The sequence below is a fragment of the Myxocyprinus asiaticus genome, chromosome 47, assembly GCF_019703515.2.
Source record: "Myxocyprinus asiaticus isolate MX2 ecotype Aquarium Trade chromosome 47, UBuf_Myxa_2, whole genome shotgun sequence".
NCBI classification, from domain to species: Eukaryota; Metazoa; Chordata; class Actinopteri; order Cypriniformes; family Catostomidae; genus Myxocyprinus; species Myxocyprinus asiaticus.
The window spans coordinates 10446320-10518408 of NC_059390.1; the positions used below are offsets into that span (position 1 = coordinate 10446320).

Genomic DNA, 72089 nt, shown 5'->3' on the forward strand with positions numbered 1-72089 from the left:
CAAAAAGCAAAGTTTTTCATTGGCACTATCCCATCTTATCGCAGAGGTTTTTGGCAAACAATAGGCTCACAAATGTCCTGCCATCAAAGCAGGCTTGAAAGGGTCTTGTAGATTGGCAAACACTCATGTCCTCTGATGCAAGAACATCATGTATATGAAGTTGGATCTGTCTGTATGGCTAGAGTAAAATGTCTTTGTTGTTACATTTTATTAAGTCCCTTGTTAAGATGTCAGGGTTTAGGCTTTGCATTTCTTTTATTTTGCGCTTGTTTTTGTGCTTGTTTTGTATGTGTGTATATGAATGACTGATGTTGCTGACTGTGTGCATATGTAATATTTATGCATATGTGAAAACAGTCAAAGTGTCTCTCTCACACACTGCGTGGTGGTCTTTGCTGTTCATGGGTCCTGCGGTTGCGCCCCCTCTTGTTCTCCTGGAGCTGTTTCCACTTGGCTGTGTTGGGAGGTCCTCTCTGGGGGGTCTGGCTACCTCTCTTCCCCTGGTTTGGTTGTGCTCTTTGGGTGTCTGAAGCAGTCTGGACCTTCTGTGTGTTCTGGGTGATTATACTATCCGGTTTGGTGCTTTGGCCCTCAGTGCTTACGGTACTTGGTGGGACTTGACTCCTCTGCAGGCTGGCTGATTTTGGTAGAATCTGAACACTTGGGTTGTTTGGCACTTTGGGTGTGTTCTGGTTTCTCAGTGTTGGGTTCTGTAAGCTCTGAGCTGTTGTTTGAGGCGTTTTCTCAGTTTTCCCACTAGTTCCGGTGTTGATTTTTGGAGCTTTCTTCCCTTTCGGCTTCCTCTCCCTCTTCCACACCCGCTCGCAGAACTCGTCCACGCTGTTGAGATCCGGGTGCTCCAGCAGACTCATGAAATCCCGGTACCAGAGTTTGTGTTTAGGGGTAGGCTCCTTATCGCTGGCCCCTACTCGGAGCAGCAGCTCTCCCACACGCTGAGAGGGGATCACCTGCAGGTTAATGCGTCGCAGGGGCTGGATAAAGCCGTGTTCCACTGCATGGCAGTGAAACACTCCCGAATCAGCCTGGGTTAGACTTCGGATCAGCAAACCTTGGCCCGTAAGACTTACCCTCTCATCAACCATAATCTGTCAGAGAGAGAGAAAGAGGGAAATAGGAGTGCAAAAATCAAAAGTAAGATTTTACAGATGCATGATATACTGTATTAAACATGGTTATTACAGCATTTATAGTTAAAAATTTAATTTTCATTTCAATTTGTTTAATTATTTTTTATTTAATTGGTCCATACAATAGAGTTTCATTTTAGTTGGTTTTCACTCTTTAACTCAGTTTTTTCAACACATTTAAAAAATATTTTCGCCAACTTTTCATGACAAAATTCCATCAAATTTAACTGTGTAATTTAACAAAATTAAATTAATAAAAGTTAAAAAACATTTCGGTAAAGTTTACTTAATTCAATTTGATGGAATTTTGTTATGAAATTTAAATGCATAAATCATTAAATTATTTTCTTGAGTGTAGTTTATTTAGTTTGTCAGATTATTTCTTTATTATTTTAAGTTTCAGTTTTAGTATTTAAGGGCTGTCAAATTTAATCTGTTCAGTAATATAATTTAAATAATTGTAATGCCATGAAATTTCTCAGAAAGATATCGTGTAATTTAATTTTTTTATGTTTCAAGGAATGTTCCGGGTTCAATACAAGCTCAATCGACAACATTTGTGGCATAATGTTGATGATCACAAATATATTCTACTCATCAAGAAATATTAACAAAATTAAAATGAAAAAGCTGCAAAAATTGCGGTTACAGCTGGCACTTACAATGGAAGTGAATGGGACAGTTTATAAACATTAAAATACACACAGCTTGTAAGTGCCTTTTTATTAACCACAATTTTTGAATTTTTTTAATAAACAAGGGATGAGTCAAAAATGTTTTTTGCGGTAATCAACATTATGCCACTTATGCTGTCGATTTGGCTTAACTTGTAATGAACCCAGAACATTTCTTTAATGAAGGAAGAATGTAAAGGTTTCAAGTTTATAATTTACTGTGTTTCAAAAACTACAATTAAATCATGGTCATTTTTATTTTAGTTAGTTTTAAAGTCCTGAAAATGTATTTAGTTTCTTATCTTTTTTCACCATTGAAGTTGATCATTATTTTCATCATGATTAAAGCTTTTGGCAGGGAGAAACTGGTCCCAGAACAGAACTGCTGAGGTCACATCTGAGGTGAAAGTATACACTACAGCACAGTCAGAGGATTTTCTTACACAGCAGGAAGGCTGAAATCTGAACGTTATTACATTAACATAATGACTGTCTAGGGTGAAGTGTTACAGCTGATGTATGTGTGTGTCTATGGGTGGTAAGAGGGTTATCATGTCATTTCCTATTCATAAAACACCATGATTTACTAGTAAAAACATACCCCTTCCCCTTATAAAACAACAACACTTTATTCAATAGTAATTACTTTAAAGGTGAAATGTAAAATTGTATGTTACTCTGAATAAAAATATATATTTCTGCATTTATGAATAAGGAATGCAGCACTGGATAGACTAGACTGAACAGGAGTAACATGTAAATTAATTAATCACAAAAACAAAACTGTTAAACTGCCAATTTAAGGGGGCTTGTATCTGGCGTGTGAAGACCCTGGAACTGAACACAGTGAAATTAATTGAGAAAAAACATTTTATATATTACAGTGACCATGACATGTAATGCATGTGACCTTTGTAGAAAACTTTTTTGCAATCCTGTTTCAGTATGGATTTTGAACACAATGGCAATTCGTCATACCAATGTAAGTCTTAAGTGCTATAAATTCTGGTGTATGTGTGTACCTCATGTTTACGTTCGTCATTTGGTCTCTGTAGCTGCCAATAAATCAGAGCTCTCTGGGACTTTGGGCTGCATTCCAGAAACATACTGCTGTTCTCTACACCATACACACTTCTCTCCTCCACACTACTGTATCCCTCCAGATCATCTAACACACACACATCCACACACAAGTTATGTACAATAATATTCGAAGCACTGAAATAGGAAGAGTGTGTTTCCATGTATATGTGTTTATTCTTACCATTGTGGTGCACATCTGAGCACTGGGAGAGAGGATCTCCGTTTCTGATGTCTTGACGTCTTGTTCTCCTGTTAAATATAAAGAGATTTTATTAGCTAAATGTGCTTTGATCTAGATCATTTTTATTTTATTAAGTAAACATCATTGTACCTTCTAAAACACTTGGTCCAGCTTCACTTCAGTGCTACGTCAGTACTACATTCATACCACTAGAGTGCACTGTTGGGTCAATCAAAGAACTACATTTTTCTTTATTGCCCAACACACTTAAATGTGAGGGGTAATGTACTGTCAGTAGATTATTATTCCAAAAATGGAAGAGTCTTATATCAACCTGAATGGATTTATTTCGCAATACCGATTGACTGTACATTATCCTGATATAAATAAACAAATGTACTGTACATAAAATGTTGCTTTGAGTTTAAATGATTTTATCATGTGAAAGGCAGTGATATGAGACATGAAAATAGCACAGCTATGTAGAAAATCAGTCACCTAGGACAACAGGTAATTATACAGAGTAGCAGTCATAATATACAAATATTTAACATCAAAATGTCGCAATTGACCTGCAACTGAATTGATCAGAATCAAGTATGCCAGAGAGCTGTGTAAAAAGAAGGAAATATGTGTACGCTTACTTGATTGTCCCCCATTTGGTTTTCAGAGGTGTGACTCATGGGGAGATATTTCATAAGGTCCATTATGGAATTCTAAAACTCAGAGCCTTCGGAACAGCTCTGCACGTCATTCTTGGCTGAAAGAGTCTTTCAGTCTCTATCAGACAGAGGCTTGCGAAAGCCAGAGCTTTTACAACAGTATTGTGCCACTTTAAGCGAGCAGCTTTGCCTCTTAAACACTAACATGGGCCAGGGCTTTAACAAAGGCCAACATTCTTATTCTTTCACAAATGCATAAAAAAATTCAGGATTTGGTGTGAAGGCTGGCTGATGTCGAAGTGATTTAGCTTAGATCTTGGAGAATGATAAGAGGAATATATAAACCTGACATTCTGTGTAAAACAAGTAAAATACAATGAAAAAATAAAACAGTTTGTTGGCTCAACCACCATAACCTATACAAATAAATAGCTTCTACTCAGAAATGTAAATTATTTTCTTTACTTAATTTGCATTACTGTGCACAACACAAAATATAAATTCTAAGGTGAACTTAAGCCATCTTTACACTGCAAAGGTGGCACAGAAGCTGCATCTAAAGTGGCATTTAGGTGCATATACACAGACTGTTTAATGCTGCTCAGAGCAGGTATACATGCATTTACACAGCAATAACAACTGTATAAATAATGTTATGAGATTAATGTTTTATATATAATTTTTTGAACATAGAAACATGAAACAAATGAAAATATGAAGTTATACTTTTAAATATGAAACTAAATTATGAAATATATGCTCTATCACAACAACAAAGTTTAAGGATGCTCTCATTCATCTTGTTCAGAACTGCCTTTGATACTAGGGGCTAAGGTGAGTCAGAGCAGGCTTAACGTATTCTGGCTTTTGCGTCTTAACACAGAATTTTGAGCAGGCTCAGAGCAGGCTTAAATCTGCTGTGTAAAGACGCCTATAAGTGATATAGTAAAATAATAAATGTAAGTTCCTTGAACTTCTTTGGCTTCAAAAATCATACAATTTTGATTTTAAGTACCTTTAACTCAAACGATCAAGTACAGAACTGAGGTTGTGGGAAATACCCATAAGCCACTGCGTTTGAATAACTGAAGCATGTTTGTTTAGTCAGAAGGAACTTATGTGGGCATTTAATTAGGTGTTATTAAAAATTCATATAGATTTGAGCTCTTTTAGTATTGTTAATGTTATTTTCCTGTAATTAGTGTTCGTGTAAAGTCACCATTTGGGTGATTAGTATTCCTTTTGGTCAAGTTGGATTCTGTTAACTCTATGTACTTTTTCCTTGGGCAAGTGAATGTGTGAAGCTGAGGTGCAGCTTTATTATACTTCTTTGGGGAACCAAGTTTAATGACTGACCTTAGTTAGTAAATTAAGTAGAAACAATAATATAAATGTTCATTTGAAACAACATGCTATTAGTGGTTAAATCTTTTTCATGTGACTAACCTTTCAAAATAAATTAATTTGAAGGAACTGATACATTTGTGTATGTCTAACAAAGGTTTTCTAGTTATTTAGACATAAAGTGACCATACGTTGGATTTACTTAAAAAGCTTGATGCATAAAACGCTACATTTACTGTATATTTTAGGTAAATCCAACACATAATTTTTTCAGTGTACCCTCTTCATCATTTTCCATGATTGTCTTCCTCCTAAATTCTTGCTTCATTTAGATGTGCTGTAAACTTTGTCTAGGTTCAAGTGCACAAACAACAGCCAATCAAGGCCAGCACACTTATCCTGGCACAAACATATTTAAAGACTTAGAAGATTTCCTGTACTGAACTGAAAAACATCCAGGATCTGGTGTGAAGGTTGGCTGATGTCGATTATATCTTGGAAAGTGATGAGTAGAATACCCTGGTTTAAAACACCTTGTGATCTATTTTCCTTTTAATGTCCTCTCCTGCTTATTTCTTTGCATCCTCACATTTCAGTGTGTCTCTCTGTACTCCATTCAGTTTCTCTCCATTTTTTGTTTCACATTTTGTTCACAGCAACACATTCCATGATTTTAGCAGTCTAGGCACGTGCGGGAGGTGCTGTAAGACATCTGTTTTGTATTTCAGGCACAGTGAAAATATTTGGAGTGGCGTGGACCATCGTAGTGCTGTGGACCATGAGGGTGTGTCAAGCTGTGGCCAAGCCAAAGCCCTGGCCATGTTCTTCATCTGTCCTCAGTGAAGGTGTAGCTGACGCAATGTACTCCTGCAAAAGTGTGTGTGAGACTCAGGGTGTGTGTTTTAAGACAGGACTATGTGTATTACCAGTGGGTACATGGTGTTTTGTGAACATGTGCCTTTATAAGAAGGAGCATTCTATTGTTCTTAAATATGTTACGCTATGAAAAAGTAGAAAACAATGTTGAAAAAGTTGAGTTTGCGCATATACTGCAAATGTGTTTATTAGTTAGAGCAATGTTTATCATCTGGCTTTGCTTCAGGACCTGGATTTTTCATTGGACATCAAGTGGCAACCCAACACAGTTCCGAAATTGCTTGTAGTGCAAAAGTAAATAAAAAAATTATTTAAAAAAAATCAAGAATTGATTTGTATTAAAATTGTGGTTTTAATGGGTGAGGGCATGTCATGCAACCAGTCTATGTTGGCATCTGCCTAATTTGGCTAGCTTCTGTCACATGAAAATACTGTAAAGTTTGATTGGACACATAGCCTTTGATGTCACAAGCACACAATATGGAGGCTTTTTCTCCTCCCTTTTAAAAGTTGATTAGCCTATATATTTTGCTATCCTAACTAACATGTATGACTATGTGGTACATTTTATTATTTGCATTTTTTCTTCTGTCCACATGAAACTTATTGAACATACCTGCAACCCATTTCTGGGTCACAACCTACCAGTTGAGAACCATTGGATTAGAGAGAGCTGACCGTGATAAAGTTGAACAGGATTTGTTTTGAGAACCAAGTAGGTGTTTACAGTCTGTGTAAAAGCAGCCCAACTACTTGGATCCAGGTGTGTTTGTGTGTCTATGCATGTGAGTGATGTGTGAATGTGGGTCCTGGACAAAATGTGGTAAGATGCAGAGTTTGTAGTGCACTAAACACATGAACTTTGAATATGCATATGACCTAAGAATATATCATATGATCCTGCTTTCTAAATAAAAGTGCCAAAATGTTAAAATGTATAAAATAGTAAAATAGATGTCATCTTGTCTAATGATGGCTTCTGTTTATGCTTACCTCTTAGCAGTTGGGAAATATCTAGAGCACTCTGTCCCATCCCAGGCACAATATGGATCTCTTGCAAGGCAGCACTCTGCACATGCCTTCCCGTACACCTCACAGCGGTGGAGGGGCATCTGGGATATGCCTAAATCTGAACCCAGGTACAGCTGTTGCTGTTGACAGATATTCGTCAGTTAGGACACAATAAGCTCAAGCTAATGGCTGGTGAAATGGCAAATGGTAACGTGATCAATTGATTTTAGTAGCAAGCAGACGTACTTGTTTAGTGGAGAGTTCCATGGCAGTAATGGGTGTTGGCTCCTAGATGAGGAAAATAGAGTTTAATCTCATTGTAAGATCCAAGGATACTTATTTGATGGTATACTGTAGACATGAAGACAGATTTATGAAGGAGCAATTAAAATGTACTAAGGTGAAAATTATAGTTTTGAGATTTTGATTCCCATAGCAAGTGGAAACACACAGCTCTCCATACCCTGAACACAGTCATCTCTTCCAGCACCACTTCCTCCAGATCATGCCAGCTTTCCCTGGGAATGGTCACCACCTTCAGAACGGTCCCTAAATCTATATGAGAAACCATATTTAACATGTTTAGCCCAGCATTGCTGGACACTAGTATACGTTTTGGATGCTGGTGTACCCACCAGGCTTTTTAATAAGTTTAATGAGCAAGACATTTTATTTTCAACAACTTCACAAGAAAGACCTGGTGAATTTGTGCAGGTCTAAGATGGTATTTTCAGCAGGCTAGTAGTTTCACTCTTAAGAAACTTCTGTCTGTAGGAATAATTTCTTGGCTCAGAAATAAGGCTTGTTTTGATACTCAAGCCATTGTATTTCTGAAGTAAGATGTTGGTTGTTTTTACTAGCCTGTGCCGATGAACATGACATCATACTGGCCATCCTCTGCTTCAACACGGTCCACCACCAGCTGAGTGAATTGGTATTCCACGTTTGTGCGCACCACAATGGGCTTCCCCCCCATTGGTTGCACTGGGTTATACATGGCTGGGTGCAGACGTGCAAATGTAATTACATCATCTGGCAAGTCTTTGGTAGAGTCAAAGCCTCCGAATGTTTTGCTGGGACACTACGGAATGGAAGGGAGTAAAATAGGTGGTATAAACAGACCTGTGATCACACATCAAGTTTAATTGATTAGTATATTAATGCACCAGGTCTACATATCTCCACATGTCACCTGCAGTTAGCTAATAAACTATTACTTGGTTGAAGAATTGGTTATGATGAACACTATTATTATCAATAAATTTATATTGATTTATATGAACAATCTTATAGTAAATGATTATATGATCATTTTACAATGATGTTAAAATCACTAGCACACAGCCTTTTGTGGCTTATTGCTCTAATTTTTAACAAATGTGTAAAGAAATAAAGCTGTAGTTTGTCAAAAAAAAATAAAAAAAAATAATAATTAACAGGTTTTGTTATAGACAAATGTATTGGCCGTAGTACTCACTGTGCCAGGACGGGGGTATGGCACTCTGCCCTGAAAGGGAACCCACTGGTAGTTTGGCCCATCCCTGTGGGCATATGGACCTAGAAATACCCTTCGGATGTCTGCCATACTATACATGCAGATAGCTGATCCACGGAAGATATTACTGAAAAGAAAAAAAAAAAAGATTGAGGGAAGGTTTAAAACCATTTCACAATAATGAGCAACTTTCCAAAAATGCTTATTTTAAAAGTGAATAATCCATTGTTCTGGAGCATTCAAAGTTAACATGAAACAGCATTTACTGTATATTGACACTAACTTAACCTCTGTAATCTGATGTATTTTTAAGTGAAACAGGATAAACAAAAAATGTAGGGTGAAAAATTTCAGGAATTGATTGGATTGTGAAAAGTGGGCATTCTATACCAGAATGGAACCATTTGGTTGAAGGGGAGGGGCTGAAAAATAAGAGTGCTTAATGAAATCATCTGAAAAGGAAATTCTTTTCTGAGGGGGAGCAATTTATTACATTTTGATAAAAGATTTCAAATACATTCTTTGGAATAATGTGCACAGATGAATTATGTACAATAAGTCCAGGAACATGTATGCAAAGTAAATAGGGTCAGTTCAAAGCTGTTAAAGCTGATTTCTGTTGGCTTTAATGTTTGTGCTTGTCTGCAAATGATTAACTTGCATATAAACTTGCATTAGTTTTTCAGTGTGTGTGTTTGTGTGTGCTCAAGGACTTATTCCCTCCATACAGCCAAGAGGCCAAACATACTGGTGATCAGCCCATTGCATTTGTAAAATGTTAATTAGTGAAAAATTCAATTAACCACAGGGCACATGAATACACTAATTCTCCATTACACAGTCAGGGGCCCATGCTCACGCATACATACATACATGCACACATTTACACACACACAGACCCAGAGACAGCGAGAGATAAAATACAGATCCATCACAGCAGTGTTCAGGCCTCATTAAGTGGCAATATGAAAAGCAAGCTCCTAGAATGCGCTTCTATTCATCTCTGAAACTGGGCACTTAGAAAACCAATTAAAGCAGTCTAATTCTTTAAAACCCGTAATTGAATTTTCGAGTTTTGTGTTCCCTGAATACATTAGGAAATCAGTGAGGTGGCAATGAACATATGGGATCGACTCTTTCGCTGTTTGACAGTGATAAATCATGATATGTTTGTCTTCTTTTTCATATCATGTTTACATGCATGCACACCTCCACACACACAAATGGTGTTTAAGTGTGTGAACACACCTTGCACTCATCAATCATCTTAAAAGTCTTGCTCTCTTTTGAAAATCGTTTATCTGCTATTCTTACATCCCCACCCCACTGCTCCACACCAGCAGGCCCAGAGGAGAGGCTGTCTGACAGGGAGCGAGGTTCATGTTACCACCTTAATCATATATCGTCTGAGCTTTGCTAAGCCAAAGCTGAATGAGGAAACAGGTAAGAGGGGGCAAGGAGCAGGATGAGGAGGAATTTCCTATCTAGAGCGAAGTGGCATGAAGCGTCTAACTAGATTAATAGACTGAAAAGCTTCTAAAAGGGCCAAACATATCGCTTTGCAAAATTCACTTCCAGAAGAGAAAGGAAGGAAGGGAGAAAGGAAGGAAAATTGAGGAAAGGAAGAAAAGCAGGAAAAAAAGAGGGAGGGAAGGAAGTAAAAAAAGAGGGAAGGAAGGAATGAAGGAAAAAAATAGAAAAAAGGAAGAAAGGCATGAAAAATGAGGGAGTGAGGGAAGGGTGAAAAAGGAAGGAAGAAAGAAAGTATGGAAAAAGAGGGAAGGCAGAAAGGAAGGAAGAAATTAAGGAAGTAGAGGAAAGGAAGAAAGGAAGGAAAAAGAGGGAAGGATGGGAGGAAAGAAATAGAGGGACAGAAGAAAGGCAGGAAAACAGAGAAAAGGAAGGAAGGAAGGAAGGAAGGAAGAAAGGCAGGAAAAAAGAGAGGGAGGGAGGAAATAGAGGGAGGAAGAAAGGTAGGAAAAGGAAGGAAGGAAAGAATGAAGGAAGGATGGAAGGAAGGAAGGAAAAACGGAAAGAAGAAAGGCAGGAAAACAGAAAAGGAAGGAAGGAAGGAAGGTAAGTAGGAAGGAACTAGTGGGAAAGAAGAAAGGCAGGAAATATTAGGAAGGAAGAAAGACTGGAAAAAAGAGGGGGGGGGGAGGAAGGAAATAGATGAAGGAAGAAAGGAAGGAAATAGAGGCAAGGAAGAAAGGCAGGAAAAAGAGCGAAGGATGGAAGGAAGGAAGGAAGGGGGAAGAAAGAAAGAACAGTACACATTCAGTTTAGCATTACCTGGATGTAGTAAACACAGCATAGATCACTGGATTCTTTGGGTCTTTAGCACTCATTAGAAAAACGTCCTCTGGAAACATAAAAAAAAATAAAAAAAAACATTCTGTCAAAAATTTACAGTTATTAAGAAATCATTTCTGTACTCTGCAACAGGATGTATAATTACTTTCAGACTAAACACATATGCACACACACATCATTACTTACGCAGCTCATCAAAATGTGTGTCTATGCCATTAAGGCCGGGCACTGAGCAGGTTAGCTTGGCTTTCAGGAAGGTTGTCCATTTGTTTACAAGACTCCTGTGTCCACCCATATCATTCTAGAAACACAAATAATCAGATTCCTCACATGCTCACTAAAAATATAACTACCTTTAAAAGGTATTTTTATGTAGTTGTAACATAGAGGCTGGGACATGTCCAAAATAATCCAAGGTATATGGATAGTGAACATGTTTTATGTTTCTGTGTGTGTTGTTACCTTACACAGTTGTCCTATCCTGGAGATAGTAGCTTTGCCTGTATGTTCTCCATCCATGGCATTTTCTTTGAAGAACAAGAAGATCTTATCATCTTCAGGATTATCACTCTCAGGGGTCAAGTGTATACCAACAAACCTGGGGTCTGGAACACACATACATACAGTGCAATGCATCACAATCTATACAGGAAAGAGGATACAGTAGGAACTGAACTGTATAAAACCACACTAAAATATTTTGGACCGTTAAATGATTTCCGAATGATTGCACACTTGCATTAATCCAGCTTTTCTCAAATGAGCCAAGACCTCAGTATTGGCCATGAGGGGGATCACTCTTACCCAACCGTGACCACTCTCTCACAGAAAGGATACGTAACACGTACCCCACCCACGCGGCTGGCACACGCATGCAGCTACATGCAGGGCCGCATTACAGCGCAATTGAGCTAACAGGATGTGAGGCCTAAATAGCGGAACAAACAACTGGAACGGACATTTATGACTCTGTTACTCTGTTGTGTATTGTGAGTGTGTGTGTATCCATAGAGACTTCCATGGTATAGTTCCACTCATACTTCAGACTAGGCTCAGGTCATTCAATACACTTATTAATGCTAAAAGACCTCTTCATCTCAGGAAGCTAGAGACTCCACAAAATCACTTGATGAGCACAGCTCTCTTTCCTGCCATGACGTATTTCTAATTGAAACCAGAAGTTTTGGTGTAACAGATTGAAAGTCTCGTCCCTAAAATAGCCAATAGGCTTCAGTTACTGGATGTCACAGCCATAAACAAAGATTGGCTGCTTGCTCGTTAGTGTTGTGGTATTAGGGGGAGGGACTTTCTCATCCTTAAGGGGATTTGATTGGACAACAATCTGTTTAGTGCAAGATGAGTCATCAATATTTTGGGTCTGTTTTCCTAGGAGAGGAAGACAAAACAAACTTAAATGCCTATGTACTGTATGCTAAAGGTTATTTTGTCAACTTTTCAGAGTACGCTTGCATATATATAGTTTCAAAGCTAATAGACTTGGACTAAATTTCGATTTAATGGAGTCTTTAACGATAACTTATTCCAGCCTCCCAAGCATTGCCTAATTTGACGATCTGAATGAATGTTTGCTTTGTAGAGGCTGAGGCTCTTTGAAGTGCAGGAAGAACATCTCAACCTTTGGCTGTATTGTCTGAAGGTACTGAGAGGCCGGTGTCTCTATTGATAAAGACTTGATAGAATATCCATGCGACTAATCCTCCAAATGACACTGGCTCTTTTGTGAGAGAGAGACAGCTTTCAGAGGGGTGAAATGGAAGTAACGTCTGATGTATCCGTGGCAACAGATGGTGAGGATTAAAGTGAGATGAGCGTTTTCAAAAGCACCTTTCCTCATGAATATATGGGGAATTGATGGTGCGGGTGCTGACCCTGGGCACAGTTGTATGGGGATTGAAATGGGAGCCACTCACAGGAACAGCTGAGAGCAGATTAACTTCATGGGAAAACACTGACCATCTCTTCAAGCTTGATATTGACCTTTTGTGTTCCATAAGTCCACAAAAATGCAGGCGGGATGTCGGAGGAAACACTCAACACCCCAGCCAAGCTAATCTCTTCTGCAGACATTCACAAAGACACTCTGTCTTTCTTTCACACAGATAGATGCACATACACATTTGTGTGCACAGATATACACTCATGAAAGAAAGCCCGAAAATTGACATATATTTTTAAATATACTTTCTTGCCAGACACTTTCTTTGAAAAGAAACAAGAAGGTGTCTGATTACTTCAGTAGACAGCTAAAAGGATAAAAACTGAGTACTAAGACAAAAATCACTAAAGGCAAATAAAAACGCAATGCCAATATGATCAGAACAACATCGTCTTAATGGTGAACATTTCTTTTTATAAACCCACAAAATTGGGTTAAAAATACATAATAATTATTTTTATTTCCAAGGTAGTAACTAGACACTGAATTTACAGGCAATAAGGTCATGTGACTACAATATTTCATACTAGTCATTGAAATGTTAATTGTTGAATAACGAAGACTGTTACACATACTATTTTTTTAAATAAAAAAATAAAAAAACAGCAGGTACTGTATATACATTGTGTAGAATGCAGTATGCTATTATACAATTCTGAACATAGCCTGAGTTTCACCAATCATTTGTCCTCTATTAAACATTCTGTCCCATCAGGGGAATCCTTGCTTACCATTTAGCCACCTGGAGTCATGCTGCTCGGTCCTGATTGGATGCTGTGACCCGAGTGTTCGGAAAATGGCAAAGTCTCGTCCCATAAAGTCTGCTGATGTTCCAGAGTATAGCTCCCCATCTGCCAAATAGATGAGTGTTAGCCACCAATTCTTCAATCACACCACAGACAACTTCCAATCTAACAAATCACACCCAATACAACAAAATCTCTCAATGACTCACCAAGCAAGAGGGATGAGGACTGCATCTTTGGATCATAGGGACTTTTCCCACGTCCATTCTCAAAGTGGTTGACATCCAGTCTGAATATATTGTCCTGAAGAAGAAGAAAAACTCAACAGATTTCCAAAGATTTGGAAATGCCCCGTCCCTTGCATGTTTATTAAATATTTTGGTGAATCTCATAAAGGCTTTCAGCTATCAATAAGAGTGATGTACTACTGGTTCCACCATGTTTGAATCCATTCCACATAATTCCTAACATTTTTGTAACATGAAAATGTAGGAAAATTCTGCAGGTTCTGTCTGAGCCTGCTGATGGGCCAAACAAGTGAGGTAATGGAGGGCCTAATGCCATTAAGACCTTGTTCAAAAGACACGTTGGGAACAAACCTCTCATCAATAATAAAGTAGTGTTTCGGAGCACATTCAATTAGTAAAATCCTTCTTTCATATCCTATTTTACTAATTTGGCTCTCTAAGCTCATGCCAAAATAACACAGCACTCAAGTTCTCTTTTGTTATGTTGAAAACACCCTATGCACTGAGGCCATGATTAATCAGTATGGATCAAATCTACAAAATGCACTGACATTTTTCCAGCATGGAAAGGCCATCTCATTTACCACAGTTGAGGAACTTGTAAAAAACACACTCACTGCTTTGTGACACTCTCATTTTCTACTTCACTGCACTGAAGTTGTTAACAGAGTAAACGTTAGCAGAAGATAGCCACCATCAATTTCCTTTTCAGTCTTTTAAAAGTATTTGCATGAGTGCATATGTTTTAGTGCTGTTAATTTGCTGAGATTGTAGAATTGGACAAAGAGAATGGTAGTGTGTTTGTACCTCTGCTCGTTTTCCCATCTCCAGGTAAGCGCAGATAGGGTTGAAGGCTCCGGTGCCACACACGTATATATGTGTCTGGTTATATGGCTGCAGCACACGCACATAGTTTGTGCAGTCTTTCTGAAAAAGACATATCACAAGAACATCACTTTTACAGATAATATAACAGAAATATAGCAGTGTATTTAATGTATACTCTATTATATCATCAACCAAACATCAAACAAATTAATGCTTTGCTAATGATACTGCATTACAGATAGCACTTAGACGGAAGTATTACAGCTATTGTGCATACTAAAGGGTCCCTCTTTACATGTAAGACTATGGGATTTTTCCACATTTTTTGTCATTGGGTCTGAATAAAAATGTAACCAGCCACCCAATTTGTGGTACCATTTCACATCATTCTGTAGCACTAAAAGTACTTTATGTATTTTATTCAGAAATGTAAAAATCTAGTGTCAATTATCATAATTTCTCACTTTAAAAGACACTCTGGCTCTGTATAACTTTTCTAATACTTCATGCAGCTGTGTCACATTAATAATTGATGATGACAAATTACATTGATCATACATTATTAAAATACATCTAAACTGACACTAGATATGTAATAAATTGGTAAGCTAGACATTTTAATTCTCTTTAACCCTAATATTTAAGCTTTAAGCATCGTTAAAATGCCTTTAAGTTCCTGCTGTATGACTGATGACTATCCCACCTGTTTTATCCATCTTAATATCCTGTCAGCCAACTCTCATTAGTACTGTGAGTGGACGTGTGTGTGCATGTGTGTGTCTGGTTTCGATGAAAGGTAAATGCATAGCACATGTCTCACTCCTGGGGCCGTCTAAGTGGGTTGGCGAGAGTTGATGAGAGAATTGTTTAATGTGAGTGAATGCTCTTTAGCTCCCTTTCATTTGTAAGATAAGTGAAGGCCAGTTTCAACCACAAACACACGTTTGTGCTCACACACAATTGTGTGCATACATGCACCTAAACACAAAGACACACAAACACCTTTCCACAGCCACTGAGAAAATAAAGCGGGTACATCTGTGTAAACACTGATGATCTTGGCAGATGTGTGCTGTCTGCACAGGGAGGGAAATCGGGTTGTCATTTAAGTGCACAGAAAAGGGTATTGCCATCTCTATGTGTGTGTTTTCACCACAAAAAGACACAAGTGTTCACTGTATGCGTGTGTTTGTGAGGAAAGCAAGAGAACCGAATAGATAAAAAACAGGCCTGTTTCCCCCTGATTACATCCAGTTCAGTTTGTACAGATCTATTCATAACAGATAATGGCAGAATTGCTGTTTGCACAGAGCTCAGCATCAACAGATATTCTGGCAGCACATTTATTTCTCTTATAGAACCATCTTGTAAAACAGGCACTTACAGTACCTTTAACCTTTATACAGCAGCCAATCAGATTGCTCCTTTACACAGGGGGTGACTGGGGCTAGCTGTCACATGGGGAAACTGGCACATGGGCTATATCTCAGTAACTAAACAATTTTAAGTCAAAAGTCCAATTACATGAATGTCAGGTTCTCATGTTTAAATTCTCTCATCTTTTACTCACCCTAATGTTGTTCCAGACACGCAGGGGTTTCTTTCTTCAGTGGAACACAGCTAGATATTAGACAGAATATTAGTCTCAATCACCATTCACTTTCATTGCATAAAATGAAAGTGATTCTATTGCCTACACTCTGCCTTATACATCTCCTTTTGCCAGCCTCATCTCATTCAAATTTACATGACAATGGCAACATTTTTCAAAATGAAATTACTTGTTAAATGTCCTGCGTGGGGTGCCAAAAGTGAGTGAAATGGTATCGGAATCAGACGTGTTTTTTTAAAGGGATAGTTCACCGAAATATTACGATGATGAGCTAAATGATGAGAGAATTTTCAATTTTGGGTGAACTATCCTTTTAACGTGAATGTTAGATGGAGGTTTTAATAAGTAAAACGTACCTCCCTAACCTAAAACTTTAACCTAAACCTAACCATTAAATGCCTAAAAGCTAATAAGATGTAGACACAAAAAGATATCCTTACCCTTAATCAACACCTAAAACTAACCGATAGTGTCCAAAAACAAAATGAGAAATAAAAAGCAAATTTTCTGAAGCAACCATGTCATTTCATGCTGTTTCTGTTACACTTTCGTCTCACCTGTGTGCTTGCGTTCTTGGCTGGGCTTGAGCCTCAGTCTCCCGAGTCCAAATTCCAAACACTCTATCAAGTGAGCTACCACGCAAGCTAATCATGCTGTATAAATAAGTGTATAAATATAGGTGGGTCTGTGAGACAAGCGTTAAAATGTATAGTTTGCAAAGGATGCATTAGAGTAAAAGTGTTTCGATATTATGACATAGAATTGTGAGTAATAGAGTGAAAAATATGTTTATAAAGTCTTAATCAGCCGTTGCATTCGTGATTTGTGTGAAAGTGAATAAAATGCACATTTGTTGTAGCGCCTCTAGTGTTCATTTCATCAAGAAACTGTGGCAAAACGTAGAATGCGGCATTTAAAAGCCAATTTGCAAAACTTTATTTATAATAACATTAACCAAACTTGAGAAATATTCACCAGAGTAACAAGTGTAACAATTAGCCCCAGTCTCCCCTATGTGTGACCTACCTTGGCCAACCCACACAAAGGCACTTTAGATTGTCAGGAGATGTGTGTATTCTTAACATAATAATTCCACATGTGCCATAAAAATTCATCTTTCCCTGCGCTAAGCGACATGTTTGAAATTCACATGGCTGTTATTGTTTTACAGGCCCTGCCTGTTCAGATAGAGCCAAGTGCAGCATCCGTGTGATCGAGAGGTGGCTTAACTGGCAGTCATTGCAGTTTACTATGTATACAAACCTCAAGTTGTAATAACTGGGTGGTGTACTGTAATTACCATGTAACTACTGTGTAATTAGACACATATAACCCTGCTGTTTTATCTTCAAGGTCCATAAAGAAGTGGCTGAGTTTGCAAGGCAGAAAAGTGTGTTTGCCTTCATAAAAGTGAAAGATACATGATACCCTTTCAGCTAAGAGAAGAATACAGGAGATTACGATTCAGAGACAGCTGTAATTATGTACAATACTAACAACACAGCAAAGACTAATTTCATTCACACACAAGTGAAGTCATGAAAAGATAATAACAGTATAGAGGTTATCGTTAACAAAATCAATGCAAAGTTTTTAAAAGGTACTTAAAGTGCTGCATTCAATTCACTCATGTGCATTAGTCATATTACTATCATGCATCCTATGAAAACATGACATTATAAAAAAAACTTTTTAGTAACAAAGATTAAAAAATGGCTTAAAAGATCCTCCAAATGTTTTAAGTTGAAATATGTATGAAAATATATGAATCAAAGTTTTATGACATTTGTAGTAATTTGTATCTACATTTAATAAAGATCTGTTAAGCATTATATATTGTAAAATAATTTTTGTCCATATTATTTTATTAGTGATAATTATTATTAAGTGTTACCCGATAATTCTTTCCATAATGTACAATACAATTGTACATCAGTGAAATTATTCTTTGTTAATTACATTATAAAAATGTAGTATTTTTATTATTATTATTTTTTTTTTTTACAAAAATAACATTTCTACATATAAATTAAGTTTTATTCAAGTCAAAAATTATATTTAATATGACTGAACAAACCTGACTACGTAAGGTTCCACTAAGAAAAGTCATTTTAAAGGGTCAGGTGAGGTAGAAATAGCTTCTAAAGATAAGGGCATGTTTTCACTATTTACAGCAGATGCTCTTTAATGTGTAGTGTTGAAACTTTAATGGACACAGTTATGAAGGGAGCTGCTAGAAAGCTGAAACCTCTGAATTTCACATGAAATACACAAATAGTTTAGACTGATCATTGAGGCAGTTGTACCAGCTGTCGTTCTGGGCTTGTTTTCTCTTCGGCTGGCCAAGCCAAATGTGAGAATGAAGAGATTTATGGTTGCGGAGAGGAAAATGTGCTGGTAATAGCCTAATCAAGCATTCATGCTCACTTGCTAGAAGCATTCAACAGCTCTGTCTCCAGAACAAACATTTTCACAGCACGTAAATGCCTAATTCTGGGCTGGGTGAATTGTGTGTGTAAATAATGCAGAATAAACACACACTGCCGGTGCATGCACGCATATAGCTGAGTGTATTCAGTAGGCATGTGATTACTAGGCCCTCATTGCAATATTAGGTGACTGTATTTAATGGTGTGAGTCTCAGAAGTAGGCCTGGTGAGATATCTATGAGAATCCTGCTCCCTTCTGCCCCCCATCTCAGCGGGAACCCAGCCGTGAAATAACCATCAGATGCAACACACAAACACAGAGAGAAGGAGTGAGAGCTGGGTTGATAAATAAACCATTTCTGTTGTACAGGAGGGCCAAGGGTTGCCAGAGCCAAACACGGCATTCTGGGTATATAAACTCTCTCGAGGAACAGAAGAGTGCGTGCAACAGCAGAACTCCATATCTAATGGTAACCGTGATCAATCACGCCAAAGCACACACTCAACACCCCGTCACTCAGTAATGCAGGTCATAAGAAGCACACACCTAATTTATGGTACATTCAAACTCTCAAGAGGTAGATGTTATTCAATGTTTCTTTGCAGAACCTACAGTAAAACAAAGAACACTACTGTTATCAAGAACCATTTTTGTTGTATAGGGTTCTTGAATTGGCAATATGGTTCTTTGGAAATTAAAAGAGGTTTTATTGGTTTATTGGTTATTATTGGTTTATTGGTTATTATTGGTTTTTCAGATCAGCATAGATTTACTAAAGAACTGGAGCATAGAAAGTTATTTGTGGATGTTAAAAAGGTTCACCTATGGCATCAGTCTGTATATATCCTTTTGGGTGTAATTGGAACCTGCTGAGTCAGGTATCAATATTATTTTGCTCATACTTAAGGTTAACGATTCCAGTAAATGGCAAATTCTAAGTATTAAACTAGATTCGTAACTTGTCCAATACCATTTGTTATACAGACATGAATGATACCTCAAACCATGTGGCTTGTTCAGGAGAGGTGTGCTATTACTCTTCTAAGCAATTGGATGTTTACTGGGGGAAAAAATCTCATAGATTTACATTGAAGGAGGGACCTGAGCCATATCTAGGAACCAGAATTTTACAGTATAGAGGCTTGGGCATGGGTTTTTTGACTTGAGCTAGGAACCAATCAATCATGGCTGCAAGTTTTGCAAGCACCACATTTTAAAGTGTAGATTAAGAGTATAGACACACCTTAAACATACAAGAATTATAGATTGATGTAGTTTTGGAGGTTTGCTTCATTCCCTTACACTTACCCCCAGGTCTTTTCCAGCCCACTTGCATTCATCACGTTTGGAAGGTGTGGCAGGCCAGGCAATCTATAAAACAGAGAAAGAGAGAATGTGTGAGAACACAATGAGCTGCAAATGACTGACTAAGGCCAGAGATTATTTAGCAGAGATGGGCCACTTCTATTAAAATGAATGGGAGAAATTGGAATGCTCAACCAAGGAGCTCTGAGCGCCCAACGGTCAACGGATGTAGAAAGGAAGTCCCGCCTTACAGTTAAAAGAGCCAGTCACCTTTTAGATACAGACATTGCCTGTCAATCAACTCTAGAACGTGCATGTGCATTAGCTATACAAGCTGGGAAAATGTTTGTTTTTTTAGCGTAATATGAGGTTAAGAATCACAAATTATGATTCAAGTATCGTCAGATTTTATAGCTGATTTGAAATATGTTCTTTGATCGTAATCTTGACCAACCGTTTTTGAGATTTTGGTCTTTCTCCATTCAAGTAGATAAGAATTGCACTTTTATGACTGGAAATAGCCTTCCAAGAGCGTTCCAAAGATGGCCGACAGGGGACTGACTTGCTAGAAAGACTTTGCTAAGGCACTCTGCATGAAACCTTGCTGTAAAATAATCAGCGACTTCTGCCTGCCTTCCTTTTGCCACCTCCATCTGTGATGAGGATGAAAACTACCATCATTCGCAGGAGCACGAGTGACTGCGATTGAGAAAGCCAATCAGACACACACACATCGGCCTACATACAAAATGCTTTTTATTCTGTTATCTCTAAGATCAGCTAAGGTATTATCTCTTCGAAAGTCATTCATTTAATTACGATAAGTTGCCAAATCACTAGCCCCAAGGTCTTATCTTTAAACGCTGGCATTGCTGAAGTGTTTGTGGGTTGGTGTTTAATAAAAGTCACTCTTAAAGGAATAGTACAACCAACAATTGTAATTCTGTCATAATTTACTCACCCTGATGTCAGTTCCAAACTCATATGACTTCCTCTCTTTTTTGAAAACCAAAAGAAGAAATGTTGTACTAGTTGCTATTTTCCATGCAATTCAAATGAATGGGGAATGGAGCTTTCCAAGCTTTAAAAAGGATGCTAAATCACTGTAAAAGTATCATGAAAGTGGTTCCCACAGTCAGACTGAAATTTAAGTTTTTATTAACTGAAAATCTTCCCACTCTATAGAGTTTTGACTGGATAATTGAGTCAGTTGGACCGGAGAACTAGATCAGTCTGATTTATAAAAAATAAAATAAAATAAAATAAAATAAAAAAAAAGTGTCCAGTGTATTCTTCAAAATTTCTCCTTTTATGTTCCACAGAAGAGAATAAGTCATACAGGATTAGCATGACGAGAGGGTGAGTAAATGATGCCAGAATTGTTTTTATTTTAGGGTGAACTAACCCTTCCGAGGCAAGCTGATAGAAGAATAAAGAAAATGGTCTACCCTGCAGACCCCTGGACAAAGAGAGAATGAAAAAAGAAAGGAAATTAAAGTAATGGAAACCAGAGACAGAAACAAGGAGCAAGAGCGATAGAGGGATTGAAAGGCAATACGGTGCAGATATGATCAGCGAATCAGAAACAGAGAGAGGCAGACCAAGATCAAATGGATAGATAGAGAGGAGAAATAAGAGCAAGTAATGGAGGAATAAGAGCAAGATGGGAAGATCTCTGAAGACCTTGGGTCTCTCTGACAATCTCAATAGGATTATTCACTGCTCTGCCATTCTAAATCTGTAGGGCCAATTCAGACAGTAATAACAACAGGCTAATTTTCAAATCAGCTGCATCAATGTTTGTAGGAGAGCTTGGCCAGCATTATTCTTAGTGTTGTTGAATTTGCAGAATATATGCCAGATTTGTATGGTTCTGCCAATTTAAAGCAATCTAGTCATTTCTGTGAAACAAATTCACTATTCAATTGTCAAAAACCTGCATCTTTTTCATTAACGATTGCTGGAATAGCACTGTGCCATGATTATTTAATTGAAGTAACTTTTATTCTTTACAGTGCAAACATTCTTTTAATTACATTATTAGGCACAGCACTTTTTCACTTTGTGCAATTAATGTAGCACAACATGGCATGAACAGAATTTTATTTAAAACAGATGTAAGCAATCAAGGCAGCAGTAATTCATCAAATGATGATGTAATAATGGAGATGAGTGTTATAACCGGCCATATATGCAGTTGCGGATTGTAGACGAGCACATTTTTAGCATTTTAAAGAGCCAGTAAGAGTCAGAAATTATTATTATTATTTATTTATTTATTTTGGCTGAGTTTGCTGTTACCTGACTTCAATAATTGCTTTAGTGAATCAGGTGCTAAAACAACACAGACAGTGCATGCAAATAAATGATGCTATCAGCGGGCGTAATTAATTCTTAGTAAATTCCCCCATGTGTGTATATGCATGTGTGTGATTCACCTGTTTGAGGTCTCTGTTGATGTTGACCAGGTCAAAAGAGAAGACATGGTCCTCTGCTCCAACCAGTAATCTCCCTCTCTCCTCATCCAATAAGAACGTGTCGTAACTTGAACTGTTTGCAAATCCAGTGAAAGTCACCAGATTACTGGATTCTAGCATTTCTGCAAGAGAGATAAAGATTAAGGAGAATATAAGACAAATAATTTCTGCAAACCGGTCAAAAATGTATCTTGTTTAAAGCATATTTATTTTGACTGAAAAACAAGAAAAAAACACTGATAAAGAAAATTCTTTCTTTACAGTGCACCCATGTAATTTGCTCGATTGCACAAGCACTACCATTTATTTGGGATCTTAGTAAATCAAGACCAGAGTGTCCACAAGCACCAGAGGAACAAGCAATCAAGTAAAACCCCTGTTGTTTTGACAGTTCTCTTGACAGATACAGTCAAAGACACTATCTGTCAAACAGCAGTAGACTAGACACTGTGCAAATATAATGACCTGAGATACAAAAACTGTCACCATTCCAGTGAGCAAGGACACTAGATCCCAAAAAAGTCATGGAGAGGAGATGAAGTGAGAATGATAAGAAAGAGGTAAATAAGAGAAATGACTTTGGAAATGGCTTGCAAAAGCCACTGGCCGAACATCTGCTCATGGGAGAGGGTGACGCCAACATCTCGACAACGTTTCTGCAACACGCACACGAAACATAATCAGCAGTGACATGCAAAGCCTGCAGCCCCTCTCTAGAGCGCAGATCAATCTGCTCCCATAGTAGCCATCTGCATTTCTCTCTGCTAAGATTTTGGACATCTGTGTAGTTGTGGGAGAGAGACAGAGAAATCAAGCAAGGGAAAGCGTTGAAGAGAAACAGACCATTCTTCCTTTGCCTGTGTCAATAACACTGCATATCAAATGTAGAACAGCATTCCCACAGGACAAATTGCACAATGGGTACAGGTCAGTCTGTCCATTTCAACTGTATTCACTCTCTACCTCTAACACAAGTGTTTCATTAACCGATCAAAAGCAATATCCAGATATATCCAGATACTGGGTCTGACTGACAGACACTGGCTGAGTCTGTATATTAAGGCAATAAGTCAAAAGAGGTTGTATGTTACAGTGATTTTACCCCAGGTAATTGATGAGGCTTACTGCATTTATGAAACAGCAGCAACTGCAATATGATAAAAGACACTAATGTTAATTAATAGAAATTACATATAATTAAGATGAAAAAACAGACTAGGTGTTTAATGATGCACTCAGTAATTTTTTTTCCTCATTAAAAAGCTTTATTCCAAAATAAATGAATTGTAATTTTGAAAAATACATATAAAGTCATGTGCACTTAAATGAGATGAAGCCTCATGGGGGCTGCCATGCAAAGATCACATGAAAAAACGAATATTACATGCTTAATTTCAGTAACCGCCCTGTTACTGGACACTTTCATTCATGGATTCAATTAATCATGTCTGACTATGAATTTATACAATGCCATTGGTAACTGAAAACTATTTGAATGGCGCTAGGTGTCCAAGACGACATAAACAAAATGTTACTGAGTGAATCTTTAAGGACTAGATTTAATCAACAAAACACCTCACTACCCTAAACCTTAAACCCAAAGCTAACAGATAGTGTCATAAATGCAAATGTGAGGTGAAAAACCCAATTGTTGAAGCAACTACGTAATTTTGTGGTGCTTTTATGACACTTTCATCTCAAGTGTCGACATGCATGCTCTTAAAGACTCGTGTGCAATTTCATTGCAGCCCAACAAGCTTGTAAACCTACAGTAGTTGGTTACGTTATGTGGTTTATGAACTGATAATGTGCCCCTTTTCTTGTGATTTGTGTGAAAATGTTGTTTTAGTGCCTCATTTAGTGTTCATTTCACAAAAAACTGCCGCGATATGTACAACGAGCCACGTAAAAATCATTTTGCAAAATGTAGGTACAGTAACGTGCTTCTATGATACCAGGTACTTATTATTCTAACTGTATATAGAATGACTGGTTGACTGTATATTATCTCAATTATTCCATGGCTACTTACCAAATAAATAAATTAAGTGAAATATTGATTTTATTTTATTATGTGAAAAGAAATAAATAAAAGTGAAATGAGGCACATAAAACTTGCACCACTACGTAGGAAATTGTTTGCCTGGGACAATGGTCATAAATACAGTTAATATTTATATAGTTTAACAGTCATTATAAAAGGTATCTGACCGCAGAATTACATGATTGACCAATCAGAATTAGTAATCAAGTGAGCTGTGAATAATTAATGATAATGTGTTTTTCAAGGGTCAATAAGATCTTCAATAAGAAGACTTTCACCAGTACAACAGCTATATTTGTGGAGATGTAGGCTGCTGCATGAAGCATAGTCTCAAATACTGTAAGATGCTTCTGAGCTAGAGGAATAATTTTCATTTTTGCTGTGCTGCCTATATAAAAAGTGTATAACAGCTTAATGCCAAATAGGAGAACCTCCACAAATAGGGTTTGTTTGGAAAAGAAACCTCTTTTCCCATATATAGGAGAAGGTCCACAAATAAATTTTCATTCTCCAGTTCTTAAGATAACCACCAAATACTGGTTCTTTATAAATCCAGATACCATCAAGCTATTCTGAAGAACCTATAATGTAACTTTAAGAACTTTGTTTTGATCTCCAAAGAACCATATAGCCTCGACTCAAGAACTCCATATAGCAAAAATAAAATAAATAAATAAGTAAATAATTAAATATTTATTTATAAGAACATGGTTGAGTTTGCTGAACCTATGGGGAAACCAAAGAGCCATTGAGGAACTTTTATTTCGTCAGGAGATCACATTTAGGCTTTGTTTTTTAACATTCAGGAATTAAGAGAAAGTTCTAGAAATCACACTGATATCGTCTTGCCAGATTTTAGGGGAGGACTGAGAGAACAAAATAGGACATCCTGGAAAGAGACTTCATCTCAACTCTCCGTTTCTCTTCCCGCACTTCATCTTCATCTTTCTCACTCATTTATAGCCCTTCTTTACATCCCTTCATGTACCAAATATTCTCAGTCTTAGACTCCTTTCTGCCTTATTCTCTGTCAGTCTCTCCATTACTGCCGTTAGCTTAAGTTCTCCACACTCTCACTCTCCTGCCATTCTGGCTGAAGATCTGAGTCACGTCTGATAGTTTCACTATTCTTCAGCTGAAAGTGAGCGACTGCTGCGTGAACTCTGAAGACCTTAAATTGCTGCCTTGGCAAGGCTGCCGCAAAAGGTAGCCTTCATATGGTCCGTGATCACACACACACACAAAAATACATATGCCTTATCTGGGGCTACATCTCTCTGGATAAGAGCTTCAAGCAAATGGATTGTGAGTGTGAAAGAAGCACAAAGCTAAACAAAGGTCTCTCTCTTTCTCCTGAAAACTCTTGTTGCTTACGTGTGCATCTTAGGTCAAAGTGTCTTCCAGTCTCTTGGTCTGCTGTGATGGAGATAAATCACCTCAGTCTTTCAGGTCAATGATTTATATAATGCAAGGTTATCTTAATTTCCCTTTCTTTTAAAAATATTTACATGCTTAAAAAATACAAACACAGTGCAAAACTGCAGACAGTAACTACTCTAGAGCAAAGCCAATATGTCAGAGCCATGGCATATGGCATCAACTCCGACGAGTTGAGCAACAGTGCTCATGTGGGCAACACAAGTTTGAGTCTGGCTTGCAACATTTTCTGATCTTATTTCCCACTGTTCTTTCCATCATTTCCTGTCCTCTCTCTACCATACAGTATGTTTCAATACAGCAACATATTCTTTTTCAACCAGCTTCAACAGAACGTTTATGCTGTTTTACCAGCATTTTTTCTGGTGATCAGCTTGGCTATGCTGGACCACCAGCTAGACCAGCACCAAACCAACACAATTCAGCATGGACATTTATGCATGCCAAAGCTGGTCTTTTTATTAGGGAAGACAAAGACATCCTGACTCATTCAAAATGACAAAGAGTCAACCTGCCTCTGTGTTTGTGATTACAAAGTAAAAATCGAAGAGTAGAGGCAAAATAAGAGGTAAATAAATAAAAGATGCAGTCTCAAGGACTAAAACCACATGATATAACTTTGGAGAGGGCGTACAGTGTATCTCTGCATCTTTAAGTGTCTAGGTGAGTGTACTTGTGTTTGAGGGGTTTAACGTGTGTGTGTGCGTGTGTTCTGCCGCCTCTGTGCTTTAGGTCGGCCTCAGGCAACTTGGCGCCCCAGGAGAGTGAGGGAAGTGAGGAAAAAAGGAATAAAAAGTGAAAGAGTGCTGCAGATGGTTTTGGGCGCTACCTGTTTATTTAAGCCAGAACAATGGCATGCTTCAAAACACACATTGTCTATCCTGACATGGTTTTGGAAAAAGTTCTTCGGCTCTCCTTTTCTCAACGGGCTAAATGTTTGGTATGGTCTTGTCGGTTTTGGGCTTGAGAGAACCTAGATTTTTGAAACAGAGATTTGCTTAACACGCTGTTTTGCATGTTGCTTTAAGCCCTGGGATATGAATAAGTGCCTAGTTTTGCTTCATTTTAACTTGTTTTCGCATGCAACCGGTTGCAGGTTTTGGCAAGTTGTCCTAGCAACAGTGCTGTATCTGGGCCTATGAGAGCTAAGACTGGGGTAAGAATGTTCGATTGGCAGCTTGTGAAGGGCTGCTAAGAGAGGGCCGACACTCAAGGGGTCATCTGATTCCCAGTGATACTGACAGGATATATAATCAGGGTATTTATGCCCACTATTAGTTTTATATATAAGATGCCTCTGTACGCAGAGAAGATTTATGCCACTGCTAATTCGCTCAAACCTTAAACTTCCATTCACAAAGCCAACAGATGATTGAAAGACTGATGTCTGCTTTACAAAGGACACACATACTGCTACTAAATATGTTTTTGCCTAAAGGAGCTTAGCTGTAGTTCTATTATAACAGTATCCTTAAAGGAACATTCCAGGTTCAGTACAAGTTGAGCTAAGAGCATGCAAAGCATAATGTTGATTTCCACAGAAAATCCTTTCAACTCATCCCTCATTTACAATATATATATATATATATATATATATATATATATATATATATATATATATATATATATACACTACCAGTCAAAATTTTGAAACACTCATTCTTTATTATAATTTTTTTTTTCTTTTTTTTTTTTTTTTTTTCACATTTTAGAATAATATTAAAGTCGTCAAAACTATGGAATAACACAAATGGAACTATGGGAATTATGTTGTGACTAAACAATATCCAAAATAAATCAAAACTGTGTTATATTTTAACATCTTTGAAATAGTCACCCTTTGCCTAGAATTTGCAGACATGTACTCTTGACATTTTCTCAACCAACTTCTTGAGGTATCACCCTGGGATGCATTTTAAACAGAATTGAAGGAGTTCCCATCAATGTTGGGCACTTATTGGCTGCTTTTCTTTATTATTTGGTCCAAGTCATCAATTTGGCGGGACAACCCACTGTGACGCAGCAGAAGTACATTTTCCGTTACAGTGGTCATGGCTGTTTAGGACATAGAACTCTTTTTTTTTTTTTTTACAGATTGAAGAGATTGCTTTTATCGCATAAAAAGCAATTTTTATGCTCCTCCTGGTTAGGGCACAGTACAAGAGAGCCCTAATTAAATTTAAGGAATTGTAAGCTAAAACATAAGCATCTAGTGCTAAAAATTTAAATATCATGTTGTTTGTGTTGTTACATTTATGCGCTGCAATCTAAGTGCTTGTGTTGCTCCACATGAAAGTGCATGCACTGCTAAAACTCAAGTGTACTCGCTGATCTCCCCTCTCGCAGACTCTAACACAATATTTGCGCGTGACCACATGAAATTCCTATGTTGCCCTGATCCACAGATATAGGGGAGAGTATGGGGAACCGTTTAATTACCCCTGAATCTGTTTGCGACATGACGGGATTACCACAGAGTCTGTTTAAAGCTGCTGCACCGCCACAGACTGTGCAGCCACAGCTCAAGCTGAATCAAATCTCTGCTGCTACAGGTGAGAAACAGAAAGACAGCTCATGTACAGAGAGAAAGAGATAATGTGACATAAAAAAAATAGGAGTGGATTTTGAGGAGAGTGAAAGCTTAAGTTTACCATATTTGTGAGGACATCTCACCTTTGGTTTGCTCACTGTGTTTGATTTTTTACTGTGGCTCTATGTTCTGTAAAGCTGCTTTGAAACAATATACCTTATATCATACAAAGTACTATAAAATAAAACTGACTTGACATGAATTAACAGAAATATGGCCCTCACAAGTGCACCAAAATTAGCACACACTACTACTACTACTACACTACACACACACACACACACACACACACACACACACACACACACACACACACTCAAGTCGAACTAAATCTGTCTCATCTGGATGGCTGTCTAAGGACACTATTGAAATTCAAGGACAGGTGCATCGCTTCCTAACTCAATACACTCAATATCTACTCAGTATCCTAATAGACAAAATATGAAACAGGTGTAAACATGCACTGCATCTGAATAATCAAAGACATTGTTTATTAATAAATCTTCTTATGGAAATGAAGCTTAATGGAGCAAAGCCCTAAGCCAAGTGGGAGTTGTAATTAAAGTAGCCCCCTAACAGGACTAATAGAAGGCCATCCACACAGGACTGCACACAACGGGGCACTGTGATAACTAAAAAGGTCAATAAGGGATGAACCCCTGCCATAGCCACTGAGTAAATACAGTAATTCATGCAACAGAAAGACTTTAGGTGACCTTTAAGTTCTCAAAAGCACACTAAAAGAGGAAATTAAATAGAGGGAGAGAGTGAACAAGAGGAAGGACATGAAAGATAAAAAAGAAAAATCTAATCGAATTTTAGAGATTGCAAAAATAATAGACAAGTAAAGAGAAGTCTTGAACAGTAACACACTAACTACATTTTTCAGCATGACAGTAGCTCATCTAGTTTTTGCTAGTGCCACAAAATGCTACATCACCATATTTTACACTGCTTTACAGTCAAGCTAACTGAGGTTATAATCAAACATGCTCCCGTGTCTCTCATATGATGCATTGGAAGGTCTGATTCATGTTTGTGAATCGGTTTGTTTAGACATTTAATTGAAATGAACTGATTAAATTGATTAACACAATTTGTAGTGACACAAAATGAAGTTCCAAACTAGGGCTGTTAATCGATTACTGTTTTTAAACGAATTAATCACACATTGTTCTGTGATTAATCGTAATTATTCATGATTCAATTATGGTACATGATACATTACAACAAACATTAAAAAAATCATCATACAAATATTTTATTTATACTTTGTCACAAAGAACTTGCAAGAAATTGGCATGTTACTTTTTTTTTTGTGCAGATTTTAATTCTACATATTATTAAAAGGTATACATTTTTTGTACAAGTATATTTATACATGCCATAAAATCAGTGGACACATTGTAATTACAATTTAGGCAAAATCTTCTGGCATTTTCCAGTGAATGTTTTTAATATCAAATGGGCAGATTTAATTCATATCAAACTTTGTTGGCAAGAAAAATTTAAGTGTACATTGCCAATGCATTTTTATACGCTATACATACAGATATAAAACCTATTGAAACATATCATTTTCGTGCGATGCTGAGAAATACAGCAGCTTGCCCATGTCACTCGCCTATTTGCAGATGAATTCTTCATTCTCCCTACAGAAAATACGCTCCCGTGTTTATTATGCCCGGGGCATGTGTCACGTGCTATTAATAAGCATGCAATCAGTTTATTCACACAATCAGTTTCTGTGTGAGGATGTGCAGTTGAGTAAAGCGAGTATAAATTTATATATGCCAATGCTCAGGGTTGGGGAGTAACGAAATACATGTAATGGGATTATGTATTTAAAATACAAAATTTAAGTAACTGTATTCCACTACAGATACAATTTAAATCATTGGTAATTAGAATACAGTTACATTTAAAAAGTATTTTGATTACTGAAGAGATTACTTTACATTTTATTGTCATTTGTTTCATTTAATATTTAGTCCTTTCAGATGGAAAACATTTATACATATAAATGATGCGATCCAAAGTGCATTTGAACAGCAGTGAAACACTTTCTTATGATGTGTTACATTCATACGAGCAGACAGAGAAGTAAGTTTGAAGTAAGTTTGGAGCACAAGAAATAGAAATAAACCTTGTGTAAATTGTCAGCTTTACGCTAAGCTAAAATGCTATTTATAGCCATTTTACATGCACATGTTACCAGGCACGATCATATTTGTTTATCAAGCAAATTCACGTTGGATCATAATTTCTTTTTTTCTAGTGAGACCTTTGATATTAGGGCAAAAATCTTATTCTTGATAATAATTTTTGTATTGTTTTCCTGTAAAAATATCTAAAAATCCTTAAAACAAGATCAATTTGATTTATCTTGTTTTAGAAACAACACTGCATAAGATATTTAGGTTTTTCAGAGAATGTATTTTTAACATGTGTATTTTGTCTTACTGTACTGGCAGAGTTTTTATAGTCAAAACAAGTGAAAAAATCTACCAGTGCTGAAGAAGTAATCCAAAGTATTTAAAATACGTTACTGACCTTGAGTAATCTAATGAAACACATTACAAATTACATTTTACAGCATGTATTCTGTAATCTGTAGTGGAATACATTTCAAAAGTAACCCTCCCAACCCTGCCAATGTTAGCCATAGAAAGTGGGGAAAACATTGGTGAATTTTCACCCATTGTACAAAAGTGCCTGGGTTTATTCCTGGCAGGCAGCAGAAGGCTGAGTAGCCTGCCAGAAACAACTCGGGACACGTTTGTCCTATCATGTGAAGTTTCAGGAAGTAAAAAAAAAAAAAGGATGCTGCATTAATTGCGTTTTTTTCTTTCTTTTATATTAAACAAAAAATATCAATTGCATATTAACAGCATGCCAAATAAGTTTATCTTAATGCATTTTAGGACTATATGAACCAGTGAACATGTAAAATAGTTGGATAATATTCATTACAATAACTTAATCAAAAGCAAATCATTTAGTTAAATGATATCAACCGTCATTATTTTTTCTACTTAGTTTTATAAATTAAGGTGTTTTATTTACCCAGAATTTTTAATAGGAAATATGATATTTTATATTCCTTAGAATAGAAGTAGAACAAGGAGTCCTGCAACAGATGTATGGCCCTCAAAGAGCCCGCATCTCAACATTACTGAGCCAGTCTGGGATTACATGTAGAGACAGAAGCAAAGGAGACAGCCTAAATAGATAGAAGAAATGTGGCAATTTCTACAAGAAGCTTGGAACATCCTTTCTGCCAACAACCTTAAAAAACTGTGTGGAATTGTACCTAAGAGAATTGGTGCTGTTTAAAATGCATCGGGTGGTCACACCAAATATTGATTTAGTTTTTATATATATATATATATATATATATATATATATATATATATATATATATATATATATACACATACTTACAGCACTTTATATAAAGTTAATTGATAAATAAAAACGATTCATTGCATTGGTTTTTGAAAACATCCTCACTATTTTCACAACTGCCTAAAAGTTTTGCACAGTACTTTATATATATAATAGTTGCAGAGTAGTTAGATATTGGGTATTAGTAGCTTACGAGTAGCTTGTATCTTGGGAAACTACAGTTTTAAAGTAGTTTCACCAACAATGGAAGAACAGTGGAAGCAGGAGAGACAGAACTAGCATGTGAAAATGAGAGAGACAGAAAGATAAAGGCTCGATATCTTCTGTGGATTTCTGATGAAAAGAGACAGGAAAGAGACAGTGCTTTGTACAGATGAGGCCATGAGAGAAATAGATAGAAAGAGAAACTAACATAATTCCCAGCCTTTCCATATAATCATTCCCATCCAGCCCAAATCCTGGCTCAATGCCAGCTTGCACTTCACCCGGCAGCCAGCGACCAGCCTGCTATTATGGGATGCCTTCAGTCTGCATCCAGTGCGGTTGGGTGAAGAGTGTCTATTTCAGAAGATCTAGGCTGAATTCTGACGACTCTGAGTCTCTCCTCGTCCCAGTGTCGCCCATCCCAATCAGTCCCAGGATGCCATGGGACAACGTAATGAAATGGGAAGCCTGGTAATAATGCTGTAGTGAGTAATTATCAGGTTGTTTCACAAGCACTTTAAAGTCCAGATGCACCATTTTTCCAGCTTGTTACAGCCAGGATTGCATTTTTATAAAGAAGGGACCCCCCTAATCACACCCATGTGCTAGCACATTGCACCTGCAGGGGGCACTGTCTTCATATACACCATCCACAACCATCCCATTCTAGCCTATCAATCTCAAATGCTTTATGTGAGTTTCTGGGGCACACATGGACTCTTTAAACCCACCACTAATCCTACAGTGTGAATTCACAACCTCATAACCACAGGTTGAGATCCAAAAGGCAGTTTAATTTAAACTCGACAGCGTTTGATGAATATATGAAGACCAATGCCTAAAGTCTCTTTCTCAATGCTGATGGATGTACAAGATACATACATTGATAGCCCTGACAAGAGCAATTTTAACCTACGGTAGTTTAAAGTGTATAAGGGAAATAGAGAGAAGACGTGGGGGAGGTATAATTACAGGGAGGGGGAAACGAAGAGGAAAATCTATCACTCTGCCATCATTTAACAACTGTGCCTCGCTAAGATGGATCTCCCCTTCTGTGATCGTCCGAATGGCCTCCCCGGAGGCGACATGGCTGCGAGTGTCCCTGAATTGCAGACTCCATGTGCAGCTTGTGATAAATCTATGTGTGTGTGTGAGAAGGCGATACCCGTGAGTGTCTCTCTCCACGCTCGTTCGAGTGTGTGTCCCTGGAGAGCATGTCTGTGCGTTTATTTGGCTTAATTACTATGCTGCATTCACAGAGGGTGAGAATGAATGACACTTCACTTAACGACTATCCTCTCCTGGCCAACTACTCTCTACCCACTGCCTTCATTAAAACACTCCCCTCCAGCCGTTCCTCTCTTCCTCTCTCATTTTAACACTCAGACACTGTGTGGGTGTGAATAGCGATCTGTCATACTGCACAGCATCAAAAGAGCCATCAAACACCTGTGGACATGACTATCTCTCTCCATTACATACACACCAACACACACACAAACACAGCACTATCACCATGGCCAGGTGTCTAATTATCTAAGCCTGCCTCCATTCTCACACATCCTACTGGCCAAAAACATATCAGACACATTTGTCTCACACACACAAAAAAGACAAAAAAAAATTATCCAACGGGAAACATCCAATTGTAGAGTACGTGGGGCCGTTTTAACCATCCTGTATGTTGTAAAAAGCCCATTTTATTCTGATTGTATACTAATGTGTGTTTTCAAGTTTTATTTATATTTTTTTTTTTTACAGTGTCTGCTGACAGGGCCATAACCAACATAGACATTGAGGTTCACCATTTACTTTCATTGTTTGGAAAAAAGATGCAATGAAAGTGAATGGTGACTGAAGCTAACATTTTGCCTAACACCTTCTTTTGTGTTCCATGGGAAAAATAAAGTAATATGGGTTTTAAACAACTTGAGAGTGAGTGAATGATCACAGAATTTTCAATATCAGGTGAACTATCCATTTTAATCCTAAGGCCTGTTTCACACAGAAGAAAACTGGGTTTACATGAGATTTGAAATCATTGGGTTATTCTCTGTTTTTGGCGACAAAATGTAAACAGACATGCACTCAAAACTTGCGCACATTGGGTAAGCCAATAATAACGCTGGTAAAGGTGTTCACATGAAAAGCAAAATCGGCATAATGGGCAAAAATCTAGGTGTGCCAATCATTTTTTTTTTTGTTGTTGCTTAAAACGTTATAACCATAACCCTAAAAAGGAAAACAGGAAAGTTTAAGGCTATTTTGTGCCTGACATGTTGTCAGTATATTATCGGTGTAAGATCGTGTAAGTCAACACGTTCATTGACAGCATCTCTGCTGCACAACTGAACTGTGGCTCTATACAAAAAATAACATGAATTCTGGGTTACCACATTATGTTGATGTATGAGTATTTCCATTGACAGTGGCCATAAATTGTAAAATAGTTATCTTGAGTGGGCTATTGAGAATTATTACGAACTTGATTGTCATGAAATCTAATTTATATGAGGATGGGATCACATTTACTCTAATTACTCTGGTAACTAATCTGCTGTACATGGAATGGGACCCAAACCCGAAAGTGAAGGCTATAAACCGCTTAATCGTCTGGATTTTGTCAGATTTTCACTGCAAAGAAAGTGTTTGTGCATGTAGAACAAGTCTGACAGACATAAAAAATGGATGAGAAAGTATTTTATTTTGCTCTATAGAACATTTATTGCAAAAGATCATGGTGATAAATAGGTCTACAGAGTGTAAAAATAAAGCTCAACGGCAAAATTACTTGCAGTCCCCGGCTACTTATGCGTACAGTGCGAAGGCTGTAACCTGTTAATATGGCTGCTGAAACAAATATACGCTACTTACACGCTGCTTATGCGAGCTGTGAGAAACAGGCCTAACACTTGCGAAATGTGAACATTTACACATGAACATTCCTTATAGGAATCTGAACAGGGGTGGTGGGGAAGCTAAATTTCACAGGAGGTACAAGTTGAGAAAGCATTTTGATGACGCAATGCAGGATTGTTTCCCCCATGTTTTGGCCATTCGAAGCACAATAACATTAACATACTCAGAAACATGTGATTGGACACAGGTGGACCCACATCTTTTTTATATTAAAGTCTCCTGCCTTTCCTGTCAGAGTTAAACAACAGATGCCTATGCTCAGAGCAACAATTGATTTCTTAAATAAAATGTCCTGACAGATCTTCCTTTCTTCCTTCACTTTGCACGATCTCAGTACTCTGCGTTTCCAACAACACGTTCTCAGACAAAAATAAATTTTCCTTTGCACTCCTTCTTCATCTTTATGTCTATAAAAGAAATGAGAGGGTGTTAAATGGACCCTGGTGGGGTAAATTCATGCCACACAGACCTTACAATCAACACAAACACCAGACGCACAGATTCACTAACAGAACAGAAAGCTATATTTACCAAACGAGGGAGAAAAAAAGGTTAGAGGGATCACTACCAGCATGCGTAGATCTGTATACTTCTGGTCATGTTCCTGAACAACGAACCACAGCAAGCCTGCGGAGCTTACATTAAAAAGGAAACAGCCCAAAATATGCCAGAAATGCTGCCGCTTATATCCGTGGGAGCTTTGGGTTACAAAGAAGCTGCTATAGTCTGGATCTCTTCGCTGTCTTTGTTAAATAGCACAGTCTAGAAAATAACATATTTGCTGTTACCACCATTCACAGATAGTGGCCAGCATCACTCGAGCCTTCAAGTGCAATGTAAAGAAATACAGTAGAAAGAATCATGCATCTATCTATCTATCTATCTATCTATCTATTTATCTATCTATCCATCCATCCATCCATCCATCTTTAGCTTGTATGAGTATGCTAGGGTCAAGGAAGTGTGCATAAATGTTTGTGCGCCCATTTGTCTGTAAGATGAGAGAGTGTTAGTACTTTCCGTGAAAATCAGACAAAGCTAATAAACTCAAAGGATTTCTGTAAAATCAATTTGGAGGCATGAGAAATTAGACTTGTGCCCACGGACACCTAGTTGCAGCTGCAGTCATTACCCATGATACCCCACTCAGTGTTTATAAGCCATATGACAGGACACTGGTACAGAGTTAAACATATAGGATAACGCACTGGAAAAATCATGTGGGAGAGCTAACACATACAGATCCATATCTCTGAGACCACTTGTGAACATATGGAAACAATCAATCAGGACAAAATGAGAATAGATCATAAGTAAGAGAGAGGAATATTGATAAACTAGACATAAATGAAATAGTGGAATGACAGATATAAATATATTAGAGAAACACAGTCACAGTTAAAGTTTGTATATGTTAACATTAGTTAATGCAATAGTTAACACAGATGAACCACGATTTGATTCATGAATTAATAAATTTGTACATATACTGATTATTAACTTTTTATTTTTAACTTTAAACATGTTAACATTTGTTAAAGCATCGTAAACTATCAGTAACAAACAATAAACAAAAGTGCATTTATAAATGAACACTTACCAAAATTAATCAACGCTGTAAACAATTATTGTTCATTGTTAGTTCATAATAGCAAATGCATTAACTAATATAGAAATATAATAGAAATTGTAAAGTGTTAGCAAAAAAAAAAAAAAAATATATATATATATATATATATATATATATATATATATATATATATATATATATATATATATATATATATATATAATAAAAAAAGAACTAATAATAATAATCTAAAAGACTTAGAGATTAGAAATAGGTATAGGATAGATAATAAGAATAAAAACAAATTTTCCCAAAATAAAAAACAAATAAAGTTTCTGTTCCGTGCATTATGATATGGTGATCAGTCTGGTTCTAAAACTTACCCTTGTAAGAGAGCTTGAGTCTTGGCACATTTTCTTTGGTGTGCTGGGGTGCCACACTTCCAAATAACACCACCCCACACAACAGGAGAAAAATCCCAACTAGATAATCCATGGTGCTGGAGCGCTGGCCTCCAGCCCAGGAGGGCTTGTAGCCCACAGTGCCCAGAGCAAAGTGCTTCCCCTCTGGGACAGCCGAGACCCTCACAGCCCCTCCTTACTTCAAAAGATCCAGTGCCTGGAGCTCGTCCCCAAGGAGGAAATCCGAAATCAGATCCCAAGCCAGGCAGGAGACAGGGGTTCACATTGCTCCATGTGGGGTCTGTTTCAGTGGTCGTGGGGGTAAAGGTGTACTCCTCTGGGATGGGTTCTCCAGACCTGGTGTGCTGGACTGCTGAGTGGGACTCTGTGTTTGTGGGAAAGGTAGAGTTTCAGCAGGGATCCAGCAGAGCCACTCCACTCCGGCTTCACACACACACACTCTCACACACACTCTCACAGAATGCTTCTGCTTGTGTCCACAGCTCAGTCTGAATGAGAGGCAGAGCGGGCGAGAGAGCAGTACACCATCCACTGGAGTGCAGAAAGGGAAGGAAGGAGGAGGAAGGGAGCGCAGTTGAAGGGAGGGGGGGGGGTGAATGAGGGAGAGGAGCTGAAAGAGGTATGCGAGAGACTTCTGCACAGGTTTGGTTGCTCTTTCTTTTTTGTATTGCTTAAACTCTACAGCCACAATGCACTGGTCTTCATCAGTCTTCCCAGCTGCTCTCCCCTATCTATCTATCCATCCATCCATCCATCCATCCATCCATACATACATACATAAATACATCAATCCATCCATCCTTTTGTCTTCCTTTGTTATTTCAAAGTGTGCTAGAGACACATTAAACATCGCTGTTTGTCATTGCCAAAAACATTCTCCTCTTTGGTCTCCACGAAGAAACTCCAACCCTCTTACTACAATACGAGACAAGCAAATTAGTTGTACTGGTAATCCGAAAAACATAAACAAAAAAGCAATTTCTCGCAAGTACTAAAACCCTCATCTGCACTACAATTCTGCATTCTTATCTCTCTCTCTCGCTGCTTGTTGTAACAAAGCCTCTGATTGAAAGAGGTGATAATGTGTGATGTTTCACCCCTGAGTGCTAAAGACAAAAGTGCCTCACAAACACCAGCTGAGTGTGTGAAGGTATTTCACAAGCTTGCAAAATGTGTGCTCAACCAGCCACTATACATAACCAAAAAAAAAAAAAAAAAAAAAAAAAGAAAACTCCATGAACCTCTCAATGTCTTTGGCATGTCAGCGTGTAAGTGTTTCCTGCTTTCATGAGCAGGTCTGTTCCAATATCTCATCACCTTTACAAGCAAACATGCTCTTTAGGTGTTTACACCAAATAGACTTGCGTAGATGATAGACAGACCCTATACTTCGCACTTCCTTAGGTACCAGAAGGTTAAAAGCGTCCACCTGCAAACTGTTGCAGAACTTCACACACAAATGTTCGTGCTATTCTAGGCTGGTTTATGCTCAATAGTCATGGTTTGGTGCTGGTCTATATGATGGACCTACACAGCCATGCTTTTCAGCAGCAAAACTTACCTGTGGCAAAGCTGTTAGACCAAGACCCTGCTAAACAATTCCAATGCTGGTCTAAGCTGGTTAATGCTGATTAGTGCTGGTTTGGTGCTGGTCTAACTGGTGGAGCAGCATAGCCATAATTTTCTCCAGCAAATCCCAGCTGTTGAAGTTGGTTGACCAGTATTGTCTTTCAGGTGAAGCTGGTTTAGCTAATAAAAAAGCCTGGCAGAGTCACCAGCATGCCATGCTGGGGAACCAGCACATAAAACACAACTTAAGCTGTTGACCAGCAATGCTGGATTTCTTTAGGAGGGGAATATCTTGCTGGATAAGCTAATTAAAAAGCCTGATGAAGACACCAGCACACCAGCATCCAAAACACAACATATGCTGTTATGCTGATCTTTCCAGGATGGAGTGAAAAAAAGGGGAATTTATTTAACCAAAAAATAGCAAAAACAAACATAAACTACCCTGTAGGGGAAAAGTATAAACCAGGCTGGGGCAGATGTAAACAGGGAACAGGGGAGACCAGACTGACATGAACACGAAACCAGACCGACTGGAACATGCAAACAAACAAGACGAACTGGCACTGGACAGCACACATGAGGAGACTAAAATAGGGAGAGAAATCAAATGGGTTAACAGGCAGGGCAGGTGTAACAAATGAACTAATAATGGGCAAACAAGAGGCGGGGTATGATGCAAGACATGAGGCAAAACAGAAACAAAACAAAGCCATGTGCTCTCACAAGACAACAAACACCCGAATGGCATGAGCGCAAATCGCTAAGACAATAAGGCAATATACTCTCATGCCAACCGAAAGACAAGACGAGAGAATGCATAGCAATGCCAAACAAAGCGATGCCATGCATTCCCACACTAAACAAAGCCTGAGTATATATCAGGCAACAGGCGACAAACCAAGACAGGACACCCATGCGAGAGTTTGGCCACATGCAAACCCGACACCTCAGACCGAAGTGACCAAACCTCAGTACAACGTGAAGACAGCTCGTGACCCGGGTGTGCAGTGCAACGCAAGACGCACCCGCGTTCATGAGAGGCAGACATAAACTATTGATGCGAGTTCATACCGCCAAGATGACATAAGCACAATGCACTCAAGTCAGTAACAGACAGCACATGGAGCATGAGTGTCGGGACCACGACACAGACCGAAACCGAACCAGACAGGGAAGTCAGGATTCAGACACCATGCTCCGGACATGAAACACAAGACAGACCGAAGAGACTGTCGTGAGTGCATGCCTCCAAGATGACATAAGCACAATGCACTCACTCAAGCCAATAATAGACAGAACAAGGAGCATGAGTGTTCAGATTCCGAAACCAACCGAAAACGAACCAGACAGAGAAGTCAGGATCCAGACACCATGTTCCGAATATGAAACATGAGACCAACATGGAGAGCACGGCAGGGAAATAACAACCAAAACCGTGTGCTCACACAATGACAGAAAATTAAACACAAGACAGACCTAGGATGATGATGCCACGGTCCTGTCACACAAAAACCCAGACTAACAGAGTGACAGGACTGTGACAGGAGCAGCCTGCTCTCCATCCACCCACAGTAGATACAACATTCCAAGTACATCCAGTGACATGCCAAGCTTGTCCTCTGGTCATTGCTCACCCATATAGTGGCAATGTACAGAGGATTTGTCAGGGTGTTCTGACTAATGATGTCTTAATGAATTGCCTGTCAGTGTCAAAGTGGTAAATATAGCCTCCGAAACATGAGAGGCACAGAGGAGCGGCCACCTCGAAACACGGCAAATGAATCCTGTCAATCAGAGAGGCTTTGATAAATATGGCATTTGTTTTAGGGATATTGGCTTGTAAAGTGTTCCTTGTAATCTCTTGATCTAATGCAGCAGGTTTTCGACACCTGTTGGAGTGACTGTGAGATTGAAAGTTGTGCAATCTAATGTCAGTATGCACTTCATGTAAATAATTATCTGTGCATGACTTATGACTAGGCCTATAGGCAAATTGTTTTCAAATTGCGCTGACATGCATAGACATGCAGAAGCACACATGTGCATGCACATAGATGGCCATATGTATATGGAAACTCTTTTTCTGCTACACCCATTACTAGCAGGTGCTTAAATTTGAGCATACAACCATGTAATCTCCTTAGACAAACATTTTCAGTAGAATGGAGCCCTTTTCTGTTCCAGCATGACAATGCCCCTGAGCACAAAGCAATCGAGGTCCATAAAGAAATGATTTACTGAGTTTGGTGTGAAAGAACTTGACTGGCCTGTTCAAAGCCCAGACCTGAACCCCTATAGAACACATCTAGGATTAATTGAAATGCAAACTGTGAGCCAGGCCCCAGTGCCCAACATTAGTGTCCGACATCACTGATGCTCTTCTATTTCAGTGGGAGCAAATCCCATTGCCCCATTGCACCAAATCAGCATTAACGGTGCTGTAAGTGATTTTCACAGTTCTGGAACTTCCACCAGACCAGCCGAATTAGCCATGCCCCCTATTTCCAAAACCCCTCAATCAAAATACACACACACACACACACACACACACACAGAGAGAGAGAGAGAGAGAGAGAGAGAGAGAGAGACACACTAGAGATTGTTTTGTATGAGCAGATGGAGGGCGATGGGTACCCCTGAGCACTTTGTCATTCGACCCTGTGCGTTTCGGCACTTATACAAGCATAAATGTGCTGGCCTGTGAACATGCACAATGATTGACAGGCAGAAAGTCTTCTGATTGGCTTAACAAAGGATTTGACCACTGCCCACAGACATCTTTTACATCACTATTTACCAAGCCTGGGGCTGATACAGAAAGAGGTGTGATATGGCACCTACTTCAGTGATAATAGGGACAGGTAATAGGGACATTTTCCACAAACAATTTCATAAAAAGATAACTTACAGCGCCTTTAAACATCCAGCCAGCATGGATTTGAATAGCATGCAGTTGTCTAGGAAGCCTACATGAAAACAACAGTACGGAATTTTGGCGACATTCAGTGATTTAATTGCTGTCGGTGTGAAACGCCCACTTTATGGAAGCTAAAACTGCACTCTCATGTTCTACTTGCCTTTCCCTTCCTGGATTGCATCTTTTGAGGTCATTGTCATGACTATTATGATAACTGATGAACATGTTCAAGGTTCCACTCTTCCAGAAGCAACTTCCTGTTTGAAAGGTCTTTCCCCATCACTTTAGTGTGGAAACCCTGAACACTAAGTCAGCAGATACCAGTACACCACACATGCACACACACTCAACCTGTGATTCCTCGAGGAGTTTTGGTTAAGGTGAGAGGGGAAAGATGTAAGTAGAGGAGAGGAGAGATTGGAGATAAAACAAGAGAAGAGGGAAAAGAGGTGCAATGTTTGCTTGGCATAAGAACTCAGTCTCCACTCTACCCACATCATCCACTCCCTGTGATGACAGCTCAGATGCCTGGGTCTGCTCAATCAACACATGGCCCAGCGAGAGAGAGAGAGAGAAAGAGAGAGCAAGCAGTAAAAGACACAAATCAGGAAACCAGTTACACTTTCAAACATGTTCAAATCACATCTGCTAATGAGAAACAAGCATGTAAAACAATGCAAGCAGTTTTTGGGATGGATGGATGGAAACCTCATTCTTGGCATTTGACAGGATGACATAGGATTTGCATGGTCATGACATCAATAAAATAGGGGAAATATCACTGAAGACATGGTGAAAAAGCTTCCTTTTCCCTAGAGAGTGTGTAAGTAACCTTAGGGCTATATCATACTCCAGAAAGAGAGAGTCTGTGTGTAATCACTTTACCAGAGATTCCTCCTGGAATGGCAAAGCCTCCTGCTGCCCTCCATGACCTGATATGATTGAGAGGTCTATTATACTAGCATAGAGATGACAGGTGGCTATGAGAATGAATGTTCTGTTGTTCTCACAAATTGTAGCTAGATTTAAAGTAAATTTTTGAGGGAATGACACATATACATCAATATACTGTACATTAAACATTAAATGTTTTTTGAGACTGTGTAACGTCATGCAGCATTGTCATGTTAAGAGTAGATTGACAAATGGCTTGTCACTGAAAACTTGTAGCATTGTGCCTGGTTAGATCTTTAAAAATATATTAACCATGTTTATCTATGTTGATTTACCTAAGATGTTTTGTTTCATTTAAATGATGGTCAAACAACCCTCTAAGCATTTATAACTGTAAAAACAGTAAAAATTTCATGATGCAACACACAGAAGCTGTACTGAATGTGGCATTGATCTCAGAACTTGAGTGTATGTTTGGTTCATTTAGTACCTCCTGCCAGCTTCCACTTCGCAAAAGGGGAGTTTCCTCCATTTCATCTGAAATGCAAAGGTCAGAGGTCACTCTTCATTTCACAAAAGGGGTCATAGTCCTTATCCTGCGTTTGACGGAAGTTTCATAATCCACCGTCACATCCTCCACCTCCACATGCCCCCAACTTGACACCCTCCCCCATGAAATCTTTTTATATGAAATCCTTTGACATAACGTTGTGACATTAAACCATAAACAGAACGTTAACAGGTCATGTAAATAAGCTATGAGTAATCACATTTTGCTGTTGAGGTGGAACACCATCTTCATAAAACATTAGTAAAGAAGTGTCAGGGTTTAAAAATCTAGCACATTTTTTAATCGGTAATTTCTTCCCGTCTATCACCATGGAGGAAGCTTCCCGCAGCGTGTTCGCCACAGATGCATCCGTTCCAGTTGTGCATCAGCAGGGTCCTCGAGTTACACGTCAGTGATTTACACAGTAGCACAGAGGAAGAAAAAAAAACATCCATCTTATTCATAAAGTCTGACAGTGCCTGGACTTGTCTTGCAGGTGATGTAACGTGAGTCGGGGGACAACAGGATGAGATGGAGATGTATCATGGTGTAGTTTACGGTGAGAGAATCTCAAGTTAAGATGAGGGAGAATGGAAAGACTTTGTGCACCTGGCTACCATTAAAAGTGGATTTTTGGGGGGTGATGTCTTTAATTTTTCCATCTTAAAAGACTTTGTTCTATCCCAGTTTAATATGCAGATCCAACTACAAATAAGCTATTCATTGGTTTATTTCCTCGAAAAGCATAAACACCATGCCAACCAGTCAGACATAGCAACATTTGCTCCACCAGTTGACCCTTGGCTAAGCTCCGCCCCCCTTGGTTATGGTTGCTCGCTCTGGCAAGCTCTGCAGAACTCCCATTGGAATGAATGGAAGATTGCTGTGAACGACGCGTTTTTTGGCAAATTATTCTCAAACGGAATAGATAATATTTTTACGTGGGCTGGTATGAAGTGACATTGTAATGTATATTTATCTGAAGTATTTTGTAAAATAAATTATTAAAGTACTCAGCAATTTGACTAAAGACTGTGGCGACTGCGAATCAGAATCAAGGCAAACAATTATTACAGTCACTTAAAAAGAGAAAAACTTCATTTAATAGTGATTAAACTATCTAATAACATTAGCGTAAAAGAACAGAGCTGTTTAAAACATCTCATAACACACTCATTTTTATCCTGTGAACTGTTTATTTACTATCACTTTTACTATGACTTGAATCAATACATAACTATATTAAGGTTCAATTATTAGCTTTAATTTAACTTTGAGCAAATGTAGGTGTCATTGCAGATGTTAAATGTTCATTTGGGAATGAGGGCTGACACAGTTTAATCCTTAACATGCTCTTCTCTAGATTTAATTAAAGATTATTTTAAAAAAGAAAGAAAAACACCGCGTGTATCCTCTCTGGGTAACTCATGCCACTATTACAAATGACCCGGCAACAACGTGTTTTACATTTTTGGATTATTTTGATAAAATCCAGATTAAAAGTACTCAAACACACATTACTTCCATAGGCTGTCATTGGAAAATAGCAAACGCATGTCAGAGTAATAGCGGCAGGGCAACAGTTGCTAAGACAGGACAGGATTTTAAGGCAGGGCTTTGTGAAGGATCAATTGTGTGAGTTTTGGGCTATGACCAATGGTAGCCAAGGAAAGTGTTCGGGAAACCTGTCTGAAAACTGTCAGTCTTTTTGCAATTCTGTTTGGTGACCCTAGTGTCACAGAAATTATGCACTTTACCATTACAAAGAGAAAAGAAAAAAGTAAAACACAAACAACTCCTACAAAAAGTACTATGGCAGTAAGATGATACAGTGATGGCATTAAACAGTAAGACTATTTAGCACAGATGGGCCACTTCTATTAAAATCAATGGGAGAATTGAGAAAGTCCAGTGGTCAACGGATGTAGAAAAGGAAGTCCCGCCTTACAAGTAAAATAGCAAATCACTTACAGACATCGCCTGCAAACAACTTGAGAACGTGCATGCGCACTAGCTAGACAAGGCGGGAAAATAACATTTTTGTGTGTGTGTGTGTGTGTTATCTGAGCTAAAGAAGCACAATTTATGATACCGGTGTTGTCAGATTTTACTGCTGATAATAAATTTGTTCTTTAATCATAATCTTGACTAACCGTTTTGGGGATTTAGGTCTTTCCCCATTCAAGTAGATAGCAGCTGTACTTGTATGCCACTTGTTTACATAGAGCGTTTCAAAAATGGCCACTGAGTGGACTGAATTTGGGGAAAAAAACAAACAAAAAATATTGTACTGAATGATTATCAAAAACTGTAACATGGTATTTACAAGGTACTTCAAAGAAAACCATGGGAGTACAATTTTACATATCCAAAAAAAAAAAAAAAAGAAAGAAAAAGAAAAAGAAGAAATACAATGGTGGCCTACCATGTAAAAAACCATTGGAATTCAATAGTACTTTTTGGTGCTACTTACATAGCAATTAAAACTCCCACAGTCTAATAAATTGTAATAGACTGTGGTACTAAAAAGACCAACATTGGACTGTTTTACTAAAGTATTAAGTTCAGAACAAACACTAAATCACTCTACATGCAGGGTATATTTTGATCTGACTTTCAATGGATATGCATGTCTCAACTTTGGATCACAGGAGTTTATTGTCCGACAGAGCACTACTAAAAAGCACTACTGATGTGGAAAGGCCGAGCTGAGTTTGTGAGGAAGCTGAACTAATCCAAGAGTCAAAAGGTCTTTTTAAATCTCATGTATATGTAAATGTTGTGTGGCGTCAGTGAATGCCCGATCCACAGAGCTTAACTCCAGATCGGCTGAGACAACAGAAAAGCACTCATTATTCCATCAATATAACCCAATCAGAAGGCTTAAGCCTGCAGAAAACCCCCCAGCACCCCCCAGTCAAGGTGAACTGGGGTTAAGAAGGACAGAGAAAGAGCATTAACTTCTTTGCTTGGCTGCTGAAATTAAATTGTAACCTAATCAAATGGAGAGTTTCAGCAGTGGGGGGGTCAATTACTGTATTGGGATGAATAAACATGGCTTATTTGAAAATTATATATAGGCTTCACTTAATCTACCATTCAGTAAAATGAGAGTTCTTTCAATGACAGGTAAGTAAACAAGAGTTTGCAAATACTCCACATACAAAGTCCTGTCCATAACCAGAGAGCAAAAGTATTTGAAAATCAACCAAAGAAACACAAAATACCACTGTGGGAATCACTCACATCTCTTACATCAGCAAGGGTTGAAAAATAAATGGAGCATCGATTGAAAGCTGATCACTCGGGCCACTGGCTAAGATTTTTAGTCTAACGTTAGCCTACCAAAACACATGTTTGCTAATGACCCTTGTTACTTAACGTAGGAAAAGGGGTCTGCCACTAGGGACAGCAGAGGGTGTGGCCTCCAAAGACGTGTACTCATAGCCCAGCCTCGGAATTACACAAACCTTACAGAAAAGAAACATCTTCCCCAAGTAATGATTTTATATTTATTTTTATTTTTTTGCAAATGAAGGGGGCACCGCAGGTTCATATAAATGTGACCTATATGTCATGAATCTCTGGTCTCAGTTTATATATCCCTGTTGTCAGGCACTGAGCTCTTCATCTTGGGAAAACTGTCACAGTGACATTGCAGTTCAGACTGCATCTCTATTAAACATTTACACGCTTGTGAAATGAATAAAAACTAACCACCGGCACTCACGTTACAGCCGGGCTGAGGAGTCATATTTAATATGGAGCTGAAGTGCAGCCAAGAAATATCTGTGCACAAGAGAAAGAGACCAGCAACTGTAATCCTCTTTTGGGCTCTGAAACCTGACGATCTGTGATTAAATCCATTTATATGGGTTGTTTTTCACACTTAAATCGATTTTTATTATTACACACTATTTTTCTGTTTAAGTGAAAAATATAGACTGTGAAAAAAAGACCAGATGCAAAGCTGATTTTGGTGACACAGTGCTAACGTGTTCCTGTAACTATATTCCAATAAATGAAGGGTTAAATTCCCCAGAAACGCACATACGGAACTGATAAAATGTGTACCTTATGTAATGTAAGTTGCTTTGGAGAAAAGCATCTTCCAACCCTGCTACAGAGACCAGCTTAACCAGCATGCAAATTCCCGTGCTGGTTTATGCTGATTAGTGCTGGTTTGTTGCAGGTCTAAGTATAGACCAGTATGGCCATGCTTTTTACCAGTAAAATATAGCTGGTAAAGCTGTTTGACCAGCATGGTCTTTCTTATGAAGCTGGTTAAGTTAGTTTAAAAACCTGGTAGGGTCACCAGCACACTCAGAACACAACAAAACCTGGTGATCAGCAATTCAGATCTTTTCAGGCGGGAAAAGTATAAACGTTAACATTATACTGCTGTCCCACCTCCAAAGTCTGTTTTAACATGCAGAACTTTTATTAAGCCAACAAGAAATTTTAGATGCAACTAATCACTAAATATTTTTAGTGTAGACCTCGTTTTTTTTTTTTTTACTGTGTAATGAGTCAGTTTGTGATTTGTAACCTTATGTGAATGTGTACAAACTTGAAAAGATTACATCATCATACATTAAAATGTCAATGCCACAGGTGGAAAGAGGCGTTTGTGACAGAAGTATGAGGGTGGCTGATTGTGCAAATAACTGGATGCTCTTCAACATAGGTACTTTTTCAACTGTACTGGTGCTCTTCCTGGACATTTAACATTTTCCTGCGAAAGAGTCGTTAATGCGATGTGGCGTTGGAATGACTCACCGGGTGTCTGGCTGTAGTGATGAGACCCAGCTGTGGGCACGAGTGTGTATGCACAGAGCATGAAAACATTTCTGTTTTTTAAAGACATTGACGCACAGCATGACTTCAGATGTCGTTAGCAGAATTTGAATGTCAGTTTTCAAGTGTAACACTTTAACAGCTTACATGGATGGGAAACCTTAGCATATAGACAAAGAAAAGTTGAAAAAATTAAATTTGATTACCTTGGTGGTTAATTTATTGACATAACCCTACTTATCAAATAGGAAAATATAATTGTTAGAGAGTAACTAACTAAAAGTAGCTTCTAAATATATTAATATTATACCCTGCTCCCCACAGCATTAATGTTTATCTACTTTTAATAGCTTCTAGTGTAGCTAACTACGTTTTCAAAAGGGTAGCTTGACTGTAGTTGGACACAGGAAAAACAGATGAAAAATTGGTCTATAGCAGGTTGGACACTCCCAGATGATTGTATGCCTGAGAGTTTTACATTAAAATGCTTTTTCAGGATTGACAGTCTGTGATAGTTTTCACCTGTGTATCAAACCAGGGTTGAAACAGACTAATGGACACATTTCCATTTTACCCACAGGAAATCTTCATATGTAATGCAGGACATGCTTTTGGAAAGCTCACAAGCTTTTGTTAAATGTGGCCCACAATTGGGTTACGTACACATTAGTGAATAAGGCAAGTCAAGAGCTATTCAGGAAATAATGGAGGGCAAGACAAATTGTTCGCTTGCCATTTAGGATAATGAAGGGATGTTTCTGCATGCAAATTACACTAAATGCCGGCACGCGCACGTCCACACCGCCACTGTCCTGCTCTCATTCCTTACCCCCCTGTGGCAAAACAATCACGCTAGCGAAAAATTATACCTCGCTTATGGTCAAATACAACTGACAGGCGCAGGAGATAAAATGCATATCTTCACAATAAAGTGACTTCAGCTAAACTTTCATTTGAATATCCTGTGTGACCAGTTACCTCCAAAGACAAGCTCTCTCTACAGGATACATTGATTGCCAGAGACAGAGAATTTATTCCAAGAGAGTTGTTTGATTTATTCAAAGCAGATGAGATGGATAATATTTCAAAAAATTTCATCTTTCTAAAAAATAAATAGTACATTTTTCGAGCAAGTAATTCGGTCACTTGCAAGACTCAAGATGAAATGAAGTAAAAATAGTGTAATGAAACAGGAAAAATTACATTTTTGAAGAAAACGGTTTGCATGGTCTGAGTTGTTTCATGTAACTGTTTCTAAATCTATGTTGTGTAGAGTAATATCTGTTTTCTGTGTAATATGACAAACATTCCTTAGGCTATGATGAAATTCCATAATTTGCTTACCAATATTTTTTATTATTATAATTTATTACCTCAAATTAATCACTACATTATCTTTTATTGTCAAATAATAAGCAAGTTTAGGGCATTTCCCTACAGGAGAAGGGGTCAAGTGATTAGAATGAGGACAACACTGATTTACACTGTGGGAATTCTTCAGTTAACCAAGATACTTAATTGAAATGGGATGTGCTCTGTCCCTGGTATGCATTTCACTGGGTCTGCAGATTTTTGAACAGAAATAAGCCTTTTTTTGTCCTCGTTCCATAATGACATGCTATCCATCTGGGATGTCTTGAGTGCATTCTGTGGTTGCTTTAGTGAAACAGTAATAGGCTATTCAACAGCTAGCATTGGCGTTCATGAAAATGACAATTGGCTCATGGAATAAATATTTGGCTCTTAGTTTGGGAACTGATGTCACTTGAGATATTATTGTACACGCTGATATGACAAGCATACTAGTGTCACATTGATGGACAGTTGTTAAAATACATAAAACCACATCATAATCTTATAATTGTGACCATATTTTCCAAAACAGCCCTTTTTTCATATAAGCTTCTGTATTAAAGCGAGTTCAGAATACTATTATCAGGTATGTGTAATTCAACAAATGTACAGGGTAGTTATCAGCTGGCCAGAGCTTTTCTGGATATATCCGCTGCAGAAATTCCCTGGCAATAGATCAGTCTAATCCATGTCTTTCCAGACAATATCATCCCCTCTCCCATCAGTGAGACACTTCAGAGAACTGACGTGCTATGCTTTGAAAACAGCCCCATTGTCCTACTGGTGGGAACTGGGTTAAAAGATCAGCTAATGACCATTAATTATATCTTATTATATCACCATACACACAAATGCACACAGTCCATGTTGTGATATACATACTGAGCATGAAGTCAGTGTTGATGGCTATGTGTAGGAGTTTTTGTTCTGAATATTGAACCATTACAAAAGATACAATTGGATAACCCTGCTGAATTAAGATTAAGTTAGTAAATGTGTTTTGGAACATTGTAGCTGGTTTTTAGCTGGTCTAAGATGGTCATTAGCTAGCCCAAGCTGGTAATTAGCAGATTTCATTAGTTGACCATCTCAGAGCAGCAAAAACACAGCTACCAGTGGGATTTACTAGATTAATTTGGTGAAGCTTGTTTTAGAACATGGTAGCTGGTTTCTAGCTGGCCTAACATGGTCATTAGTTGGTCCAATCTGGTTGACCATTTTAGACCAGCAAAAAATAGCTACCAGTTGGTTATACAATATTAAAGGGATAGTTCAACTAAAAATGAAAATTCTCTCATCATTTACTTACCCTCATTCCATCCCAAATGTGTATGACTTTCTTTCTTCAGCAGGACACAAATGGAGTTAATTAACAGAGGTTCGAGAGGAGCATGTTAATTTTAATCTACAATTCACAGCCCGCAAGTAGGAGTATATAAGCCGCTGCTTACCTGCTTCCCATACCAATTCTCCTGACATGACAGTCTTTCAGGCATTGACCCCGCCCATCCAAAACAGAACCATGCAATGTCCAATTACTCCGCTTGAAGCATTCAACCTCCTCATCAGATAAGCCATTTTATCACAATCACAACATTATTCAACGGAAGCTGCCGCAGCAGCTCACTATTTTCATACATCATAATATGGCAGCTGCCACTTTAATGCAGTAGGTGGTTTTTCAACTCTGCCTTTCTAACTTTCTAAACATTACTCGCTGAAGAAGATCCAATTGCGTCAAGGCTGCCTCCGCAAGACTGGCCAGTGCTTCACCATATACCAGTGCTACTGTTTCATAAGGCCTTTCACAGGTCCTTTCATCATAACTGTCCCCATTCATTCCCATGCTCCTGATTGTTTTATTCCCATTCTAGCGCACAGGTGGTTTCTCTTTATTTAATTGCAGTGCTCCAGCTGTTTCCCTCTCACTCTCTCACAACTCCTGAGAATCTCCTCAAGCACCGGAGCTCGAGGAGCCCCGTGTGAAAGCTGGAGGAGCTGAACACATGGCCCCAGCCGGAGCCTGGGCTCTGATTCTCCGGGGATCGAGCGAAGTACTTCCTCCTCACAAACCTATCGCCATGCGATGCATTACGTATGCAAAAGGCATATCATACGGCAGGTGGCGGTCATACTCCTAAGGAGTTAATGGCCACAAGTGAATCCGTCAATAATGATCGCAAGTCCATTTCTCCTGCATTTCTGTATGCAGTGCAGAGCCAAAGCTCTTTTATTTCTCAGATAATTTTATGCTGTTTTTTTCACATTGTTTATTAAGATGTATTTCCCAGCACATTTCTCCTGCATTTCCGTATGCAGTGCAGAGCTGCAACTCTCTTTATTCCTAGATAATTTATGCTGTTATTAATTTATAATTTATAATTTATGATAATTAATTTAGTTTCTAAATGTTACTGATATTTAACTGCGGTGCTCCTACCATTGGCTCAAAACATCCCTAAACAGGTGCCACAACTGCAGCGTCTTTTGGGCCATACGAAAAACTCCCCTGACACCGCAAAGTAGCGCAAACGTGCTGTACAGGTGCCACAACTTCGGCGTAATTACTGCAAATTGCGCAAATGCACTGTCTAAGCACCGCATTCTTGGGCCTGTTTTCCTCTTATCAAAAGTCTAGGGTGTAGCTCATAAATATATATACATATCGCAACCACAATTCGGCAAGGTTCTCTACACTACGCCACCTGCCATTCGAATGCAGTGTGGGCTCTTCCGTTCGGACGCAATGTGAACCTACACAATTTAGGCCACAGGTTCTCCCGTTCGAATGCAGTATGAGCGCTCCCATTCAAGTGCAGTGGTGGTGCAGTAATCTTAAGAGCCTTTTAGCATTTCCTGTTAACCTTTGCATTGGCATTTTCTTCACTCATGGTTAAAACGAGCCCAACACATAATAAATACAGCTTGATATAACCTTCAAAATAACTTTTGTTTCACAGGTGTGCATAAATCTAATAAAACCACGTGTACCCCACTTGATCCTGCAGCTGCAGTGCCCCACCAGATAATGTGCCATGCTCCATACTGCCGCAGCATCACCCGCATACTCTCGACAATGCCACAGCAGCACCCCTTTCGCATTTTGATACTGCCGCAGTAGTGCCCCGCCATGACAAATGTAATAAAGTTGTATTTTTAACTAACATTTTGCTTTCCTTAAAGCTGCATATAAACGTAATTGACATGTTTTCCATAACAAACCTTTTGCTTCCCTTACAGACATGTATAAAGGTAATACATTTACATATTCCTAACTAACCATTTGCTCTCACTACAGGTTAGTACAAACTAACCTTTGCTTTCCTTACAGGTGTTGATAAATTAAAAAAAGTAATATGTGCCATACTTGATACCGCAGCAACAGTGACCCACCTGACACTGCCACTGCAGTGCCCCGCCCATGCCAAATGTAATTAAGTTACAGTATGTATTCCTATCTAACCACTTGCTTCCCCTAAAGGCGTATACAAATGAAATTGTCATGTTTATCTTAACTAACCTTTGGCTTCCCTTGCAGGCGTGTATAAATACAACGGCTAAGCTTCCCTAACTAAACTTTCGCTTCCCTTAGAGTTGTGTACACAGAGTTATTTCTATTTTCTCCACAGGCACTTTCAATTCCTAAGTTCCATAAATTTATAGATGTACATCTACAGCAATGGAAACACAGCAGCGCTCCCACATGAGCCCCTTTACCATGCCCCCAAATACTCAATCCACTGCGGGAGCAATATTTTAAGCTCCGCTCCCACTTACTCTACAGACGCAGCAGCGTTTTACCATGCTTCCGCTGAAGCCCTTTGTCTTCACTTCTCAGCAGCTGCAACGAGCATTACAGGAGATGGCGTCACCACCTCCTCCTGTTCTTTTCAAGCACCATATTTCCCCATCTCTGGGTAGACTATTGAGTGGGGCTACCTCCGCAAGCCAGCCGATCTGACAGTATACCTATGGTACAACTCCCTACGGCTGTACACAGGTCCTTTAATCTAAACCTTCCACCCAGATTGGGGCCTTATGTGAGGCCGGCCCCCATAAGCTGACTGATTAGATGCGAAATATCAATGGTACAGCCCCCTATTGCTGCATAAAGGTCCTTTGTCTAAACCTAAATCAGGACTTGAGTTGAGTCTGCAAGCCAAATATGTTTACCTCTTCTATACAAGATTAAATTTACATAAGAACTACTGAAACAAAGATTTTTAGAAGAATATCTCAGCTCTGTAGGTCCATACAATGCAAGTGAATGGTGATCACAACTTTGTAGCACCAAAAATCACATAAAAGAAACATACTGTAAAAGTAATCCATATGACTCCACTGTATAAATCCATGTCTTCAGAAGCAATATTATAGGTGTATGTGAGAAACAGATAAAAATGTAAGTAATTTTTACTCTAAATCTTCACTTTCACATCTGAAAGTCACATGTGGTGTCTTTTTGGTTTTACTTTCACATCTGAAAGGGAAAGATAAAGTGGAGACTTAAATATTGTTCTGTTTCTCACCCACACATATCATATTGCTTCTGAAGATATGGATTTAAACACGGATAGTACGGATGTGCTAAAAAGCCTTTAACAGTACAGAATGTGCTAAAAAAATCTTGTTAATGAATGAACCGAAAAACACCTCTGTGAGTCTGTGAAATGTGTGTTAAACTCTTAAATTGACAGTACCATTATAGTGCTTGTTTACAAATGAATGTAAATTTGTTATTACTTGTGAATTGTACACATTATTTCAAACATTGACTCATATTATTCTATATACAATTTCTAGAACTAATATAATTGATAGAATGTAGAATCTTTATAGTTTTAAAAAGTTAAAATGTAATTATTTTAATCAAGACAAACAAATTATTAAAAAATTAAACATTTTCACATACTTTTTCGGGACAGGTTCTGTTCAGTTCTATTGCTTGTTCTGCACCTGATCAGCCTGTAGCCCACTATTTTTGAAGGCTTATTTGTTTGTGATCTTTTCTTATATTGAAATGTACTGTATATGAAAAACTCTATTATTTAAACTTTGAGCATTTAAATTGTGCATATAAAGAACTTTATTTTGATGAGAAATTATAATGTACATTTTGCGCAAGCATTTAAAAAAAAATTAAACAACATTTTCTGCCATATATTGTAATTTAAATGTTATCATATCGAATTGAGATAATATTGAATCTTGAACCTCACATCGTATATCGAACCTAATCGTGAGATAACCATATCATCCCATCCCTATTTGTATGGTATCTGATCAACTTAGACCAGCTAGAAATGTTCCAACTAGCTTAAGCTGAATATTCCAGAAAGGAAAATGGGGATTTTAGGGAGGGACGTCACTTTGATGTGACTTCTGTGCTGATTGTAAAGTTACACATGGGGGCTTGAGGTGAGAAAGCCGCATCAATCACCTGTGCAGTTAGCACAGTGAATCACAACCTTTAGCGCACCCGGAGAAATGCATACCTCATGTCTCCTGTCCACTTAGTCTTAATATCACACCACCCCTTGCTTTCAAAGAGCTTTTGGCATTTATCAAGTCATCTCAGTCACTATCAATGCCACATCTGGGCCAACTATTCATTCATTACCTGTCATTGACTGAAGCGAATATCTGTTGGCCCATTGGTGTTTTGGGGGAGGTTAGCTCCTAGCTCGCTGTTGTTTCAGTGGCTTTTGTGTAAGCCCTGCTCTTCTGTCTTAGCGAGATGAGAGAATCAGTTAGCATTGTTAGTTTTGGATGGGGAGACACTTCCAAATTATGGGAACCTGTCATTTGACTTGAAACCATTTTGGTGACATCATATAATGGCTTACACTTACTGTATGCAATGTAAACCATTGATATTGATATTAGATCCAAAGTATAACACCTCTGGGTATGACACAAACTTTTGGAGAACACACTAGGTGCGTTCCAGTCGACCGTTAGGGTGCTGTGAAGTGGATTTCACATGGTATTCAGCCATCTTAAGGGAGATTCCAATCCAAAGGGAATGTTTATGTTCAGTTGGAAGGGCACTCCAAACAGCATAGGGAATAAGTGTACATCGATACATCACTTCACAGGAAGTGGAGAGGGAAATTTACCCACCAGTCATTGCGAAGCAGCAGAGTGCTGACGTAGTTTGTCTAAAATAAACGCTAAATCAAATAAACAAAAGGAGTTTGAGACGCTGTCATTTTAATTAATCTTAATTTACCTCAGGTGTGCTTTCTATGTGGTTGTGCTCGAATGCAAAGTGCATGAGATGCGACCGTTACATCCATTATCATGAAAATTGGTCATATAACTGTTAAAATAACACACATATTCTAAAATAACTATATAACAGTTTATATATATATATATATATATATATATATATATATATATATATATATATATATATATATATTAATAAGCAACAGTCATTAAACTTAAGGGTAACAAGTCTGGAGAAATGAATTAATTGTAATAATTTTTATAATATATAACAATATATTTATATAATTTTATAAGTATATATGTGGATGTATTATATAAATTTATATATATGGATATAAGGTTATTTATTGTACATTTATATGTATTTACAGTACACCAGTTTATTGTGTCATCTTACTTGAAACTCGTGATCAGCGTGACACAAGCGTTGTCTGTGTTTGATGATGTTGCAGGGTATTCCAAATGAACGAATTTTGTCAAGTGAAGTGAACTTCAACAGATATCCCATGCTCAGTGAGTAGGGAGCAGTGAACACTGCATAGGGACGCAAGATGATTGGAACGCACCTTTTAACATTATTAGCAGCCATTTTGACATAGTGGTGTCATTTTCTGGTCAATTCAAATTAATAAATGAACATATATTTTAGAATTTGTTATGTCCCTCTTTTGCTTTAACTGCAACATACACTTAAGCTGGCATTAACTCCACTTTAAGGTGTAGAATCTGAAATATTTCTTATTCATTTTACGTCATAACATTTTAGTTTTTTTAATCCAAGGTTTACATTAGATTTTGAATCACCAGATTTTCAATGTGCTAAACCCTAGGCTCACATGTAATGTAACTACCAACCAGTCAACATAGTGATGAGGAACATTTTCCTCTCATATATGTTTCGTGGAAAAAATAAAAAAAGAATCTGATGTGCCTCTCAAGATTCAACTTGAAAAGTCAGAGCTTTGCATTTGTTGCCTTTCAACTGTAATCCCTTAAATAGGGTTTAGCCACACAAAGAAAACTTTTTTGTAAATGTTAGTTGTGCTGAAGACAAGTTTCACCTTTTCAGCTAATTCCTTTATGATTAGCTTGGCTTTGCATTATATATATGTGAGATTTACTCTAAAACAACATTTGTCAGGAAAATATGTCATATGGACAGTCATGCAACGATCAGACTTGCCCTACACCTATACAGTTTTGTCAGCATGTGATCACGCATAAAGCCAATAAACCGCAGCAAAACAAAAAAATACATATACAGTATAGCTCATGCAAGACTTTAGTAAGTACACACCATCCTGTCTGTCTGATTTTGTTTAGGGTGACCACCCTAAGTCAATATCTCTTCCTGACCGACTGACATAGATGAGTTCTACGAATATGACTCACCTGAACGTGAATATTCACTACAGAACAAACTTGAGGTTAAAGAGATTTAGCTGATGCATGTAGCAACATGTTGCATTAATAATAATAAGAGAGCAGAAAGATATGGCTGAGTTTTTGTGGAGAAGACTTTGCCAACTTTGCACGTTGATGAGTTACACAATAGGCAAATAAGATTACAAACAGTGTTGTTGGGGACTGTTTTTTGAAACTGTGGTTGCCAAGCAACAAGCTACTCATAATGAAGTAGTTAAACTTAATAAATTAATATGTTTTAAATTAAATTAAATTAAATTTTAATTATTTAACTTAATTAAATTTTTCGGACACAAAAATCAGTTGGTAAGGATCTCAGTTGTTCAATCTCGAACATGTCATTTTATGGTAAATACTAAAAATAAAATAAATTAACAAAAATGTTTAATTAAAAAATATAGTGATAAACAGCTATGGCATTTTGAAACAACTGAGCTATTATTCACACTATAGTAAAATGTATTTAAGTTAGCAGTGTTGTTCAACACTTTGATTACATGTAGGCTCAGGTGAGTCGGGGGGGTCTGAACTATACTGGTCTTGCTGGGTGCTGGCTCAGAGGGTGGGAGATTAACTCAAGCCATGCAGGCAAAACACTCCAGAGCCCTACAAAAAAAGACAAGCTTCAGGCCCCTGACCCTTCAGCTAATCCAGTCCCAGCTGCACCCAATCCGTCTGGTTTAGGTCCTGCATCGCTGCAGACCTGTGGAGCTAAGTCTCCAATAAGAGGCTTGGACGAGTCTGACAACCTGTAAAGCTGAGGACATAATTAACTATCTAAAGTCAACCTGGCTAACAGAAAAGAAAAGATCCACTCAAGTAGTGCCACGAAAGAAGAGGGGGTCAAATTCACCTCTTCTTGCTTTTATTGTGAATGTCAGGCACTCTGCAAAAATGCCTTAGACTTTTTGCATGCCACAATATCTAATGTATAGTGACATCAACAAAGTATCTGGACACTTAGTTCACCCAAAAATTTAAATTCTGTCATCATCTACTCACCATCATGTTGTTTCAGACTTGTATAATGTTCTGTCTTCTGTGGAACGTAATAGAAAATGCTAGGTAGAAGGTTAAATCTCAGTCACCATTCACTTTCATTGTATGGAAAAATAATGCAATAAAAGTGAGTGGTGACTGAGGCTGTTACTCCTTAATATTCTGCCTAACACCTCCTTTTGTGTTCCACACAAGAAAAAAAAATCATACATGTTTGGAACAACACAATGGTGATTAAATCATGACAGAATTTTCATTTTTAGGTGAAATATACCTTTAAGCACACTTAAAAATGAATGTTGAATGTTATTGCATTGCATTACATGACATAATATCAAAACAACAATTGACATACTGTTGAAAGTACTGTACTGGATCTGTACTTTCTTGCTGTCAAACTTAGTGGAACATGTCCATAGTTAATGGGATGAGCTACACCTGTAGTTACTCTGCTTGCTAGGTCACCTGTGTTAACTTGAGATAACTGAATATATTACATCCACCACAAATCACCTTGACATCAGTTGCTTAAAAGACATTGCAAAAATACCTAAAAAGTTAGTTTTGTGAAATGGTCTAGCATCATTTGCTTGTAGTGCTACTTGGTTTGGTTTGGAGCCACTGTAGTAACTTTGCAGTTTGTGTAGCATTAATAACAAAAAAATAAAAAAATGAAATAAAATAAAATTTAACAAGTACATTTGCAAAATGTACCAGTAAAGGCTAGAAAGCACAGTCTTATCTGAGGACTCTGTCGTTTCCAAATTTAAACAAGACACAGCATCCCCCACCAGGAAGAAAAATAGACACTCTAGAGACTGCGATCAACTACGCATAACTTGTTTGTTTGCACAAGGTGAGGCTGTGTCAAAATTCCGTCAGCGCTGAAGAGTCGTGAGGCATGGCACAAGCTCACTAAATCGTCTGAGGTAAAACAGAGTCTCACTTGACCTGCCTCTCTCTCTCCTCTCCATCAACACTGAGTGTTTAAGCACACCATCTCCCTTCTGCCATAATGTGTTTAGAAATGTCACACGCACCCCTCCCTCTCAATCACTGTAATGTGTCTGACTGTGCTAACCCTCTTCCCTCTAGACATGATGTGTGTAAAACTGTCATACACTCAGGCGACACTCTAGCTTTTTCTTAATGTGCATTCTTATGTGTTCTTACATTCTCGTGGACTCGTTAGATGTCATCATCTTGTTTTCCTTCAAGAGTTTCCCGCTTTAAGATCACGAAAGTCTGACGGCTCCTGAAAGTCGTCATACTCTGTCAACATTTGTTGTTTCGTTGGGCATCATTTTAATAAACTAATAATCATATGGAGGATATGAGTCTAAACTTTAAGACTTTATTTATCACCTGCAAAACCTCACGGGTGTAATGATAATAATGCTGTCACTGGTGTGTTTATGCCAGTAGTTCTCTCACTGGCTACAAATGTGCTGGAATGGGCAATCGCAGAACAGGAAGATTTCAGCATGTTGGTGGGGCTATCCTTATGATGACTCTCCATAGACAATTATTTTTATACTGTACGAACTATAGATTCTATCCCCTAATCATACCCCTAAACCTAACCCTCACAAAAAACTTTCTGCATTTTTACATTTTCAAAAAAACATTGTTTAGTATGTTTTTTATTTATTTGTATTTTTTTTTTGGGATTTTTTCCCCTTTTTCACCCAATTTGGAATGCCCAGTTCCCAATGCGCTTTTAAGTCCTCGTGGTCACGTAGTGATTTGCCTCAATCCAGGTGGCGGAGGATGAATCTCAGTTGCATCTGTGTCTGAGACCATCAACCTGCGTATCTTATCACGTGGCTTGTTGAGTGCGTTGCCATGGAGACATAGCCCGTGTGGAGGCTTCACACCATCCACTGCGGCATCTGCGCTCAACTCACCACATGCCCCACCAAGAACGAACCACATTATAGCGACCACAAGGAGGTTACCCATGTGACTCTACCCTCCCTAGCAACTGGGCCAATTTGGTTGCTTAGGAGACCTGGCTGGAGTCACTCAGCATGCCCTGGGATTCGAACTAGCAAACTAGCGAACTCCAGGGGTGGTAGCCAGCGTCTTTTACCACTGAGCTACCCAGGCCCTGTTTAGTATGTTTTTAAGCTATTTGAATTATGGGGACACTAGTAATGTCCTCATAAACCACATTTATAACATAATACCCTTGTAATTACCAGTTTGTAATCTAAAAAAAATTTCCTTGTAAACCACCCAAACCTGCCCACACACACACACACACACACACACACACACACACAGTCAGTTTTATCTCATTCTAAACTATTTTTATCAATGCTTTTCAGAATTGAATATGTTATATTCTGAATCAAATTTATCTCGTTTTGTCTATCTTTCTTTTTTCTACCTTTTTTTTACAATGCTCTTTGCAGTGTATTCTGCCTACCCAGGGAAAGATACATACGATGTTACCCTAGAATCTGGCCAAAATGAGATATTTTAGGAGGTAGCATAATTACTTACCATTTGGATCAGCATTAAAAGTTGGGAGCGAAGCCCCAATTTTATGTTTGAAGCCAGCGACTAGGCTGCAACAAAAAGCCCAAGATCATAGACAACTCACAGTGTGCCCTATTAATTACCTAGACTGTGGCGGGCCAGGACTCGAACCGGTGTCTCTAGCATGGGAGGCGGGTGCACTAACAAGGAGGCTATAGGCTACAGCCCCTAGCATCAGTCGCTACTGCACCTCTTGAGGTCAGGAGAGTGAGGTTTATACACATTGCACAGCTATCTATCAGCTGGCCACCGTTACACTAGGCCTGTGTCACTTATTAGAAAGTTCTAAATCGTCTGAGGTAAAACAGAGTCTTACTTGACCTTCCTTTCTCTCCTCTCCATCAACGCTGAGTGTTTAAGCACACCATCTCCCTTCTGCCATAATGTGTTTAGAAATGTCACACGCACCCCCTCCCACCCCCTTGAGCATATGTACACTATTAGGTTGGGCATCGGTCACAATTTTAGAAAAATATACAACATAAACTTTGACATGTTACTTGAGCATGTAACTTAAATGTAACTTTTCTCTCCAGACAAGTAACTTTTTTACTCGGACAAGTGAATGACCAATTTACTTGTCCGGAGACCAAGCACATGACAATGCTTAATGTTTAGTGCTGGCTCAAATGTATGCTTTAGTCGATTTTGTGTTTTGATCATTTGTGAACTGCGTTAAATTCAATGTTCTTCATAGATCTAGCCTCTTAATTTTGCTCTCAAAGTGCACCAGATTGATGCATTTAACTTTAAAATGTACAAAAGTTTCTTACGGGGGGAAACTAGAGGGTACAAGATCCACCCACCACAGTCTCACAAAATCCTGTGGGAAACACTGCCGTGTTCTCATCAACAACATTCTCCTAGTCACAGACTAGTCACAAATGCTACAATACATTTCAAACTGAAATCTGTTCTAACAGTCGTCAAGTGTGTACAATGTCCTGAAAAGCAAGAGAGCAGCAATGGGCAACAGCCAATGAAATTTTGAGAAAGCAAACAAGAGCAAGAGAGCATCTATATTTCTCATCTTTATTTTTAATAACTTTTTCCCCCATTCTGTGCAAAACAGGTTGAAAAAGTTTTTGCTTTGTGTTGTTTGTTGACATGTTGTCAAGAATCAGTTAGTGTTGCTATTTGCTTGAACTTGCGTGAGAACAAATTTGTGAAAATGATCTAGTAATTGATGCACCAAATCTGCAATTAGTTGAGTAATGTGTGCACAAACATGTCAAAAAACAAGAAACTGCGAGTCTTTAAATGTGTGCACAAGCTTCAGTCTTGTAGTGCGCACTTAGCATAGGCTGCACTGGATGCAGTGTAATATTTGAATTCAGTGTACTGTGTAATCTGAGTCTGTGTAATGTGTAATCCGTCTCTGTGACCTCCAGTTGAATGACTGTCTGAGAGCTTCCAGGTGTATCATCAGATTTTCCACTTCTCTGCCCCTTAAATTCCATTCTTTCTCTCCTGGCACCTCCCAAATCTTCAGTCTGAGCTACTTCACATCAGAATTTAAATTTTTGGGTGAACTATTCATTTAACCCTCTTCAGCCAATTCCTGTTTTACTTTCACTATAATACACACTGCATTGCCTCTTGAACTTTTTGCTATTCTGTCCTTTCACCCCATCTTTTGCACCTAAAACTTTTTCCATCAACAAACTGACTGTTTCTTTTTCTCACTTTCTGTGCTACTGTTCCAAGTTCCAAGAAGAAAAGCATGCAGCATCGTGGCAGTAATAGCAATGTTCCAGTGCGGTGCAGCTAATGATCTGTAGCTGTTAACCTCTGAGGTGCAGAGCCTGGCTGTGGAGAGATCACCCACCGTGCAATAGCCCAACTCTGAAAACACCCCCAATTCACACCACACCTTAAAACCTATGCATGGTCTTTCAAACTGTATCCAAGTTGTTAACACACTTATTTAAATCTAAAGCTCTTATTCCAAGATTTACACACCAACTTTATAATTTTTTTTACCCCATTAGAGACCACATAAAATAAAAAATAGGGTGAGAGACATTCTTATTCTCTAGAGCATTTTATTGGATAAAAATCTGTGTAATGCAAGATGAATCGGCAATATTTGTGGTCTGTTTTCACGGAAGAGAAAGACCATGAATTTCAAGTGTGTGAAGTGAGTTTTGTCAACTTTTCGGAGTACACTTGCATATACAGTAGATGACACATGGATTGAAAGCCACACAACTCTCATTTTGATTTCATGGAGTCTTTAACAAATGATTTTCACCTAGTAGGCTAAACATGGAGTTTTCCAGAACTGCTGATGTTATCTCAGCTGTGTACATTTTCCCGCTTACTACTTGAAGTTTGACCTTCAAATTTGGAATAATTCTGAGCAGCACCTCACAATCCCTTGGTACCTATTTCCTTGTTAGCCAATAATGTTGGTCTGTTCAGTGTCAAATGGAATGCTTATGGATTCAAGAGATGCAGCCAGGAGTAATTTAATCAATTAACCTTTTCTCCTTAAGGAACTTAAGGAACAGAATTTAACTTACCCTGATAACAACCAAGAGCTTTGCACACCCCACACATGAACTATGCAAGTGTGTGTGCATACAGAGGAACACGTGTGGTTGGGTATAACATGAAGAGCCCTCACACAGAGGGCCTGACATTAATAAAGCCTAAATCAGGCTGGGCTCACATAAACACTCTGTTGTTCTTTGAAGTTTCTCTGCAGCCATGCAGGCAGCAAGTCATGCATCACACTCAGCCACTCACGGGGGTCCTAGGGGCCATGGCTCCAGTCTGTCCCTTCACCCTCAAAAACCCAGCACCCTTTCAGCAGCTAATATACCCTGTGTGTCCCCCTAAAATCATCTTTCCCAGAGGCCTGGTCTAAAGGTTAACAATGGTTGGCTGTGTCAATGGACCCTACTGAAAGATCAATTGACCTTCCCATGCATCATACAGTGGATAAAGCCAATGCCAAGTCACCAATGAAAGAGGAGCATCATTAGCACGGTCATATACATAAGCAACTCTCTTTGGCCCACTAATGATGACAAGACTTATGAAGTCCCAGGATTTCCTACAGACTAACTCAGAACCTTGCTAATTAAACAGCTTAAACCAGCCTAGCTAACAGACTGATCTTACTGTGATTTCGGCAACAGTATGCTGTTCTGCTGCGGCGTGGTGGACTAAAGCACTGAACTAGTAAGCAAAAGGTTGTTGGTTCAATTCCCACAGCCACCACCATTGTGTCCTTGAGCAAGGCACTTAACTCCAGGTTGCTCCAGGGGGATTGTCCCTGTAATAAGGGCACTGTAAGTTGCTTTGGATAAAAGTGTCTGCCAAATGCATAAATGTAAATCAGTGAGTGCAATGAAATATGAACCACTGCCCCAGTGGCTGAAGCTGGAAGTGTTGTTAAACATTGGGCACATTTGAACTCCAGTTTTTAGGTGAAATGTCCACAGAGTGACACCAAAATTGAGTTGGAAAGCAAGTTGTATTTTTAGTTGCAAATGATGTAACCATGTCAACAGGAATGCATATTTTATCAACCCTACACCCGAACCTAAACCCCAGCCCTAAACCTACCTGTCAATGTAGTGAAAATGTAATCTTAGAAGGAAAATGCAGCCTTCGAATCACTCTGCTCATTGATTGTGTAAACGTGATTACTTTCTGATTACCTTTGGATCAGACCCAGTCATGTCACAGGAAAAGGTAAGTGCATTTTAATTTATGCAATAATGTCATTGATGTCAGTCAGTGATGTCAGTAATTTGGCAGAATGGGGTCGATTTCAGGGTCCCAGAACTTTTGGTAGCAACATGTCGATTCCTGTGTAATCATGCTGTAGCTAAAAAGCAGCTTGGCAAGACTGAAAGACCAGCTAAACTAGCTTAAAGGAATATTCCGGGCTCAACAAGTAAAGCTCATAGAATTTGTGGCATAATGTTGATTTCTACAAAAAACATTTCTGGGTTAGAGTGAGGCACTTACACTGGAAGTGAATGGAGTCAATCTGTAAATGTTAAAAAACTAACTGCTTCAAAACTATAGCCACAAGATGCAAACAATATGTTAACATGAGTTTAGTGTGATAAAATCACTTACTAACCTTTTCTGTGTAAAGTTATATCCAATTTTACAACTTCCTTGCCATGACAACATAACGCTGTCAACCCTAAAACCCGAAAACTAAGATTTAAACAACTTTACAGGTCAAATAATAAACAAGTTTTAACTGAATTAATGTAAGTGCTTTTATAAACTTACAAGCTTCACATTTCTGCCTTTAAACGGCTCTATTCACTTCCATTGTAAGTACCTCACTGTAACCTCGATTTTTGCTCTTTTTTGTAAATAAAGGAGGGATGTGTCTAAATTTATTTTTGTGGTAATCAACATTATACCGCAAATGCCTTCAATTGAATTTAACTTGTATTGAACCCGGAATATTCCTTTGAGCCAAAGAAGACCAGCTAACCAACTTGACATGTTTATAGCAAGCTACACTGGTGTAATGTTACAGATATCTGAGTCTATCACCTTTTTGAGTTATGAAGTTTGCTACCCTCCACAGCAATGCAAGAGTACATATTATATACAGTTTGTATATTGCACACTTGTAATGCATTGACCAAGTATTTGTGTCTGCGTACTTGCATGGAGTATGTTTCTGGCCTATAAGTTCAAATGTCCTCATGATCTTGAACCAAAGGAAGTCCATTTGCTGAATACCTTGCCAATGTCTGAGTGGTGTGAATTCTCTCAGCAGACTATTTTTCACCATTTCAGTGAGTGATGCTTTTGCTAAATGAGCAGCCTTATTGAAACTACACTCTCCCCAAAGCCCTTTGGCTGTGTTTGAGCAGGGGTCACCAACTTAACACGAAGTACCTTAATGGATGCAGGCAAGAGAGCGAGGGTCAAAGTGTCATGCTTGCTGTGCCTGGGGCATATCACAACACACAGGGCCAATGGCAGCAAGAGAGCGAGGGTTGAAAGAGCCAACGTTTGGACAAGCCGAAGCTTATCTACATATAAGAGGAAAGAGTGTGATGGAGAAGGAGGGAAAAGAGGTGGAGAAAAGACAAAAAAAAAAAAAAAAGACAAAAGCATTTCAGATATAAACACCATTTAAGAAGTGTTTTTGAAACCAATCCAGGAAGAAGACAAGCTACACAGAGAGGGGAGGATGAAGATAAACAGGAGCTACATATGGACAGGTTGGTTCTTATCATTGTGTGTGATGGAAAAGATAATTAGGTGATGATTGTAGTGACTGGTACCCAGCTCAATCAATCACAGCAGGCTGTCAGTCAGAGCACTGATGCTTTATTGACAGAGCCAGGGCATTACACCCCCCGGACAACCCGTCTTATAGCATTTTCCCCCATTTATAGCCAGACTAATCTACACCACTAACTAAAACGTGTTGTTTACAACAGATGCCTTTAACCAGATCAATATTGGCACGAGTTTGTTAGAGAACAAAAACACATTTAATATTGGAGCCTTGTTGCTCATGTGAATGACACAAATTTGAATCTAATCTCCAGATACCATTCCCCATAGATAGATAGATCGACAGATCAATCAAAAGATTGATAAATAGATTGATATATAAATATTAAATATTTAATCTTTTAAGTATTAATTATTATAATGATATCACAGTGCTAAAACATGTTCTCTGTGCTATGAAGAGCAACAAGAAAATTGTCCTGTTAATCTCACATTGAATCCCTCAATGCATTCAAGCTTAGCATGACTGAATTTTAATGCTTTACTTGCTCCATTAAAACCCAGGATCACACGTCGATAAGAACCAGCCTGACATTGACCTAAACCCTGAAGCCTGTATTAGCAGATTGTCAATGTCATTGATGAGCCATTTGTTCCGGTTCGAATTGATACGAGACAAAAATGCATGTGCAGCATATTACCCATTATGCTGCAGCGGCCAACACTATATCTATCCATTTTGCCCTATAGCTTTCTTGACTGTTCTGCTCCCCAGAATGTAAGCTCTTTCTTTACCAAAAGTATGGGGGCAGTCCAACATGGTAATCATGGTATTTTTTCCAACGTATTACCCTGCTGCAAAAACAAAACAAAAAACAGCTTAAACAAGCCTACGATTGTTAGCTGGTCTCCCATCCTGGTTAGGCTGGTCTATCATGATGGCTTTAGAGGGATCCCAGACTGGGAGACCTGCTAGACCAGCTTCAACCAGCCAAGACCAGCAAACCAGCTTATGCTGGTTTAAGCTGTTTTTTTTCAGTATGGTCTTCTGTTGAAAACAAATAAGAGAAAAAATACAGTCTGCAAACCATACAAAAACCATCAGGCATGGTCAGGTCATCACAATTTTCTAAATATCTCACACTCATATTATTATTTATTTTTCAATTCAAGTCTTTATATTAATGCTTCATCTAAACTGTTTCTACTATCTATTTTGGCCACAGTTTCCCTCCATTTCAATTTGTATTTTCTTTGCTCTTTTTCTCTGTTCATACACTCCTGGCACACTTACACACACACAGTTCGCTCGACCGGGCTCGCAGGAGAAGCTGAAAACAGACAGGACCAATTTTCTGCTAATTGGAACTCAGGAAATTGCTCTTCATTTTAATATACTGCTAGAGTACACAACCAGAAAGACATGCGATCCGCCATCGTGCTCTGCTAGTTCTCACTGCAGGTGTGTGTGTGTGAGTGAGAAATAGCCACAGAGAAGGAAAGATACACTATTCATCGCCTCTACTCATGTAGTCCACAGGTGCAGAGGTCATGCCTCTGGATATTAATATGACTTAAATACAACATGAACTCTCTTTGGGGTCAGACGCATGGGGAGGAACACACTAGCCCTTTGAATTCAATTGTGTTTTTTACTATGTCTGACTTTAAAGCTGCCACGGTAATTCAATTGATTTAATATTTTTCTTGAAACCCCAAAAGAGATGCAGTCTGGTGATTTATTACAACTGTCATAATATTTCAATAGCTACAAGACATTTTTTTTATTTTTTATTTTTTTTACCCAAACGGACATGTGGCATTTTCAGATGAGTCTAATCTATGAGGACATACCTGGTCATAAATCATCATAGCAGAGTATAATATAATCTGATGGCCATCATGTGCTGACCTGAGCAGTCAGGGTCAAATCAGATAAAATCTAAATAAACATTGAAACAATAACATTTCTAAAGTTGATTACAATATTACCCATGACACAAGCCCTCTTTAGGGAAATGCACTGCTTCCTGATTGGATCTCCAAGATAAGGAGGAAATGGTTAGGAAATGAAGATTTAAGTATGAAGAGAGCAAAAATATACTGTTGGAGGAAAAAGTATGTGAACCCCTGAATTTACACCCTGATTTCTGCAAAGATTTGTCATAAAATTTGATCTGAACAATAGACAAATACAATCTGCTTAAAGGGACAGTTCATCCAAAAATGAAAATTCTTTCATCATTTACTCACCCTCATGAAATCCCAGATGTGTATGACTTTTTTCTTCAGCAGAACATATATGAAGTTTTTTTGAAAAATATCTCAGCTCTGTAGGTCCATACAGTGCAAGTGAATGGTGATCAGACCTTTTTTAGCTCCAAAAATCACATAAAGTGACTCCCGTGGTTAAATCCATATCATCAGAAGCACTATAATGCAGGTGTGGGTGAGAAACAGAACAATATTAAAGTCCTTTTTTACTCTAAACTTCACTTTCACTTTTACATCTGAAAGTCACATATGGTGCCGTATGTTTAGTTTCATTTTCACATCTGAAAATGAAAATTAAAGTGGAGATTTAGAGTAAAAGGACTTAAATATTGTTCTGTTTCTCACACACACCTGTATTATGTTGCTTCTGAAAATATGGATTTAACCACTGGAGTCGCATGGATTACTTTTATGTTTCCTTTATGTGATTTTTGGAGCTACACAGGTCTGATCAACATTCATTTGCATTGTATGTACCTACTGAGCTGTGTGTGTGTTCTGCTGAAGAAAAAAGTTATACACATCTGGGATGGCTTGATGGTCCCTTTAAAGGGATAGTTCCCCCAAAATTGAAAATTTTGTCATTATTTACTATTCCTCATGTTGTTTCAGCCCTATTTGGCTTTCTTTTTTTCTTGTGGAAAATAAAAGGATATATTAGGCAGTATGTTAGACTCAATCCCCATTCACTTTCATTGTATGGAAAAAAAGATGCAATGAATGGTAACTGAGCCTAAAATTCTGTCAAATATTTCCTTTTGTGTTCAAAGAAAAGAAAAGAAAGTCAAACAAGTTTGAAACAAAATTAAAGGGATGTCTTTATTAAGGGGAGTAAAATCAAACTCAAGCGATCAAACCAAGTGTAAAAAAAATCCTAAGAACAGTTGACTCAGATCCAGTTTTTTTTTACAAGGGTTCGAATACTTTCTTCTGCAACTGTATACACAGCATAAGTAAATCGCTTTGAAATATCGCTGTGTGGATCTTTTAGTTTTTCATTAGCCTTTCTCACTTCTGTTCTTTGTCTAACTCCACCTCAGCCCACCACAACCCCCAAACAATTTCCTGCAACATTCTCCCAAGTGTTTTTTCTCTCTTTGTCTGGATATCTCTCCATGAATTAATTCCCTCTTCCTCCGCCTGCCTGGTTGTTTCTCTGTTGGCTCGTATTTGTTGTTTCAGAGCAGCAGTGTGAGATCTCAAAGAAGAGATGTCAGGAATGTTTATTTGGAATATGTGAGGCTCACCACATCTTTGACAGTTTATATGCTTACGGAGACAATAATATCGCTTTTTGATGGATTTAGCGGTTCGGTACAGTTCCATTTTAATGGCACTGAATGGAACTTTTGAATGAATGTGAGCATTTCTCCTTCCTGGAATGAATCCAAGCCTCAGATGACAAGAATCCAGCACATTGAGTTTATTTACTGTGGGAATGGAGTAAAACCTAGACCACTCATAATGAGAGGGAAATAACTCGGAGACTGCAGAATTTCGCCTTCGAACAGTGCCACACTTGCAAACAAACAAATACACCACAGATATCTGCTGAAATACAGTTGCCCAAAAAAATAGTTGGACCCAAAAAGTAGTTGGACACTCAAGCCAAACGTAAAAATGTCAAATGTCAAACTTTTTTGAATTAGTCTGAAAAATTCAAACCACGTGGGTTTTAAAAAATTCACCTTTTGTGTTCCATGGAAGACAGAATGTAATATGGGTTTGGAGTGAAAAAGAGCATTAGTAAAAGTGACACACTTTCATTTTTGGGTGAAATATCTCTTTAGCTAGGCACACGTTCATCTTAATGTACCCAAATATTTTGTCTTCAATTTGAATAGTATATCTATTAAATGTATCATTCAAACCAAACAAAAACCTTTTCTTTAAAAAAAAAAAAAAAAAAGACAGTACAAGCACACTTTTTAAGAAAATATTTCACAAATAAATGTCACTTGGTTTAATATATTGTATCTAATGTAATGACATTCATATTTTTTAAGTGTGGCTGGCTTAAGTGTTCAAATACTTCTTGAGGCCACTGTATACAATATAACTCCACACATTATAATTCACACTGCACATGCATACATGGATGTTGAATTGATGCACCCTACAACGACAATTTCACAGGATGGACACACACATTGAGGAATGAGCATATCTGACCTTGCCTGACATTTACTTTGGTCATTCTTATCTGAGAGGCTTGCGCTGACCTCGGCCTGCGGCGATCGATACAGAGATGTTTTAACACAGAATCGCTTACTAATCAATAGTGCGACATTGCCAAACAGAGATGTCTATCCGATGTGTATCACTCAATAAGACCCTGCTCATCAGCAGCGTAATCAATGAATTTCCATTGACTGAAGCTTCAAAAAGCTCATCCATCCCGTGCTGACATGTTTTCTAACATCTAATGTGGTCATTTATCTGTGTGCAAAGGCATGCTGGTGGGATTGGACGTTGTGTTGCACATGTAGGCAGTTTTAATGAGAGTGTGACCTTTTCTTCATGGAGCTGTGGACCCATGTTCTCTGAACTTGAATAAATCCTCTCCCTGACAAATCACATGGCTGTGATGGAGCCATTTCAATCTATCAATCCCTAGAGTGCACACACAAACAGACACATAAATACATATTAAGAGCACACACATAGGCCTATACAAATTTCTGAGTCTAAACGTCCTGGTTACTTTCGTAACCTCCGTTCCCTGATGGAGGGAATGAGACATTGTGTCGATATAGTGACACTAGGGGTCACTCTTAGGAGCCCCAAACACCTCTGATTTTGTAAAAAGGCCAATGGGAATTGGCGAGTGGAATTTGCATGCCACTCCCCCAGACATACGGGTATAAAAGGAGTTGGCTTGCAACCACTCATTCAGGTTTTGTGCTGAGGAGCCGAGACAAGGTCCCGGCCATTTCAGCAGGTAGTTCAGTATTGTGGCAAGAGGGACACAACGTCTCGTTCTCTCCATCAGGGAACGGAGGTTACGAAAGTAACCAGGACGTTCCCTATCTGTCATTCACTCGACGTTGTGTCGATGTATTGACACTAGGGGTCCCTATACAAAACGCCACAATAAGCTGAACTGTGTTACATGGACTGGCGGTGCGAGACAGGCAGACCGCTGTGTGCCTCATAGCCAGCGCACCAGGCCGTCAGGGTCTCAGGATCACGTGAGAGTAGCCGGACCGATCTCCAGGCATGTTTCGCTGACGGAGAATGCCTGCAGGTCCCCTACCCACTTGATGGAAGTAAGCGCAGTCAGGAGGGCAGTCTTCAAAGAGATTGCCTTAAGCTCAAAGTCTCGAAGGGAGCTCCCTGTGGACCCCTATACAGGCGCCTCATAGAGGGAGCCCTAGCCTGAGTGATCGTGTCTACCACCGCAGGTGAGATTTGCAATTATTTACTTTTCAAAGTGATGGACGAAAAATACCATAGACTTAAATTGAAAGATGGGCCAGAACCTTATCTAGGGACAAGAATATCGTAGTGTCTTTTAAGCCAGTAAGTAGGGTTGGGACCCCAGAACCGGTTCTTTTTTAGAACTATTTTTTTTTAAACATACTGGAACCAAATGATTTTCATGACTTTCGGTTCTGTTAATGGTTGACGAACATGCATTCTTCCTCCGATGCGGATGGAACAGCATACAAAAATAATCTGACAGTGGTTCCTGCTATCACTTAGCAGCACTGCAACACCACTACACAATTAGCAGTGCAAAACGTGCAGCATGACCAGTGTAGTCCAATTCCTAAACTTATGAACCAAATCTTTTGAATCTTAAGCACAACACATACAGTACAGTGCGACTAGTGTAGTTCAATTCCTGAACAAATGACTCTTATGAGCCGGTTCTTTAAAATCTAATGCGCAAAACACACAGTGTGACCAGTGTAGTCTCGAATTAATGACTCTTAAGAACCGATTCTTTTGAATCTACAGCTCGAAGCATACAGTACAGTGTGACCAGTTTAGTTCAGATCCCAAACATATGACTCTTATGAGCCAGTTCTTTTGAATCTAAAGCATGAAACATACTGTACGGTTCAGTGCGACCAGTGTAGATTAATTCCTAAACAAATGACTCTTATGAGCTGGCTCTTTTGACTCTAAAGTGCAAAACACACAGTGCGAGCAGTGTAGTACGATTCCCAAATGAATAACTCTTAAGAACTGATTCTTCTGGGTAGCTCAGCAAGTATTGACGCTGACTACCACCCCTGGAGTCGCGAGTCTGAATCCAGGGCATGCTGAGTGACTCCAGCCAGGTCTCCTAAGCAACCAAATTGG

General features: G+C 38.5%; 1 protein-coding gene across 1 annotated transcript; it reads right to left on the minus strand.

The window, feature by feature from the left end:
* Positions 1-368: 368 nt before the first annotated feature.
* On the minus strand, positions 369-37490 carry sema3aa (sema domain, immunoglobulin domain (Ig), short basic domain, secreted, (semaphorin) 3Aa). The gene is made up of 17 exons (XM_051691700.1): positions 36946-37490; positions 22352-22512; positions 19917-19979; positions 14546-14665; positions 13700-13793; positions 13476-13595; positions 11250-11392; positions 10974-11088; positions 10767-10836; positions 8457-8601; positions 7841-8060; positions 7443-7534; positions 7226-7267; positions 6962-7119; positions 3087-3154; positions 2845-2990; positions 369-1106 (listed from the first exon to the last, which is right to left on the minus strand). The coding sequence occupies exons 1-17, from the start codon at positions 37055-37057 to the stop codon at positions 372-374; spliced, it is 2604 nt and encodes an 867-aa protein (XP_051547660.1). The 5' UTR covers positions 37058-37490; the 3' UTR covers positions 369-371.
* Positions 37491-72089: the final 34599 nt, after the last annotated feature.

Coding starts and splice junctions, on each gene's coding strand:
- sema3aa (XM_051691700.1), bottom strand. CDS start 37,057: ATGGATTATCTAGTTGGGATTTTTCTCCTGTTGTGTGGGGTGGTGTTA. Junction 14,666..19,916: donor GGGCTGGAAAAGACCTGGGG/GTAAGTGTAAGG, acceptor TGTCTTTTTCAG/AAAGACTGCACAAACTATGT. Junction 3,155..6,961: donor TATTTCCCAACTGCTAAGAG/GTAAGCATAAAC, acceptor TATATTTAACAG/GAGAACAAGACGTCAAGACA.